The sequence below is a fragment of the Pimephales promelas genome, chromosome 9, assembly GCF_988280905.1.
Source record: "Pimephales promelas chromosome 9, fPimPro1.hap1.1, whole genome shotgun sequence".
NCBI classification, from domain to species: Eukaryota; Metazoa; Chordata; class Actinopteri; order Cypriniformes; family Leuciscidae; genus Pimephales; species Pimephales promelas.
In genome coordinates, this window is record NC_142777.1 from 27837190 (window position 1) to 27909278 (window position 72089).

Here is a 72089-nt window from a genome sequence, read left to right on the forward strand (position 1 = left end):
ATCATTTGGACTGAATTTTTTGGGGGGTCTTGAGACTTCCACAAAAGATATAGCGTTTCAAACGGTGTGCACATAATTCTTTTATTTTTTTTTTTATTTTTTTTTTAAACAGTGTTGGGTAAGTTACTACAAAAAAGTAATTAATTACAAGCTACATCTTCAACTCACTGTAAAAAAAAAAAAAAAAAAAAAAAAAAAAAAAAAATGTTGGTTTAACTTAAAAAATGAAGTAACCTGGTTGCCTTAAAATTTTAAGTTAATTGAAATGGAAAAAAATTAGTTAATACAATGAAGGAGATTGATTTAATCACCAGAAACTCAAAATAGTATGTTATCTGAACTACATAAATTATTTAAGTTGATTTGACAAAATAAAAAAATGTTGTGATTACAAATCAGGAAAATATTTTTTTTACAGTGCAGTAATTAGATTACGGTAACTTCTCTCTCTAAAAAGTATTGTATTGCTTATTATTTTAAAAATGTCATATTAACCTCATAACTGTAATTAAATTACAGAAAAGTTAGAAGTAATCCCTTACTTTACTGTAATCAAATTACTATAACTATAGTAATTAATTACACCCAACAAAAAAATTGCCTACCCTTTAATCAAAACATTTTTGTTTTCCCTCATGCGAACTGCCAAACATTAAACTATTCAGAAATATTCAGGAAACCAATCAACATAATCTTTAAAATATTTAATGACTTGCTTAACAACACATTTTTTAATTAAAACTAAAATACAAAATAACAAAGACAGGAGAAAAAAAGCAGAATATATCAGCAATTTTAGCATATGTTTATGATGAGGTCTCTGTTCCAGAGTGTTTCACATCAGAGTACACACACTCACTGGGGCTCTCTTCTGATCGTCCCTCATGTTCCCCGTTCTCACTGAAATGACTTATCGCGGAGTATTGTGTGTCAGCTTGAACCTACAAATAGACATAAAATCTGTTCGGCAGTGTGAGGCTTTAATATAGGCTAATACATAAAGAAATCAAACCCAGAGGTATAAGGCTGCTATACTTTCAGTTTAGAGAACTGTTCATATAGCCTATCTTGTATATTTCACATTCATCAATCACATTAAGATCTTTGAAACTACAGAATGTATATATTCAAATTAAAATGTTTGCATCTGTTAAAATTGTACCTGGTCATCTGATTGCTCAGGCTGATTTGGCGGGCTACACACGATAGCAATACAATTTGCTGAATAAAAAGAAGAGGACAAAACTGCATATGATACTTAGTGCTACAATGGTATGTAATGAAACACACCTAATGATATTTATTTTGTGGCGGTAATGAAATAAAAGTTACCTACTGTAAATGTTCTGGCAATGCTCTCGATATCTCGTCATGCAAATGAGGTAGACATTTACAGCAAAAGAAAGCAGCAAGGCTTCACACAGGATTACGACGACAGGAATCAGTATGTCTCCATTATAACCTGCGAGAATATGAAAAAAATAGTTAGTTTCACACAATCAAAAATAACCTTATTACATCCACAGCGAAATCACTGTAATATTCGTCATCATCAATTGATGCAAAATAATACTGTGACAACAAAATAATAAAACATTAACATGAAATAAAACCACAAAATGTTTGTCAAGATAGACACACGGACATGCAGACAGATACAATAGATCTTTTATTCAATATTTTAGAGTTAAAAAGTTCCTTACCTTCGCTGGATGTGTTGCCTTTGGTCTGAGAGCCTGAAAAGAAACATATTTGCTTGTCAGGAAAGTAATTTCTCATGCACATTTTCCCCCTCACAAAATCATAATCTATCTTGAAAACCAGTAAATCTTTAATAAGTACCTCATTGCATAAGTAGGCCTAAATACTCTGTTTATTTTGTCTCTAGTCTAAAACATACTAAAATGATACTTACAAAAAAAGCTCAAAAGTAGAAGAACATAGAACGGTCTCATATTTAAAATGCGTCGCATTGGTGTACAAATGTAAGATAAAACTTGAGGCTCCTCCCTTTTCCTCTCCAATTTAGATGAAATGTTTCAAAGCATCATGTCATGTGACTATTAATGTAGTTGTATCAGACAGAAATAAACACATTTATGCAAATCTACGAATACAAAGTTTTCGTATCATACCAAAAACATGTCACTGCTCAACATGTTTGTTCAAAATAGCATCATTTCAATGGTCACTTTGACAAAGGACTGATCAAAACCACAAAAAGGATGTTGTCAACCCATTACCTGACAGCATGAAATGCATTTTATTTTTAGATGTACAGGAGCTCCATTTAAGATCACTCATTTGCCCCTCTTAAAGAAGTAGTTCACTTAAAAAAAAAATTGCTGATAATTTACTCACCCCCATGTCATCCAAGATGTCCATGTCATTCTTTCTTCAGTCGAAAAGAAATTAAGGTTTTGATGAAAACATTCCAGGATTTTCTCTATTTAATAGACTTCAATGGTAACCAAATGGTCCGGATAATTGATTTATAATAAAGACAGAAACATTCCATAAAACAGCAACAAAATGTTTTAATTTCTGAATCATTTATATTTCATAGCGTTTTGAAACGGGCATTGCACATTGAGTGGTAATAGCAATTATGGCCTCTAGATGGCACCTTATCCTTTCTTGTCTATATTAACCGTACAATTGGATTGGCAGGTACTGACAGTTCCTCCATCCATGCAACTTTTTCAGTACATTTAAACATTTTTCTTTTTTTATAGTAAACGTTCAAATGTCCATTACTCAGTCAGTGCTCAACTCTGATGCATTTGGTGTTAGTGGAGAGTTTTTCTTGCCTTTGTCATCCACAGGGAGCACAGAGGAAACAGCCTTAAGAACTGTAGCCCCCTCTTTGTAACCCTATCCGAATATTAATACCCATCAAATCCTGCTGGGGATATTTCCCTACTTTCCTGGTGTCGAAAAGAATAACTTGATTTTCTCATTGCATTCCTCAGCCTGTTGAACTAACAGTGGTCTGAGGCCGTGTTAGGGAGGGTGCCGAGAGTCAACACAGCCACTGCGGTGGCATCCAATTTTCAATTCCCATCGAAAATATGCAAGATTTTGAGGGTTTAACTGTAGAAAATCATTTATTTATTACAAAAATATTAAAATACACTTACATGAGCACCAAAGTGAAACTCGCAGCATGCATTAGCCTATCTCTGATAAACATATTCTCACATTTATAGTTTTTAAGAGATTTGCATATTGGCTCACAAGGGGTTTCTAAAGACCTGCTGAACTGAATAGCTTTTGTTTGAATCTGAAAATATATTAGCCTATCATAACGCTGTGTTAACTGCTCATCTATAAATTGCAAATATATATAATGTGTTGGAAATAAAATAGTTTCCTCGATTGCATTGACATAGTTACGTACGTTACGTAATACTGCAGAGAAATTATCGGAAATTTGAGCTGAATACATACACATAAAGTAACTTTTTAATGGTAATACTATAGAAGACCTTGCCCCCTTTCCGTTTTGTCATCCATCTAGTGTCCCTGACATTTCCTTGCATCATTTCTTCACAATATAATGTTGCAAAACAAACAACAACAACAAAAAAAAAAAGAAAAAAAAAAAAAGAAAAAAAACACCACGTTTGAGTTAAATGACTGACATTAGTGTTCAGAACACATTGTAAACAGGGCCACCAGTATTCTTAATACACACATCACAGTTTCTCCAAAAATAAAACATCTCCACTCGACTTCCTGTGTAATGCTTGGCTTTGGAATAGCAAAAAGGTCCAAGTATTGTTCTTGGACTGTTAGCACTTGCTCGGGTTGCTTTGAATCACTGTTATTGGATTTTGAACTCCAAAGAACCTAAAGGAAAATTGAGGTCCACTGCAGCTCTACGGAGTACTGACCTGAGACATTTCAATAAACGGGCTCCATCAGAACTCCTCCACGCTTGTGTTCGGGTAATCCTCGCACAGTCCTACAGTATGGTTGTGGTCCTCAAGTGGTGGCCTTTAGCTCATGAGAACAGAGGCAGCAGCATTGGTCACCTGATGGTTTCCTGTTAACACTGGTAATGGAAATGCTGGTGTACTTTTCCCTCCATGTGTGCATGGGAGTGTGTGTGGGTGTGGGTGTGCATGTCTGTGTAGACCTTGGTATAAATCTTTGGTGGACCGCTGAGAGCTGGGGGCCCCATTGCCATAAGTCTCTGGTTGGGCAGGTCAGGGTTGATGGAGCTTTGCATGCTGGGCTCCTTGTCAGGAATGTGATGGTCTCGATAGGTCGTCGGTCGGGGAGGCAAAGCGCTTTGACGTCTGCGGCTGTGACACAACCAGAGTACGATGGTGCCTACGATGAGCAGGGCAGCAGCTGGGATCCCAATGATAAGCGGCCAGGGAAGACCGGGGCTGATGTGGCGTGGAATCGCATCTTTTTCCACCTTGGGATCTGTAAACAAACACTGGCATGTATTCTAGGGCTGCACAACACATTGAAATAAAATGATATCACAATATGACTTTGTGCGATTTTACTTTTGGTGTCAGAGTGAAGTATGTCATTTACACACGTGTAGTTCCAGAGCCACATAAAGGCTTGGTTCATTTACTGTAGCCATTCCGAGACGTTGTGAGCTGCACGTGTGGGAATAGTAGTGCCTTCGTTTTGAAACCAAGCTTCACACTGAAACCGGCAGTGCATTTATTTGATTGCCAGCAACCCGTCAAAATAAAAGCTTAATGGTATTTTTTAGAAATGATTCTAGGGGAGTTGAAGTTTAAAAGGTTGATATTGAATTGGTCAAAAACGGTGTGGCCTATGGAAATTCAAGCCGATTTTTTAAAGTTGGTTCTTGTAAAGAGTAAACCCAAATATTATAAATATATATAAATATAAACCCAGAAAAAGTTTTTCCTAATCATTCAGCCCTAAAAGGATTTCACACTTAATCACAAAAAGCAATTGAATTGAATTGAATTGTTCACTGCAATAATACTGCTGTAAAGCCACTTAGTTTGGATGGGAGAATTACAGGAACTGACCTGAGAGAACGGTGAGGTAGGCACTGCGGAAGCTGTAGCCCATGGTGTTAGCCCCTAGACAGATGTACATTCCAGCATCCTCGTCGCGTGCCTTGACGATGGCCAGCTTATTGAGGTATGAACCATCAGGTCTGGACCACACATCTCCAGTGGGCAGCACCACAAAGTGCTGGCCTCCAACCTCCAGCGTGGAGTTATAGCGACCCTCTGTGCCTTGATCCACGCGCTTCAACCACTGGATTACAGGCTTCACGTCACTGTGGACTTTACATTGGAACGAGGCTGTTCCACCAAACTCCACAGTTGTGTTGACAGGATGGGTACCAGTCAGAATGGGTTTGGAGTTTGTGCGCTCTGTAGAGAAAACCGATCAAAACTTAAAGTAACATGTATATTCAGTCTGGACTACCATTAGATCACTTTGCACATTTGCAATTGAGTATAGTGTAATAGTGAACAGAAACAGTAATCAGAACCATGGGATAGCAGTTAGCTATTGAGCTGTGGTGATAATGCATAACACACACACACATATATATATATATATATATATATATATAAATATATATATATATATGATTTAATTTTATATTTTTTATTTAAAATGTTCATATATATACATATATATATATATTTATGGCTGATGAAATGTTTAAAGCATATCAGTTCAGTTTAGTTTATTTATCCCTTAGGAAATTAGTTTGCACAGGTGCTACACATCACAAAACTCACATAGACTCTCACAAATCAAAAAGAACACACATGGTTACAGACTATTCAGCATTAAAAGTTGGCAGTTGGTATGAATGAGTTCTTAAACCTCCTAGTTCTCTCCCCCATTACTCTATATCTGCGGCCAGATGGAAGAATAACAAACTCTTTATGCAATGGATGTGATGGGCAATTGATTATTGAAAAAGCTTTTTGACAACTCGTTTTTAAAAATGTCCTGAGGCAATATCTGTTGAACTCCAATCACTTTAGAAGCAGTCATTCTGTTCCTATTTGACAGGCTAATACATTCGAACTATACAATGTCACAATAAGAAATTACGGATTCGATAAAACTCCTATAAAACAGTGTCATTAACACAGAACATACTTTAAAAGAGTTCATTTTTCTCAAGAAAAACATACGCTGCTGAAACTTTTTACAAATGGCATCCATATTGGCATTAAAATGTAATTTATTATCAATAATTGTACACAGATATCGATATTCGTCCATATATATATATATATATATATATATATATATATATATATGATTTAAAAATTATATATTTTTTATTTAAAATGTTCATACATATATATCTATATCTATATCTATATCTATATATATAAATATCTATCTATATATATATATATATAAATATCTATCTATATATATATATATATATATATATATAAATTATATTATGTAAAATTATTTAATATATATATATATATATATATATATATATATATATATATATATATATAAAATATATATATATTAAACTTAAAGAAAAATGAATTTCACAAAAATCAATATAGATATACTATTCAAAATATTTCAGACAAATATTTATTTAAATAAGCCACATGTAACAAATCCATTAATAGATTTGGACTGGATAAAAAAAAAAAAAAAAAAAAAAAAAAAAACAGTTGCAATTATTATAAAATAAGATATATTTTTTATTTAATAATAAAGAAAGGTCACTATATGTATTACTAACAAATAGATAACATTGCTGCTAACAGTCCACTATGGCTACCAAACTCACCAATTACATCCACTTTGTAGGTAGCATTGATGTGTCCAGCTGCATTGGAGACGTGGCAGGTGTATTTGGCACTGTCCTGAGGCTGCAGGTTCTTCAGAGTCAGCGTCCACTGTGGCCGTTTACTCTGCTGAGGGCTGGGCAGCTGGCTCTGGTCTTTCCACCATGTAATGACCGGTGTTGGATTGCCACTGGCCAGACACTTGAGACGCACTGAGCTGCCGACAGGCTGCTCTAGCACACGCCTGCGCATCTTTGTGGGCTGACTGAAGCATGGCTTCACTGCGGAGGAAATACAACATTTACAGCATGAGTCTATGACTGGATGGCAAAACATATTCTGTTAGATAGTCACACATCAGTGATGAAATGATCTCTCTTAAGCTCTTTCAGGATGCTGGCAGAAACAAGGCCCATGCTGTTGAGTAACACTGAGTGAAAGGTGACGAGGGTGTGTATCAGTTGCTCACCCCATGGCTCTCTGGTGGGGTCCTGCAGGGTAAGATCTGCATTAGGTTCTGCCTCGTCTGGCGGAGGCTGGTTCTGTGTCACAGCTGCATCGTCTGAAAGACACAGTCCAAAGTGATGAAGTATGAGCAATCTTTACTGATTCATCATGCTTCACATCAGTATTCTACACATGCAGATTCAAATAATCAGTAGGAAGTGTGTGTCACATGTACTGTATGCTCTGTTTGCTTTTTTAGCTTCTGTGTTCCCGTTTTCCTTAGTTCCCTAGTGTCCCTGGCTGTAAATTAATTTCTACACACCTGTTTTTGTTATCCTTAATTACATTATTTATCCCTGTGTATTTAATCCATGAATTCCCTGTTTCTTTGTCTAGTATTGTCTATGTTAACATGGCAAAGTTTGTTAGTTCTCTTCCTTGTTCCTTGTTTATATTAAAGGCTGTCTTTGTGTATTAATGTTGTTAGTCATGCGCTAAACACACGTAAAAAAGTTTCAGCATTAGATACCAAACACTGAACAAATTGGCAATTAGAGAGGGGAATATATTTTCAAAAAATATAAGTAAAATTTTTAAATGATATATTATTCAATATACATGTTATTCAAAAATAAGAGGTATACGCACAACTCACATGTAAACAAAAATGCATAAATATCTTATCAACAAAATATAAAAATATGTAAATTATTATAAAATATAATATCTTTATATTTAATTAGCACAAACAATTTTCAGGGAAAACAACAAAAACAATTTTTTAGGCTAAAAATGATCAAGGCAAATAATTGGACACTTTCTGGTTGTCATACTTTGTTGCAGAGTTAATAAGATTTTGATAGAACATCCATGTGAACTGACACACACAAAACCCTTTGGTCTAAGAAGTAATCAAAATCTCTAAGAGTGTAGTTCTGTCATGACAACTCTTTGAGTGTTTGACATGGTAATGGTTATGCCAATGTTGTTGATATATTTGGTCTTGGCTAAATAGATCTGCTACGTTGCTACAGAGCAAGTAGGGACTTGCTACTGCCACTGCATTCACAGACACGCTGCTATAAGCAAGCAAGACATGCTGTTGTTGTACAATATAATGTACATGAATTATCTGTAGCAGATCTATACAGATGTAGCTGGGGAAGCTGGAGGGTTTCTGAAAGTGCTGCACTGCTGAGGAAAATGCTGACCAAGTATTTCACAAGTTCACACTTACAAATCAGTCGGATAGATAAAATTGGTATTTGGCGTGCTGTCCGGGGAGAGGGCTCTGATCTTGGTAATTAGCCTGCGTCATGGAGTTTCATGACACAATTTTGTACTTCTGAGAAAAGGTTTAGCATAATTTGTTTTCAAGTGACATATGCTTTGACTATATTATATTTTTTAATATAAAAATCTAAAATAGGTTCTCTCTAGAAGAGGGAATGAATGTTGTGTAATGTGTACGTCAGTAACCGAGTGTCGATTTACTTACAATTATGATTTTAAGCAAATCTCTGCAACTCAGAGAGCAATTTAAATGTCAGGTTGTTTCATTATCTGTGGATTAAATTCAGAATGAAACCATTTCATTTTTTAAATAGTACTAAAATCTTGTTTAAGAAGTCTAAACGTAAATTCAAAAATCCTCAAGTTCTCAGGCATACTTTAAGGGATGTTTAGATATTGGTCCATAAATCAGCAGTCAGATGTTGCTCTAGCAATATGAGCACTTTCATCTTAAAGTCTGCAATTGGTGTAATGTAAATCATGTTGAATGAGCGGGTCAATGCAAAGGCCAACACTTGGTGAGATTTATTTGTAGCGCTTTGAGAGCCATCAGAACCCCTCTGTGCAAAAGAACAACAGCAAAAAAAAACAAAAACAAAACAAAACAAAAATGTGATTTTGCTTGAAGATCAGTGGACTGTGAGGTGTGTAAAGGATTGCGTGTTTTGTTTCAGAACCGGTGACATTTTAGAAACTCCATGGGAATGATAACCAGGCCCGAAACAACTTATTATTTTGGAGGGGTTTATGCACAGGGGGTGAGCAAACACTACCATGTTTCTTCTCTCTGGTTTCCACACTGTTTAAGACACAACACTGTGTTGACCTAACCCTGGACAGGAAACCAATTAACTGACTTTAACCTAAACTGTGCAGACAGAGCTGAGAGCGCTGCTTTGTTTGGGATGAATTTCTCTGGCTTGGCTCACAGAGAACAGAGAACCCTCTTACCCTCTGAATCCAGAGAAAACTGATCGTCAACACACACACACACACACACACACACACACACACACACACACACACACACACACACACACACACACACACACACACACACACACACACACACACACACACACACACACAAGTGTGCACATGAGCCGAACACAACATCTTTAAGTACACATTACTTATTCTGGGCAATCCCAAATCAACAAGCCACAAATCAACACTGTGGCAACAAATGGTTCTCACATGGGAAGGTTATGAAACTACTTAATAAAATGCCTTCTGAATACTTTCCATAGTTCTGTTCAGTCAGCGTCATCAGTGGTTGGTACAGCTAGTACTTCACTTAAGAAGAGAAAGTGAAACCAAATATTATTCAATGTTACTTGTCCCCACCATGAAACATAATTCAAAGCCTACAGCATAAAGTCTCACTATGATTATGGTACCAGTTTGGATACCATATATACTGTTTGGTGAACTAAGTATTGTGAAAAAGTAATAAATGGTAAAAGATAAGGGTGTTTCTTTTTGTTTAAAAAGAAATGTATAATATTAAAAACATTTTTTAATCCATTTCTTTGTAAACAAAAAGAAAAACACCCTTATCTTTTAAGTGCATAAAATCTACAAAAAGACAGATAAATGCCCTACCAGTCATAAGTTTAAGCAAAGATGACTGAAATGTTCTCCATGATCTCATGAATCTTTTGATATAAAGAAAATAATTTCTTTATATATATTTCTAATAAAAAAAATAATGTAATAATAATAGTAATAAAACCTTTGACTGTTAGTGTATATGCACGCTTTAAAGTTTATCCCCCACAGCTCAGCGTACAAATGTGTGATCTTCATGAGGACTCAGTGTTAATAAGGCTCACATATTATTTTTTTCCAAATGGGACAAAGTTGAAAGCAACGCCTTCAAAAAGGTTCATTCTCCATTCATACCTGTGCGCAAACATACATTCCTGTAGAACTGTCATACAGAGCTCCACATGCTTGGAAAAAAAGGGGGGGAAAAAAAAAAAATCAAAGCAAAACCAACATTGAATAGAAAGCAGGATGAAACGTTTCTAGTGATTTTGAGCGAAAAGGGCGACATCTAAATAAAATAAACATCAAAGGAAAAAAACGGTTGTGTTACCTTTTTTCTATCAAGGTCGTAATGAAGATTGAAGAGAGTGTAGAAACTCACAGAGTCGTTTGACTGAGAGTGATGCTGTGTTTTTAAGGTAATAGCCTTTAACTAACTGAAACCATGTCTGTTCCAGTAAATCAAAAGAACACATAGCCAATGCCATTTACCTCAGTTAGATTATAATACTAGAAATGGAAGAGGTATGAACTGGTACATTTTTTTTAATTTCTTTTTTTATTTATATACAATAACACTTTGGAGTGCTTTCCAACCCCTTTGAGCTCTTCCAATAATTGTGTTATTGATGAAAACATTTGAGAGTTCTAATCTTCCTTGAAAGAAGTGCGGTTATGTGTTTTCATGTATTCAAATGTATTAAAAAAAATACTGGAGCGAGATGAGAGGGAAACACAAAGGAATAGACAGCTGTTATAAAAGCAAGTGCTTATTCCTGCCAATAAAATCAAAACAAAAAATGAAATCAGATGGGTAATGTAGATAAGCCTTCATGCTTTCAAACAATATGATTTGTTAGCTTTACAAATACACCTCATTTTCATCTGTATATCTGGCATGGTATATCTCCATAAGTGCTGACTGGAGGCAAATTAGAGACTGTTGGTATATTCACAGCAGGCAAAGACAGAGAGAAGCAGAGGAGAAAGGGTAATTAGAAGTCTCCTTGTATCTTTTATAGAGCCATAAGTGGTTTGTTGCAACAGTCATATGGCGACTCGGGAGGATATTGGCCAAACCTAATGTGCCTGTGTTCTTTTCTTCTGTTGTGACTGAGTGGAGTGGGCCCGGAGAATCCTGCAGAGGGCCCGGCCCAGCCTCTGGCCCCTCTAATGAGGTGGATGAAAGGCCCTTTAATGTGGCTCTCTGATGAAGGTGGGTAATTTGCATCCCTTTAGGTTTAATTAAAACCTTTGCTACCCCTGCAGCTCAAAGAAGGCTCAGTTGTATGCCATGAAACCAAAGCCATGATGTGATTAGGTTCTGGTTTGAATTGTACATAGAAGAAAAAAACAGGGTGGGCATGAGATGCATCAAGGAAATACCCGAGTCAAAATATTTAGTGCATTTACTGGACGATATAATTTGAAAAAGTGGGGCCTAAAAGTGTATATATACTGGAGAAGGACAAGGAAGATGTGGAACAGACATGAGAGAGGGAGGAGCCAAGGTGGAGCCCTGATGGACCTCTTGGGTAGAACATTGTGACCGACCAATGGAAATGGGGCTGTCAACCTTGGAGACCCCTGCCAAATTGAAGGGTCCAGTGCGACATCATGGGCCAGGAAGTCACAGACGATGCCTCCGGCTTGAGTGGATGAGGCGACGACGGGGTGAAAAAGAAGGGGGTGACATCATGTAAAATTGTTAAGTCAGTGCTCCTCTACTGGCTCAACGGTGGACTGTCTTACTGGCGCTAATCTTTTCTGGCTTTCTGCTGCTAAAGTTACAGACTGTAGTTACAAAAAAAAAAAAAAATAATATTTACTCCAACCTTTTGTCTAGTATAGTGTATGTCTGATTGCCCTTACATAATATTATAACTTTAAAAAAGTGCTACTTAAAAAGTTGGAATGTAATGCTGATTTTAATTAAGGCATCACTTCTTGAAAGGATGATGTTTTTTTATATGAATTATAGATTTTTATAATTACCTAATAAAAAATAAAATAAAAAGATGTAATAGGGTTGACGGATAACCAAGATGGAAATAAAGAGAGATTTTGACTAAATGCTACTTTTGATATTGATGTATTTATTTCCATATTGCATAAAAAAAAATGCAGTAGAAGTAATTTTTTTGTAAACAAATGGCACCTGTTTTCTAGAATTACTATTAATATCTAAAGAATAGACAGTAGTATGTAACGCATCAAGAACTGTTCATGCACTGGAAAATGCTCTTAAAGCCCCCTTTTGATCATGCATCCCTCTAATACTGATGTAATTCGTAATTATGATTACTAGTAATGTGACACGGAGCTTCACAACTTGAGCTCTCAAGAGCGTGTTTGTTTCATTGCTTTCATTGTAGGGAAATAAGCTTGGGCAAGTTCAAAGCACAAACACATATGGATACAAATTAATTCATGCTTGTGAATAGCAGAAGGAAAGATATGAAAAAACACAAAGATGAAAAGAAGGCTTGATGGAATTGAAACCAGTCTGGAGTCACATGAAATTAAGCAGAACAGAGAGAGACATACAGAATTGTGAGTTCAGGCTGGGAAGAAAATTTAACAGTCTGTAAATTACGATGTAAATGTAGGCCGAGGAAATAATTTCTGCTGATTTAATATTAATAAAATAATTTTGATACTATAATATTGATCAAATTCCATCACTTCTTTACTTGCATAACAATTTCTTTGGATTATGTATAGGCGTGAATTGGTAATCTAAAAGTTTTTAGAGCTGTACAGTACAATTGTATATATTATTCAAATGAAATCTCTAATGATCATCAATGCATTTATTTGATAATAAAATGACAGTAATAGGCTATATATAATATTGTGAAATATCACAATTTAAAATAATCAAAATATTTAACTGGAATATTTTTATAAAATGACCCAGTTCATGGTTCTTCCCACTTGGACTGTTTAAATAGGAAAGAAGCATTTCCCAAAAGAGGAGCTGTCGTGGAAAATAGGTGTAAATCAGACTAAACATAAATACTGCAGCAGTGAGGCTGCTCTGCTCTCAGGCCAGCCAAGGCAAACGAGTAAACACGTTTCTATTGGAATGGAAAAGAGCTTGTGTAGTTTAGCAGTGGGAAAGGTTATGAGCAAATTATCTCGAATGAATGAACGTCAGTGCTGTAATTCCAACTCAGGCCAAACCTGGTCAAGGTAACATGATCCAAAGACTGGAAGGCACATCCATGCTGTCCCAAACTTTCTGCCCCTCCCTTGGCCTTATCCCACCTACCACGCACCTCCGCAGTCTTGGGTTGGCTTACGAGTGTAATTTTGATACAATTATCCATTTAGGTGAGGAGGACGCTGGCTAAACTGCAACACATGTAACCCGTGGCCTGCAAACAAAGAACAAAAGGCCACTGCTGGAAGCTCTCCACTAGTCCCCTCATAAAACAGGCAGCCCAAACCACCGTCTGGGTAGAAGCCACACTCTCTCCCCACTGCGTCCGTACACAGTACGGTCTCCTATATGATATAGGTGAGAAATGCAGACAAGAGGGATCCAATGCCAGGGAACCAGGACTCTACAACAGCGCACTTGTGTGAAGACTCTGTTACTGTTGGGAGGCAAACTTGAGATCCTCATATATCCAACATAAATTCAAACTCTCACAATATAGACAATTAGGTTGTGGAGAAAAGCCTCAGATCCCTCGCCCTGGACTCCTGTAAAGCAGCGCTAGGAGAAAACAATGCTGGCAGTGTGTGTTGCACTTTAGAAACAGCAGGGGTGCAGGGTCTGGGACCACCGCGGGGGAAAGAGGGAGAGGCCCAGGAGCTGTGGGACCTTTTAAAGTACAGCACTTTATGACACGGAGACTGATTTATTTAACTTCATGACACGTCAGAGAATGTGGGAATGGTCAGCGTGAGATGATGGTGAAGCATTTGAACAGCTTCCAACACCCTCTGATAAACAACACCTTTACTCTGACCTTTAAAACCCAATATGCCATTCTTACAAACCCACATTCCCAGAGTTCCTCGTGCCAGATTGCAAAAAAGTACTGAATATGTGAGGAACATTGGAAAGCAAGTTAACGATCCTATTAAAATGCCTTAAAGCTGTAAAGCACGGCTAATCTCTGTCTATATTTAAAACTTGAGTTGTTGTTCTCATGTACAATTGCAGACATGATTTTGAAAAAAAAATGTGTTTCTATTTACACATGTGAAAAGCACAAAGACTTTTCGGTGACTGTGGTCTGGAAAATACGAAACCGTTACCTCAGCTTAGGTTTATTGCCAACTGATTACACCAAGCCATCATCTGTCTAGTTTGATAGGGGCACAATATCAACTAAAAAGCTAAAATTATACTTTCATGAGGAATTATGTGGGGTATAGATTGCACAGACATTAAAGTATGAGGGTACGGTTCTGCCCATGCTTGCCGTGAGTGCAAATCCTGGTGCAGATTAGATCCGCTCTGATGACAACAGGTGCTATTTAATGTTACCAAATTCCTCAGTCCTGATACAATCAGCACTGGCTGGAGTTTCCCAGTTGTGTTTTTTGGTGTATAGTACATTCATCTACATTAAGAAGGTGCTTCACAGGAGGATCTCTGAAAAAACACCTGTCATTGGTAATTATGTAATTTGTTATGCTCTTCAATTTACGTAAAATTGTCTTAAAAAAATGTTATTACTACTTTCATCAGAGTTTCATTCACATTGGCATTTACATGCACATAATGTTCTGAAGAGAGTAGTGATGATGCTTTAGTAACTATGCACAGCAATCAATTCATTGATTCTCATTCATGTCCTTCACAACTGCAAACAAAAGATTCATAAACTTAAACAATAAAAATGTATTTTACTAGAAAGACAACTAGTTTAATAAATACTTCTTTTGAAAAAAAAAAAAAAACATTTTTTTTAACTTATCTTCATGTTGTTCTGAACCTGAATGACTTTCTGCTGTGGAACACACAAAAAAGATGGAAACAGTTATCAAAATATCTTATTCTGTGTTCCACAGAAGAAAAAAAAGTCACACAGGTTTGGAACAATATGAGGGTGAAAAATGTACATTTTTGAGTGAACTATACCTTAAACTCTTCTGAGCCAGGGCCCACTAATCTTTACTAAAAAACAATGGCTTCTTAACCATTCTTCAGTTAATTAATAGTGGCATTCCTTTCAGCAAAAGTCACAGCTTTAAACACTCAAACACTGCAGCAGGAGGGTCTAATGGGCCTTTTGTTTTGGAGCTGTTGGTCACTGCAGTTAATGACTTCAGTAAACTCTAAAACCATATTCCAAAGGGAGTGAAGCAGTCCAATGCGCCATAACTCTGAGTTCCACAGACCTCTTGGGGACAAAACAGGAAAACAGCAGGCCGTCATCACTCCCCATACAGGAGGCCCCGAGCAAAGACATAAAGGGGAGGGAACCTGAAAACTGGCTCGGCCAATTAAACAGCTGCCTCGTTTAGCCGAATAATCATCCTTTACATCCACACACTAGTTGCCTCGGTAGCCTCCCCAAACGTGGCAAGCTGTACAGGAAGAGCTGAGGGCTTCTGGGTCCTCAAGGCCTCTCAACTTTGCTGTCGACCAGTTCAGATTTATGGCAGAGAAGGCAGCAGGGCATCTCTGTCTCCTCTCCCTGTTCAAAACATTTGGCTGTAAATGCCTGCCCCACAGTCCCACAGCAGTCATCAGGAGAACCACACACTCCGAGCTGCAACGGTCCAGCACAACCCCCCCCCCATTGCTCCAACCAGTCTCACAACAGCTATATGACTCTCTACAACTCATTTTCTTTCTCCTTTCATCCATCCATCCATCCAAAAAGGTGTGTATTAATTTCCTTGCCTGTCAGGTTCTAATGGAAAAAAAAGTCTCAACTACCTGGGTAAAAGTAGGAACATGGAGTTAAATTACTGCCTACATAAACAACTGCAGGTATTCTGTGACGGATGACATGAAGCAATCCTTTGTTCTCTAGATTTGATAATGCAAAACGGCATCAGCGCCATATGCTCCAACAAATGCTAACAAGTCATAAATTTCAATCAGTACAATGCTCTCTTGTGCTTTTCTAGTTAATGTTATGTACATGAAAACATGCCTGCTTTAAAGGGATACTCCACTTTTTTGTATATGGGCTTATTTTACCACTACCCCAGAGTTAAACAGTTGGGTTTTACTGTTTTCAAATCCATTCAGCAGATTTTCTGATATTTAGAAATATCAGAATAGTATATTTTTTCCCTGCTATGGAAGTCGATGAGACCAGAAACTGTCTGGTAAGTGATATTCTTCTAAATATCAGAAAATCGGCTGAATGGATTCGAAAAAGGGTAAAAATCAACTGTTTAACTCTGGGGGAGTTGTAAAATGAGCCTATTTTCAAAAAAAAAAAGTGGAGTATCCCTTTAAAGTACCTAGCCAGTCACGTCAGTTTAGTCAAATATGATTTGAGAGCAGCTATATGAGCCCGAATGCCTTACTGTGCACCCATTAGCTGTTTGTGAGGGCATCTAAAAGATCCCCAGCTCTTTTTTTCGATTTCAGTTGAAAACTCGTGCTTCAGTTCTGCTGTTTTGAGATGCCATCTGTCTAGTTGGGGCAGTATCCCCTTAAAAAACCTACCTCAAACTGTGCAACGGTGCAGGTTTTGATTAAGCCTGGATGACTGATGTGGCCTACAAATGCTCTCTGGGTGTGCAAAAGTATAAAGAACTGAGATATAAAGGGTTGTGGTGTAAGGCGTGGGAGGCAGTCTTTACCAATTACAATGAGTGTGAAGTTGAGGGCGAGGCTGCCAAATCCATTGGTGACGCGGCAGATGTACTCTCCGGCATCCTCCAGTTCCACTTCTTTGATCTTCAGACTCTTCCTCAGAACCTTGTAGCGGCTCCAGCCTGGGTTCACGTTTCGCCCATCTTTCACCCACAGGACCAGCGGAGGGGGGTCACCCTCCACAGGGCATGGAAGACGAACCGTGTGGCCCAGTTTTGCAGTCTGTCTGTCCTCTACTTTACGACTCACCCATGGAGGACCTGGTGCAAAAAAGAAAAAAAGGAACAGTAGCATTTGTTCAATTTACATAAATAATAGCAATCTACCTAACATATAAAACATAAAAATGCAATTCACTAGCAATCTGTGTACCACGCTGCTGTCTGTTTTTCAAACTGCGATAGATTGCGATAGATTGAAGCAGGCGTCCGAGTAAAGACTGCGCGAGCTACAGAGAACACTGTATCCACTGATCGCCGCGACAACGAGCGCTCAGCTTGAGTTCAAAAACAAACAAACACATTTTAGCGCTAGATTTCGATTTGATTTTGAATCCTCTGCTAGTTAACTGGAGATGTGTTATTTGTATTAGGTACATCCATGCCTCAATGTTACAAAAAATGGTGGGGGACAATATCGATCCTTAAAGTGGTAGGACACGACTTCACTAGCTCTAAACAAATCAATCAATTGTGACCAGCAGTGGTGGCTTTCTTAATCTGTTTAAAATAATTCAGCAACGGTTCTTGCAAACATTTTTTAACCAAAATATTGATGCTTAAGAAGTAAGGCAAGCTAAGGCAAGTAAGCTTTGATTGAGAAATTAATCTAATAATCTCTACACTCTCTTTCTACAATCTCTACATCTCTCTCTTCCTCTCTAAATGCCCACAAAATCTAACTAAGCATCCCAGAAAAAAAGCAAAGTTATAGATATATACACAGACATGGAAGTTGTTAGTTATTTGTATTTTTTTGTTGCTGTGTACTTTACTACCTGTGGTCCTTTAAGTGTATTAGAAGAACTGATGGCTGTCTGACTCAAAACATTATTTTGGCTATAGCCTTTTTTTGTTGCAGTTTTTAGTTTAACATGGTCTAAAGCTAAATTTAAAGACTCAGATGTTCTGTATTTTATTTATTTTATTTTATATTCTACAGGAAAGTTGTCAAGTCCTAAGCTGCTCCCAATAACCAAGCACAAGCAGCCAAGATATTATGCTGGACATGTTGCTTGAAAATAAACACACAGGTGTAAATTCATAATACATTGTCTTCTCTTAAATGTAATACTTATGTACATTGTTGTTAAATATAGTTTAATAATAATGCTACATGATAGAAGGCTTCAAATAGACCCTGTAATCGGTGATCGGTATCGGGTGATACAGCTTCCAGTAATCGGTGAATGGCCCCAAAAATCCTGATCGGAGCACCCCTATTTTCTTCATTAACACTCATTTACAAACAAGCACTTTCTATTTTTACAGCATGTGAACTTATCTTCGATACTATTCCTCATTATGTTACTGTGGGGCTATTTTGAGCCTTGTTAGTGGTAATATCTAGCGATTTGTTATTATTTATTATAAACAGTTTTACAGATAAAACTCTTTACATTCGATTATCATGAAACGAAATCTCAGAGAACGGTCGACTAGGTACCAATGTTTTATTAGACCAAAGGTTCATTTTGTGCCGGAGTTCTCCTTTAATGCCCTGGCTAGACTAACAAATAAACAGACAAATAATTATAAAATAATTATCAAAGTAAATAATAATATTATTATGGTTAAAATAATACTTGTATTTTATGGTGCATTTGGCTTTTCAAAATTCATTTTATTTTATAAGACTAATATAAGACTAGCTGACATCTGACATGAAGAAAAAAAAATTCTCCAGCTCCTGATACATCATGTCCCACAAAGAAACGTTATAAGTGGAGAAGTTAGGCACAAGAATTTTATGGGGAATTTCTTTCCTTGTATGCACAAGGTCCTTTTCATCCCCTCCTTGCAGCTTGTGAAGACTCCCATGAGCACTTGCTTTCCATTTCCTTCATACTGGCCTATGTGTACGTTGGAAGGCACCTCTCATTCATGCCTGGTACTGTCACATCCTGTTGCTGCTATAGCAGCTGCTGTGAGAACCACCAAGATTATAAATTGAAAAATGACACTAGCCCTAAATGTACTTTTTTCTGTCTTTTTTTTACTTCAAATAAACTCCTCTGCTGGAGTGAAGTGTTTTCACCTGAAGTTTCTGGTTGCCATCCAGGAAAGTGCCATGGGAAAAGACGGGAGGGAAAAGAAAAGGTTGTTTTGGTGCTGGAATTAAATTACAGTAAATTCCAGAATGTTAGACTAAGAAGGGCAGAAAAATTCCTCTCTGGAAATAGAGCAGAAAAAAAGGTGGAACTGAACATCACAGCTGGAGAGAAGTCTATGTTAGATGAATCACGTAACTAATTCACAAATGTAAGTGTATAAAACAATTGGCGAGATAATAAACATTCGGGAGGCATTGGAAAGGAAAACAGATGTGTGTTTATAAAGATGATTTTATGTAATTGGTGGGATCCTAGAACAAACAATGGGTCTTTTCACTAGCGGAGAAGAGATAAGGGCTATTGCATGGATCATGTGAGATAGATCTTATGAACCTGGTGCCTGAATGAATGAAGAGGGGAACTCTTGAGTATTTGCCTTAAGAATATTAAAAACCTTGTGAATAGCATAGAGCAGAAGCTGAAATAGCTTCTTTCCTGTCACACACATGATAAAGAATGTGTTAGAAGAAAAATGTGACTCAGAGAAATTCAAGGAAAGAACGCTTGAGACTTCCTTAAATTGTGCTCTTACCTATTTGTCCCAGATCTGATTCTAAGCTGACTGAAAAGCTTTGATGTGAGGCTGAGGGAGGCGTCATGCGTGCTGACAGAAGAATATTACCCATAACAGTGGAAAAGACAAAAGATGACAGGCCACACACACAAGCTGATGGCAGACAGGGTGGCAAAAGAAATCTCCTATTTGAGTAGGAAATAACATCACTGTGTGCTGAATGAAGTATTTTTGGTTGAGGTAAGGATTTGTTTTTTAGCATGCTGACAGCGTCTAAAATGTCTCTAAAAGCAATCCCTTTGCAGCACCACAGTTAAACATTAAAGCTTTAATATTTAATATTTTTAATATTATTTAACGGTTTAATATTTGAGTTCATTAATTTCACCTACCAATATTATGAGAGGAACGCTGCAGCTCTAGCATGTTACAAGCATTTCAGAAGCAGAGAGGGCCCTGGCAACACAGTGTGATTGAGATATATCTATGAGCATAGACATAATAAATACATAGATGCCCTATTGGCCGCTTTGGACCGTTGCTGCAATAAGTCAACATGTCCGCCATTTTACAGAGGGCAAGACTCAAATTTAAATAAATGGTGAGCTGCGTTTTTTTCTGGATAAAAAGTTCCATCTCTAGTCATTTAAAATCTCGATAGTTAGACTAAAAATGTTTTATATATTTTTTTTAGACTTATAAATCTTGTAGGACTACAATAGTTATTTTTCGTAAGGGAAGTAGACAAATCTGTCCCACTGCCTAATACGAGTTTAACACCCACTATACTATATCACACAAGAATCTACCCACACCGTAATATCACAAATTATAAGCAATAAAAAAAAGTTCCTGGAGGCTCAAAAGTTCTGTTTATTAGGAAGGATGTAAAACTTCATATAAATATATACTTCATATTCATATATTTTATATATATTTTATATAAAAATGTACATATATAAAAAAAGATATTGGCAGTACAGAAAATGACACAACAACTCTTCGGCATGATTGTCGTGTGTATTTCAATGAGCGACAAGAGAATTATTTCATCAAACAAAAAATATGGCCGACAGAGTTATGTTATACAAAGTAGTATTTCATTATACAAAAAAAGTTTTGCCAACAATAGTTACACCAAATTAAAACTAAACTTTTTCCCAATATTTTAAAAATATTTTAGAGCCTATATATTTAGCTTAGTGACACTAATGTGCATTTCAAACTATAGTCTCTAGACAAAGAAAATGAGAACAAGACAAAAAGAGAAACATCATCTTGCGTCCATGTGCAGACATCGCATGCAACGAGTTTGACAGACCTCCCAGGAAACACCCTCAGCACTTTTGAACAATGTTGAAGACAAGATGGATTGATGCTCCATAAAGTTCATACATATTTATTGCCACCATAACTGTACAATAAATGACTACAATTGCACAAATCATTGGGCTAATTACTGTCTATACCTATATGGACTAGACACATGACCTACATTTCTACTCTCAAAAAGAAATCCTAAATGTATGAATTACAAGCTACCAAGCATCCACTTCTTCACTTGCCCGTTTTGCTTCAGACATCTTGATATGTTTTTTTTAATTTCTCAAAGGATTTATGAACAGGTCTTACAGACCGCAGTGCAAGTGCTTTGAAGCCTCGGCAGCCTCCACTGCTTTAGATGAACATCACTGGTGTCAAAGGAAAAGCTTCAAACGGACCTTGACAGCATGCTGCATGGAAAAATGATTAGAATGGAGGAAGTGACATGACCATCAAAGGCCCAGCGAGATGGAAAGGGAGCGCAGTGTGTAAGAGAAGAAGGTGCAGGAGTAACACTGAAGAGTCCAGGCATGGCAGCCAGTTAACTAACCGGTGCTGTCAAAAGACATGTGTACACTACATACAAAAAAGTCCAGCCCACAGTGAGATCAAGAGCCTGTGCTGCACATTTCTGTCAGCGTTCTGGACCATTATTTAGCTGTAAATCTCTCGCCTCTGTTACAAATCTGCTCAAGATAGCTTATGGGTCATGACTGTATATTAAAGGTCCCGTTCTTTGTGATTCCATTTTTCAAACTTTAGTGTTGCTGTTAGAGCATCAATAATACCTGTAAAATTATAAAGCTCAAAGTTCAATGCCAAACGAGATATTTTATTTAATGCAAGTCCCCTTTCAAAGCCTACAGCGAACGTCCGGTTTGCACTACATCCGTCTACTTCCTTTTTTAATGACGTAATTAGAACAGTTTTTTGACTAATCTCCACCCACAAGAATAGCCTACCTATAAAACATATATTACTAAACAAAACTCATACACACGTGTAACTGAGGTATATAGGAATAAACAATGGACTTATTTTAAAAATTCAACAACACCATCGTTAATTCGACAGATGGAAAAAAAGATTTTATTATAACAGTTTGTAACATAACAATTTAACCAATTAAAAGTAGGACAACAACTAAATAAACCACTTACAAACATCCTGCAAAACCCTTGATTCTCTTCTTCATCTATGTTCTCCGGATTCAGGCTCAAATTTATTTGGTAATTTGTTTGAAATTTTTACAATAACAACCTGTACATGCATCTCCGACTTATGATAAGAGGCGTGTGACCTTTCCGGGCAATGTGCACAATCAGAACTCGTTACGTATTTCTGAAGGAGAGACTTCAAAAAAACCAGGGAAGCCATCGGCCTGTTTTTTTGGACAGTGAAAACGGAAGTATGCAGGTAAGTAAATTGTGTGAAAAATACTGGGGTTTTTTTACACGCGAAACATGAACATGTTATATATTGCACACTGTAAACACAATCAAAGCTTCAAAAAAAAAAAAAAAAAAAAAAAAAAAAAAAAACATGAAGAATAGGGCCTTTAAAATACTGTTTGGTAAGAATTGAACAAACATCTAACAGCATTTTAGTTCCTGTAGCTTAACTTGATGCTACTAACATTAAGGTCATGGGTTTGATTCCCAGGGAACATATAATTTTATAATAAAGTTAAAGTTGTTAAGATCCCAAACTATTGAATGCAAGTGTAGATAATGCATAACTTTACTGTTTAGAATAAATATGTACACTAAGACAGCATTTAATTGAACAATAAAAGTATTAAGTGACCCCTGAGCCCAAACTACTGAACTGAAGTGTATATATTGTAATTGTATAAATGAGATGATATTTTATGAACACAAATTACAACCTCACAAAATGCTTTTTTAAACTCTTTTAAATATATATTTTCCCCCATATTTTTATGTTTTACTATTTTTCACATTTTGATTAATATCGTAATAGATAATACATTGTAGTCCACTATTTTTTTTTAATTCTGACATCCTTTTCTAATTACATCTTTCTGACTTTTTAAATTTTCGTTCTGAACCTTATTTTGTTCGACATCGTTCTGAATTGTATCTTAAAAATATTGAAGAAAATACATTGGATAGGTTTGGAACAACATGAGGGTAAATAAGTGAAGACAATTTAAACTTTTTGGGGAACTATCCCTTTAATGAATTTAATCTTATTGTAAAGAATTACCAATTAATTAAAAAATCAAGAAGTCTTTAAAAAAAATAAAAATTGCATGATCCATCTAGATGTTCTGATACGACACACCCCTCTATGAAAAATAAAAATAGCACTGGCAGCCAATCAGATGGCAGCTTCTGCCAGGTCATCTAGAGTTTGATCTACCACTGCCATGTGATCTAGACAGTAGCTTTATCTTTTACAGTATGTTGAATCTCCTGAAAAAGCGGAGGAGAGCTGCTATAGGACTCAGCATGTGATCCAAGATAGAGACAGATAGACCAAACACTGCAATGCTGGTCTTGGCGATGGAATGTGACTTTTATCAGGGAGAAAGATAACGGCAGAGATTGAGGCCTGATGCCGTTTGCACAGAGCCTCCTACTCCGACACACACAGAGGCAACTAGGTAAACAGGTTCACTTACACCATCCCTCACTTTTAATTCTGGTAATCTGAACACAGAGTTGTGGTTCTGTCACTGCCACTGCTCACAGCTGTCCATCTACTGTGTGTAATCAGATCTTGAGCCAGACTTTGTACTCGACCAACTCCTGCCTCTGGAGCCAAGCTAACTCAATAAGGGACTGCTGAAGTCTGACATCATGTGTGCGGTTCCACACAGACTTCCTTGTGGGTTTTGTGCTGCTCTTTGTGCCCTGAAGAGGATGCAGAGCAGCTGCCTATCATCCAATGACCCATTAATTCAATTAAACACAGCAAAGCACAGGCTGTCTTGGCTCACTTTGTCTTAATCTTGACGACATTCTTGTACATGTACTACATCTTACCAAATTAAGCACCAAGAGGTTGGAATTTTTGCACAAGCAGTTTTATTTTTAAAGCTACATTCAAACCTTAAATGTACAGTATCGCTCAAAAGCTTTAGGTCACTAATATTTTTAAATGTTTTTCAAAGAAGTCTTATTTATTTATTTATTTATTTATTTATTTATTTATTTATTTATTGTGTTTTTAGTCCTAGTAAGCATATCCCCACACCACACAATAACAACTGCATTATACTTGTACCTAGCTTACTGTGTTTTACAGTTATAGTTGATTGTAGCATTTACATTTTGTGCAATTTTTGCAATTTTCTCAAACATCTCAAGCATACACCCTTTAGAATAAATCATGTAAATAATAAATCAGCACAATAGCGGAGATCAAGGATTTAGGTCATTCCATTTAAACATTGCAAGCAGTAGTGGGCACTCATGATGCAATGTAAGCAATTACGTACATGCGAGTGAATGAGAAAGAGGGAATTTAGAGAGGAAAGGGTGCAAAACATGGACATAAGCCCTGTCCCAGATGGCACACTTCATCTGCACTTGTGGTCTTGTGACACAAGAATGCAGGGTTTCCTATTTGTCACTTTAGGTTTGCGGCCAATATGCAGCAGACTTCTACAAAACAGTATTACGTCATTAAGTTTGGATGGAGGAAGATTGTGGTCCAACTTGGGAAAGGGCCTTAAAGCAGCCAAGCAAGGGAACAAAGAAAACAGGAACTAAACATACAAACTCAAAGTAACAAAAAAAAAAAAAAAAAACTGAATGTGACATTAATATAAAATAATTTAATACTATTACACGTATATCATATGACATTTTTGGTTAAAAAAACATTTATTCAATAATGTAATATAATATACAGTATGACTGTTTTTAGGACAGTTAATTTAATGATAGCATTACTTTAGCTTAAGATAATAATCATGTTAAACCTACTTGCTAGAAAGGGGCTGATGCCAAGGATTTCAGATGAACCCCTGACATTTAAACTGCCGGCTGGGGCATTTGGTGTGTCAAGAGTGTCATCAACCTCACCCAACCCTCACCCCGATAGAGATATTTTGAAAGCTTGAGATGAGATACAAGTAGCATCTATTGCTCAAAAAATGCACAAAAATGGCTGTATTGCTGTAAATGCACAAAATGTCCATGTCTGTCATCAAGCTGCCATGGTTCTCCAGTCCGCAGTTCAACAAAATGATCTACAATGGCGGATATGTTATATTATAGCTATGGTTTCAAACTGTGGATTGCAAAGGCATATACATAGAACGCCCTATTCAAGTATGACTGGTGTTTCACTGTAATTACAAGGAATTGTATACATTATAGACAAAAAGCATATCTGAGATTTATTTTGCTCATGCTGTTGGCAATTATGATGGTTTTCTGCTTTGTTATTCAGTATTCCAGACCCCCCAAAGTGAGTTTGCGATCTAACAACCTCAGAAACCCAATGTAGGACATCATCTCCAATTTCTTCAGCGTAGGACAGCATTCCTTATTTGTTTCCTCCTCATATGGACCACCATCAATTTAGACCACAGGGAAAGGGCACTGCAGCACACCAAACCCGCCCTCGTAAATAGACCAGCAGCTCTGCAGGGTTTCGGGGGTAATGTTGAGTAACCTGGTCTCCAGCACTGTAATGAGCACCTGCCTATTAAACTCGGCCTTTGTGTCAAAAATCCCTCACACGCAAGGCCTCTAATCCTGCTTTGGCTCTCTTTTTGCTGTGTCTTTTTTTTTAAATCTATTTCTCTCTTTTCTTTTTTTCTCATGAGTGTTTACTTATTGAGTTATGCCTTCCAGCATGAGCTACTGCTGTAGCAATGACACTGGCAGAATTGCGTGCCAGAGCAGACACAGCTGTTCGCAAAAAGACAAGACTGCACAAAACGCATTTGCCAAACTGATGCTATTAATCACTTTTGACCCTATATTACATTAAGAACACGAAAAGTTCACCCATTCACTTTTATCTTCCCTTCTCTTTCTCAGGTGCAGAAATAAGCTTAAGGCCTGTTTTATGACACTAACCCTTGTTTATAATCCTTTTCTCTGTGCTTTTTTTAATCCTTGGTCTTTGACCTATTGCAACGACCCTAGGAAAAGTGGACCTGAGTTACCAATAAGGGTGAGTAAAAGAGGCCCTTCCATCCAGGTTTTAAATTCCTTGAATGCTAGAGCACACAAAATGAGATGTTGGATTCACTTTGTGACAGTGAAGTGCATCTCTCACAGCTGACAATGAGAGGTTGATCCTGGCTGTGTTAGACACCTGTAATCCTGTGAAACACAAGCTAATCCTTCTTTTAAACAAGGGATAAAGAAACACCCGAGACAGGTCCTATATTGAACCAGGGAACCTCCCATTCACAGCAAATTGTACACGGCGAATGCATTGGCCTGGTCTTGCATGAGGACACTGCTCTGACAAGCTCAGTCCACTGGAATGGAGAGAACAAAAGTGGGATAGCGGCTCTCAATCTCCCATTCAGTCTCTCTAAAAGTTGCCCTCTCCCACCTGTGCAAACACTCAAACTCGGCATGTCACAGGTACATAGACAAGCAGGGGATGAAACACAATTGAACTGAGAACTATTAAAGAGCTAAAACTTTTAACCAAGCTAAAAAAAAAAAAAATGTTCAAAGGCTTGGCGTGCTTTCTTTGAGTTTTAATACCTCCTCTATAAATACCGACACTCAAAGAGCTGTGTCGACGCAATACAGCACCGACAAATGCAGCTCATTAGCTGCTTTGTTTGCGTAAACTGACTTTTCACCCACAAAACCAACGGCGTTCGTGATGTGAGCACACGTTTAACATAGATCACGAACTACAAAGAAAAGCCCTCCGACTTCAGAGGAGAATAATGGGATAATGGTTCTGGTTTTCATCTGGGATTAAAAATATGGGGTAAAATACAGCATTAGTTTTGCCAGGCTGGGTTCATGCTGCCCTGACATTAATGTTCTAGCGTGTGCATGTGTGTTTGGACTCACTGGAGGACCTGATATTATGAACATCATGTTCAAATTTAACAACTGCACTATTTCCCATTGAAATGTGCTGGTTAACTTGCTCAGCATTTACAATGCCAAGGAACACACGCACATGTGCATGTGTGCACACACACAAAATAGAGGCATTTGCTAAATAATTATTTTTTGAAAACTCAACTGCCACACAGGTACACTTAAAAGACTCACACTTCCTGCGGACAGACGGAGCTCAGCAAGAAAATGTGTTAATAGTGAAATCACCGCTGTCAACGTCATAATTATCCCTGAATCCTAGCCAAATAGAAACACATGTACACATGCATGCTAACACACACAAAATGTTCCTCTCAAAAGCATCATATGGTCTGTGAATTACATACTGACATTTACTTACTAAATTTTTTTCAACGAGAGTTGTGCATTTAGCTACAGTTTGCAGCTCTTTCAAACAGACAGGCAGACAATAACTCTGTCTTCACTGCATGCAGACAGACAGGCAGATAAGAACAGCTCTGGTTACAGCTGTTTGTATCCTTAAGGCATTTTCAACTCTCTGCCAGGTATCATTTCTCTAACAAAGGACATGTTAGATGCAGAGCTCAATGATAAGTGTAGCTCATTGAAACTGCATAAATTTGCAGTTTATAGTACATGCAAATAAAGTTCTTCAGCTCTTTTTCATACAATAAAATAATGGTGACCAGGGACTGTCATGCTCCAGAATAGACAAATTAAGCACCAATGACATTTTTTTTTTCTGGGTGAACTATATCCCTTTATCTTTCAAATCTTATATATCCAATTTTAATATTCACACATTTAAATTTGACACAAGTTCAAGTTCCGTTTATTTATAGAGCACATTTACTACCGGCTGGTAACCGACCAAAATGCTGTACAAAAATTACAATAAAACACATTAAAACAAACAGTGATCAATTAGGATCAGTGAGTACAAGTCAATTACATGTTAAAAGCTGCATCAAATAGATGAGTTTTCAGAGCAGATTTAAACTCAGATAAGGAAGAAGCCATTTTAATTTGAGTTGGGAGTTTGTTCCACAATGTGGGGCCCGCTACTTCGAACGCTCTATTTCCCCTGTTTTTCAGTCGGGTTCTGGGAATCTGAAGGAGGCATTTATTTACAGATCTAAGCCCTCGTTTAGGGGTATACAAGTGAAGTAGTTCCGATAAGTAAAGTGGTGCAAGATTATTAAGTGATTTGTAGACAAGCAATAGAATTTTGTATTCAATTCTAAACTGAACCGGTAACCAATGTAGGGATTTCAGGAGGGGTGTAACATGCTCAAACTTTTTACATCCCTTTAGGAATCTCGCTGCTGCGTTTTGAACGACTTGTAGACGTGTAATTTGAGTCTTAGCCACACCATAATATAGAGAGTTGCAGTAGTCCAGCCTCGATGTTATAAAGGCATGGACAGCAACCTCTAAAGAGGCAGTAGAGAGAAAAGATTTAATTTTAGAGAGAGAGCGCAAGTAGAAAAAGCTAGAGCCCACTACAGAGGCAATTTGCTTGTCAAATTTCAGACTATTGTCGATCACACCTAAATTACGCACTTGAGATGAGGTACTCAAATTTAAAGATTCAAAATTTTGTACGTTTTGTCTATTTGTTTCGGAGGGTCTAAAAACAATGGCTTCTAAGGACACACTAAGACTGGTTACAAGACCCATAAGCCCAGGCCTTGATATTTGGTTTACAAGATTTAAACTCGGTAACACTTTATTTTGATAGTCCACATTAGACATTCTACTAACTATAAGTAACTTTGTAACTACATGTCAACTATCAGTAGAGTATTAGTAGACTGTCTGTTTAAAATCTGCTAACACTTTATTTTGATGGTCCCCTACAGGTTTTGTACAACATGAAGAAAATTACGACAAAATGATGGGTGAAATATCAAACTTTACACAGTGTAACTTTTTTGTACAAAATGAGTCAATCTAGACTCAATCTATCCTAAATCCTTCATTCAAAACATGTTTTTGTCTTACTTATAATTAGTGTTGAATTATAATACTAATAATTATAATAATAACTTATAATTAGAAGTTACTTTTGCGTTACTCGTTACTTTTAGGTTGCTTGACTTTGGGCAGAGAACCCAATATATGTTCCTAAATGTGTAGGCCTAAACTTATACTACGCAAAATACAAAATGCCATAAATGCGTAATGCATTTATCAAATTTTTCTATGAAGAAATGCCCGTTGATGGATATACAGTACATGGGTGGCGCTATGGAGTGGCTAGAAAGAAAGCCCACAAGAAAGACCAAAGAACCCCCGTTAACACTTCTGCCACATACGTGCAGTGTATCTTTAAATATTTGCAGAATATAAAATAAATCTGACCCCATTTTTAAATGAAGTCATTAATGCAAAATACTAGGTTAAATTAAATATTCTATGTAAATTTGTGCATTTTCACAATTTAGTTGACAGAAAATTTTCATGACAGAAAATTAAAAGCTATATCAAAGCTTCTTTCAATATTTTATAATCATATGAATTACACACAGGGATATTTATAAAAAAAAGAAAAAAAAGAAAGATAAGAAGGACAAGTATGTCAACAAGTCACAACAACCAAGCGGCGTTCCAAAGACCCTTGTGTGTGTGAAACTAATAAAGAATATAATCATCCAGGTTTGCAATTTCTTTCAGACGTTTTAAAAATTTTGAGAGTACTACGCAACTCGCATTAGTTAACACATCATTAACCCGATATTTCATAAGCAAACACATAAGTTGCAAGGGAATTTGTAGAACTTTGCAAATTATATCCATCAGAACTCTCCATTATAATATAGGCGCATACTAATTATTCAAAGCTTAGTACTGTATATGAAGCAGCCAATGCTTTTCCATTGCATTTGGCTTCCTTTTAACTTGGCCAAAGCGGCCAGAGACTGACGCCTGCATTACCGTTGTCCTGCAGAGGCAGATCACAGACACAGCATGGCTCCAACAGAGTTGCTCCATTATCATTTGTTTGATAAGCAGGGCCTGCCTGCAGAGCTGCATTATCTGTCTAATAAACCCAGAGATCCTGACACCTGCTGAGAAGCCAGCTAAAGAGAGCACTGCATAACTGAAGCATGTTTTTCCTGTTCTTATCAAAGCTATTTCTACTTTAAAAGGTAGATCATTGAGGTAAATGGAGCTTGAGGGCCAACATCTCCTGCTTACGACCCCGAATCTGGAACTGATTTAAATATCTGAGGGGAGGAAAAAAGAAACCCTTAAAAGAAAGAGTGAAAGTCTTTTCCTGTGGCTACAAATGAAAAAAAAAAAATATACCACGTGTTACCGTATCTGACCTCTTTAAAGAACATAATGCAGGCCTTTGAAACATGTGCCACTCTAAACAGCTGGTATAACTACCACGACTGTTGGATACACATTTCTGTCTTTCATCAAATTCTACAACCGGTAGAATGCATAAATCACAGAGCTATATTTATTAGCATGGATACATGGTTTGTTTCGCTTAAACTTCAAGTACATGCTCTGCAGTGCCAGTCATCTGCCAGATCAGAACAAACATAAAAAAAAACCCAGCTAAATATTAAACTGCGCTGCTCATAAAGGCCAGGCCTGGTGCCACGCAGGAACCTAAACTTTTTCTTGGGTGAAAGCAGTTTACTTCTTTCCACCAGCAAGAAAGTTAGAAACAGGAAATATCTGACCACAAGAATAGGGAAGCAAGAGCATTTCTCTAACTGCTGTGTTCACACTTTGTCTGAGATGACTGTCAGTGTGTTTATGTGTGTAAGGGATGGGTTGCTTGCTGGAGAAGCATCAAGCTGTCCATACTCATAGAAACTAATGAGAAAAAGAGATTTAAACAAGTACACGTAATGTACAATCAAGATGACCCACACAGGGCAAAAGTTAACTTATTAATGATGCACCGATAATGATTTTTCATAGCCTATTGCATTTTTATTTTATTTTTTTCCGAACAAACTGGCCGACTTGGATACCGGCAGTAGATTTTTTTCTTTAAGCAAATTTATTTGTTGTTTAGGGTATTTGCGCTAAAATAAAAACTAAAATATCTGTAGTCATTTGAAATTAGAGGAATCCACTGCATTTAAAGTATTTAATTTCATTTATTTTCTATTCTCTTTTCATGGTAATGCAACACGAAATACCACAAGAACAATTTAACAAATCCAACAAACACAACAAAAGTACATTCCTAGACAAAAAAAGAACAGGAGTAGGATGAAGATAAAAAAAACCTTATAAACTCCTACCCCATTCCTATAAACAAGATTCACAAATTAGAAGACCTCACCAACATAAAATGACAAACACCAGAAAAATTAAAGGAAAAATATATATACATACATATACACATCGAGCCCAAACCAGATATAATCTACCTTCAATTATAACACATTTTTCTCTCTTTTTTATATTATTATTATTATTAATATTATTATCTATTAATACTAATTCTGCTTACATAATACTAAACAAACAAAGCCAACAAAGATGCAATAATGACAGATCCAACAACCAAAATAACAACGAAAACATAATTATTGTAATAATTCTATTAGTTTTCACATTCCTCTTTATAGACTTTAAGTATCTTTTGTTTATAATTATTTTTAAATCGTGAGATATTTGAACAACATTTTAGATCATTTTCTAGAAGATTCCATCTTTTCACACCAGAGACTGTCACTGAAACACACATTTGTTTGAGGGTATTTCCAGCAAAAGGTTGTTTGAAGTCATTATTTTTTCTGCTTGTCTCACTATTTAAAGTGAAAAGGGTTATAAGGGTTATTATAAAACAAATATAGACGATACACACATGTAGCACAAACAGTTGTTTTTTTAATTAACTTCGATTGTATAATTTAAGATTTTAAGATAAAGCAGAATGGTCTGGCTTTAGCTTTGTGAAATGATGCTACATAAGACACCTGCACAAAACAAGAACAGCAGACGAACTGAATAAAAACACAAATTCACTCTTTGACAGTAGGTGGCGCTTATGACAGCAGCAGTTTCTTAGGGTAAAGCTGTACATAAAGCAGTGGTCTGCTTATAAACACTACTAACAGTGAGTTTACTGTGCCTGATTCAGTATTTTCACTGCTGGTGCATCTCTGTTCTACTCTTTATCATTGTATTTATCATGTGCCATTTCTGGCTTGAGTTAACATCCTGTTTACAGACTTTGTAATATTTCCACACAACTGACAGTTTGTCTGAAAAAGAGATCGGCAAAACTGGCTGGTTGCTGGTCGTGTGTTTGGAGCAAAAACCGCCCCGGTTGACCGGTGCGTCTCTAAAACTTATCCTAGCTGTAATCTGTTTTTTTGCTGAATATAAAATATGTCTGATACCATTTATCATACATTGTCGTAACACATGGGAAAGAACCTCATTGATTCTCACAGGCCAAGCAAGCAATGCTTCTGCTTCTGTTTACTAGAATATATTTGAATAAAAGTCTAAATTAAATCTTTTCATAATATAATTTCATTCTCTTTATGAATGTTTTGCAGCATCAGAGTTTTGGGTGAATATACTTTCAATGGAAAGACAGAAATCTATAAGATTTTTATGAAAAATATCATATGTTCCAAAGTGAACAAAAGTTCTATGGATTTGTAGTGACACAAGGGTGAAAAAAATTATGACAGAATTTTAATTTTTTGGATGAACTATCTCTTAAATACACAGATTGACAGTCTGCCTGAAATAAAATTGAATAAGAATATAAAAAACATCCACATTAATTACCAACGCATTCTCACCCCAAGGCGTCACCTTTGACCATGCTTCAATATTTGACGTTTTAGGCGCCCTTTAGCGTCACTTACATGACGCGATCCTACGGCGTCATCTAACTGACGCTAAAGGAAAGCGTCTGTTAGAGGACGCGGTTAGGTTTAGGTGTGGGGTGGGGGTAGGGTACACGCGATCCTAGGGCGTCATCTTACTGACGCTAAAGGGCGCCTAAAGCGTCAGATATTGAAGCATGTCCAAATGCTTCCCAAGGCAGTTAAGTGACGCCTTGGGGGTAAGAATAATTACTCAGATTACATTATATCCTTCGGTATATCACCTTAACTTTTGTGCTGTCTTGCAAACTCTAGGTGAGGATGCTAAAATTCTCAAAGGTTTTATTGAAACTAAAAAGTAAAAATGCAAACTGGCAAAAAAAAAGTATATTAAAAGCTGATGGTAATCAAGAAAGACCTGCTCTGATCAATCTGATTTCTTTTCTACAGTGAAGACACACCTCTGCTCTTCCAGAATTCTAGGGTAACAAGTGTTTGTGTCACAGAGCAATGCTGTTGACACATTGTACCAAAGATTCATTGGAAACACATGTAACTGTCTTGCCTTAAGCTCCATGTCGTGTTGCTCTACAACATAATGGTCACTTCACCCAACAATGAACCCTCTTAAATGAGCCAAGTGCACGTATCTGCCAAAGCAATTTCAGAACAGCATTTCTTTATTGTTTATTTAATATTAAACCTTGTAGAATACCACTGTTTTAGCAATTCTACCAACATACACCTCATTCCACTCAGCCAAAGAGAAGCTGTTTACACACATGCCATATATCACACTCCTGTTTCCTCATTCCCTGCTTTTAACACACAGATAGTGGGAGAACAAGGATCCAGCATTCCAAGAATGGCTGACAGGGAAAAAAAAGAGCAATCCAAGGACAACACGAATTGGGAACTCCTTCTCAAGAAGGGCTTATAGCACACAATAAGGAATAGAGTCAACAAATGGACTAATAAACAGAGAAGACAATGGATTGTTTACTTAGTAGAGGTCAGGCTCTGACTTGTGGGTTAACCTGGCATTCTTATGGGTCCAATAATAGTAATCAGTAATCACCTATTTGTAAAACAGAGTAAATACCAGAGTTAACTCATCCAGATTTATTATGCTAGACACAACAGTGTTGTTTTAGAATAACAATGGCCATACATATAGACCATAAATGGCTAAGCCATCATTAAGGATAAAAAGGTCTGGTTTCCCAGCATGAGTTATATGTATTCAGTTTAAAATACCTTTAACCAAGGACGATACACTATGAATCTATAGCATAACAGATAGAAAGTGCTTTATCTTTCAAACACATTCATTTATTTCCACTGGGAGACAGAAAAATGTCATTTGGGCTCACAGCAGGGTGATGGCCCATGTGGAGAAGTTCAACACCTTTCTGACACACAATCTCCAGCACAGTAGGTGTCATTAGTTTGAGTTATGTAAATTGCTTTTCAACTTGGCAGGGAACACTGAATTATGTACCTCTAAATTTCTGTTACAGTTCAAGGAACAGGGGCCTCTTGTTTGGTCTGAGATACCCCAGTGCAGATATAGATGTAGGACTCAAAATAATGACTTTGTATGTGTGCGGTTAATCTTCTGCTGTGTCAGTAAACACAGCACATGGCCGGGCCGTTCCCTAATGTGCTTAAAATAGTCAATAAACATATTGGGCAGCGAAATGTCACTTTTTAAGGTCTTGACCTTACAACAAACTAAAATAGGTTCAGTACTACTGTAACAATTTTCTTGTAGTTATGTTACAACATCATCTTTGAGCTTGTAGTATACATTGTAAAAGTGACTTGAGTAAAACATTTAACTTTCATTTTTATATAGCCTATATATAAAAAACATTAAGGCAGCAATTAAAATAAGTGATTTTTTAATAAAAAAGTAGTCTTGTAAAAAACACACTGAAAGCTGTTATTTATGAGCCATTAATATCGTCAATACGGCTAACTATAGCTTGTATCGCCAAAGCAAAAGCTCTCTTACCCCTAATGAATGAATAAAAGACTCGTAACAGACAAGACGACTCACCTCTGGCTTCACATGACAGCGTCACGATCAAAATCCCAGTGAGAAAAGTCAAGCTTCCTCTCGTTGGAAACATTTTATGATGGCACGCCACTAAAAGAAACAATGAGAATCAAAAGGATGGAGTTGTTTTACACAACGGTCACACACCCTGCCAGCAACGCGACACTACACGACAAATATGAGGCTACAACTCAACAGCACCTTTTCCTAATAATAATGGTCGCGTCGTGACATGGCGTTCGTTTGCAGAGTAAATGTGGTTCAATTAGCCTAGCCTGATAAAGTAAACAGCTAATCTGTATGCAGTGTTACTGTAATTAACTAACGTTACTTACATGTCCGCCGATGTGGATTAAATATAGAAAGTTGAAACGAACACTCTTGAGCAGTAAGGTCTTCTTTGAAATGACTTCAGATGTATTAGTATATTGTCCAGGAGATGAAAAGTTCAGGAATAGTTAGGTTCCACTCGCCTCTTCTCTTGACATGACCCGTCAGCATCCCTGCCCGTGGAGAGAACTGAAGCTCCTCAGCTGTTAATCACAGCAACGCTCCTACGAGCCAACAGATGGAGACCTGCAGAAATTACACTCGAGCGCCCCCTGTATGCGGAAAAATACAACGCAACTCCACCACAACCTGAGAGAAGGCACAGCCACGACAATTAATATCCATCAGACTAAAACACAATCCGTTAACAATTTATAGAGGATTATGCATAACTCAGAGGATTACAGATAACTATGCAACATATTTTCTAAGTTTTACTAAATAATTTGATACAAAAAACAAACAAATAGCCTAAATAGGCCTAAATATAAAAGCACAAACTGCCCATTTCCCCCCTCTCAAATGAAACGCTCTTACCACTGCAATCAAGTAGCAAGTGAATAATGGATCAAGGTTGTGCTTTAATGAAAAGCTTAATTTTATACTAAACTTGAATGTTTTAAATTACTGAACATTTGTTGCATTTTAAACATAGGCTAGCTTAAATAAAACGTCTTAAACTTACTATTTATACATGTAAAGATACACCCTGGTAAAGGGTCAGTTTAATAATTATTTTATTGCAGATGTTTTTTAATTTTTTATCATCTGACATTTGACCCTATTGGCCTACTTGTTAAACCTAACACTATATTAGCTGCATCTGAAATCGCATACTCTCTTGAGTGGCTTATTTTGAACATATAATTACCTCACGGCTATTAAAACGCATGTTTTATATAGTATCCATGTGTAGTGTAATCTGGACGGACTACATTCACCATGTTGTCATTATCATGTGATAATGACAACATGGTGACCAGCGTTAGTTACATTGGTCAGTTATATGACCACCACCATCAGTTACATTCTCTCCCGCGGAATAGGTCACCTGGGGCCCATTTCAGAAAGGAGGTTAAGTGAAAACTCTGAGTATGTTAACCCTGAAATGAGGGAAACTCTGGGTTTTCCGTTTCAGAAAGGGGGGTATATCAAACCCGAGAAAGCAGAGTAAGTCAAGCCCATTTCTGAAAGAGAGGTAAATTATACTCAGAGTCAGTTACCATGGTAACTTACTCTGTGAACCTAACCTGGTCGGGAGCAGGTTTTCTTCAGTAAACTCAGAGTTTCTTGCGGTCTCCTCCCCTTTTTTAAAGAGGAAGTGCTGTTTAAACACCAACAATAAAATGTATTTACACATTCTTTAAGGAATATATATTGTTTGTCCATGTTTTAATTGACTAAATCTGTTTTGCAGCACTTTGCCAAAAAGTAAAAGGATTAAAACGTTTGCTAAACTTTTATTTGATTACCACCATTTTTTATAATATATTTCTATTAAATCATTAAAAAAATTGGAATAAAAAATATTTAATAGAACTCAATTGTTTTTCAAACATAATTTAATAAGTTATTAATGATACAAATAAGACGTTAATCTTATTCATAATCAATTATTGAAGTTAGTTGATTACATATGTTTTATTGAACAAATGTTTAATTTATTTAACTCATTTTCATTTTAACTGATGATAATAATAATAACCGTAATTTAATGATGCAGTTTATATATTTAATAATTGTTTAATACCATAAACCGTGATATTTTCTGAGACGGTTCTTATACTGTGAAACTCTCATACCCCACATGGGGGAGTCCCGCACCCCACCCCCACTGTTAAACAAGTTACTCAGCAACTTTTACTGTTTTAAATTAACTACTTTTTACTTTTTAGATTTTTAGACTGGTATTTTTACTTAAGTAAGCATGTATCAAAGTAATAGTAGCCTACTTTAGGTTGAATAACATTCTTCCAGTTTCACCTCTGATATTATAACAGTAAGTTACTGTAAAATAGTTATGAATTATTAACTACAAATGACATCTTAAACGGTGTAGTTAGATTAATGTAATACTTACTATCTCTAGAAAGTATTGGTCTACATATTACTAAATCCTATCAACCTCAACTTCTTGATTAACACAAAGAGAAGAGACAAGAAACAGCACTTTTAATTCTTTCAAATTAACAATATACAATTGCATGAATTATTCTTGAATTGATCAAAGTGTGTAGAGGGAGAAGGTTACATAAAACATATAACTTTTAAAAATGTATGTTAAATGCACTATTGTTTTATACTGAATTGTTCTATAGTTTATGCAGTAGCTTTTTTTAATGTAATTGCATCATATTTTATTTTAAATTACAGAAGAATTAAGAGTAACCCCCTTAATTAAATTACAATATTTAGATCACTTGTTAATTAATTACACCTAACACCTCTTTTTGTCTGGCGCTGTTGCCATGGTCACTCATAATATCTGCGCTCCATTGATAATGGCTTTTTATAGTTGTGGTGCACGCGCTTAACTCAGAGTCAGTCAACTCAGAGTTGATTGAACTAACTCATTTCAGCTGTTCTGAAACGGAAAACTCAGAGTTTCCCATCTCAGGGTAAGTCAACTCAGAGTTCAAGCTTTAACTCAGAGTTGGTTGAACCTCCTTATTGAAACGGGCCCCTGCTACAGTATAGACCATTTCACAAGATGTAAACAACACTGGTCCAGAAGGACTTCCTGTTTAAGTTTTTTAACACTACATAAAAGCTGGGATAAAATACAACCAACAGAACATTTAAAACTGAATCAAAAATTTAAACAAAGATCTTTACAATGTTTTCTTTCCATGTGAAATAAAGAAAAAAGTTACAAACTGAAACAGGAAGTGCTTCTGGACCAGTGTTGTTTACATCTTGTGAAATGGTCTATAGTCAGAGCCAGATAACAGAGTACATTTAACGTTACTTGAGTGCAGTACTAAAGTACAATTTTGAGGGATCTGTACTTTACTCGAGTATCATTTTTGGAGAGTAGCCTACTCATGACTTTAATCAAGTATATTTGAGAGGGAAATATGGTACTCTACTCCACTACATTTCTCTCCATAACCGTATACGTTCACACCGCCGCTGACTTGCTTCCAAAGCGGTCGGAAGTCATTCATTTTCAATGGAAGCTGGCTTCTCTCAGCCGCAAGGAGCGTCAAATTTCTCGGCGTCGGATTTTGGGCGTTTTGAGCGTCAATCTGAAAGTTGAAAGAAGCTGAACTATAGGCCTATGGAAGGCTAATGAGTAGGTAATGAGCTATGGTGAAAAAGACGCAGTAGATCCATCCAGTAGCACCCCATTGCAGTAGCCTACACGAGATCCAAGGGGCGGAGTCAGATCCAGATCTGAGGGGTGGAGTTGGGTAAGTTTAGGGGTGGGTTTAGGGATCAGGGTAGGTTTAGGCATATGTAAGGTAGGAGGAGTTGAATCTGGATCCAACTTCTCCCCAATCGATTTCATGTTCTGCAGTGAGAACCATCTCGGTCCATCCCATACATGTACCAATCCGTGGCCCCACCTCGCCAGACTTTCTGAATTTTCAGAAATTTTCTTAAAAGTTAAATAAAGCAACACGTTAAAAAGATGAAAATGACTTGATTTTACTTTCAATTCCTTTTACATTCTCCAAGGTATTAACATTTTTCATAACTCAATTTAGGACGTTTCTGTCCATAAATGTAAGCACTGTGGCAGTAGGAATGCAATATTTAGAAAATGTAGACCTACTCTTGTACATTGATAAAGTACTTAAAAAAAAATTAAAAAAAAAAGTAATTTTACTTGTGTAGACATCTGACTAGTACTTTTGTAAAATTTAGCAAAGGGTAGGCCTATCTGTACTTTTACTCATAAAGCTGTGTACTCTGTACGCCTCTGTAGTATGCGATTTCGGATGCAGCCTAACACATGAATCTCCACCTATTAAATATTTTCTAAGGCAGAGAGTAGGCTTGGTTTCCAGTTTACTACACCTCTCCGCCACTAGATGGTACTCTAAGTATGTCTGATTTCTCTAATCTTCAAGAGAATTCCTTTCCCAACAAAAGACATTCAATTTCAGGTTCCTGGAGTGTCCTGAAGAGCTTTTATTTAAACTAGCTATATGTATTTTAAAATTCTCTTTTATGTTCCACTGAAGAAAGACATACATTGTGGCTTACTTTTCTAGAACTGTTATTTTCAACTGGTTCGCTCCATTTCTATCTCCGTAGCTGTGCGATGAATCAAAAATGAGATTGTGTGGTGTGCAGAAACTCCTGGGGGGGTTACGGTTTCTTCTCCTCCTTCCCTTGCACATGATGTGGATTCCCAGAGCGATCTGGCACACTGGATGAGAAACCTCACATAGGTCTCCAACCACCCCCGTGCCCCCCTGGCAGTCCTGCTCAGAAATCTGGGATGAAGATGTCCTCAGCATCCACCCACTCTGGAGTCTGATGGTGGGAGGTGATTTAACGTGTTTTGTAGCCATAGGAGAGTCTGGCTCATTTCCTCTCTGGTCTCATGCAGTTTTCTCCTCTTGCTTTTTGGATCGCCTGAAAGTTTGGAGCTTTGGAGTTTTACGACTCTCAGCAAGTGCTTGCATCAGCACCATATAAACACGTTATATTTGATTGTGTGGATTTTACAGTTACAATTGTGTTTAAAATGCTTTGCAGAGGCTTTTCAGTAACACAGATCACACAAGGCTTCGTTGAAAGGCATTGTCTGCTCTCCTGACACGTTCGATTGAAACTCTACTGCAACAGCGCATATAGACACACTGAAAAGATGATGTCAAAAGCAGGTGAACACAAACATTTGAGCGGGTTGAAGGCATTTAAAACCTTGGGTTTGATTGCAGACTGATCCAAATTGTCACAGCATTGGTAAATATTGACAGAGTTCCCACCAATACCACCTGAGAGAAGCTTGGATCACAGAGACGAAAATAACCAGACAAAGGTAGTTTTTTTTTTTAACCAGGGCTTTGTGAGCTAATGTAGAATGAGCAGTCCTGGCTGTGGTTGTGACAGGACATTTTTAAAAAGTGCACAATTGATTGATGGCATGAAATAGCATGAAATGTTCTCTCCCACAATGATGCGTGAAGTGTATTTTTTTTAAGGAAAAAAGTGTGGAAAAACATGGCCTCACGTTTCTCGATTTGAAACAGAGAGAAGAGAGGGAACGCAGGCTAAATCAGGTTAAGATATGAAACGCAGATACTTGAAGATTAAAATCTCTGTAGTAGTGTGTGTGTCTGCATGTTTAAAAGCAAAAGTCCAGGCTGACTAATTATGCTCTAATTAAAATACACTGTTCATCAAGTTAACAAAACTGAAACATAAAATGTTGGATGCTTCTGTATGTGCTACTTCTGGACACACTTTTGTTAAATCAACATATTAAAATGCAAAAAAAAAAAGAAAAAAAAAAAAAAGTTAAATCAACACAGTTAAAAGGATGCATTTACTGGATAAAAATACAGAAAGAACAGTAACACAGTATTGTGAAATAATATTAAAATAACTGTTTTCTAATGTTTTTAATATATTTTAAAATAATAATTTATCTCTGTGACCGCAATGTTGAATTTTTGGCATCATTACTCCAGTCTTCACTGTCACATAACCCTTCAGAAATCATTAAAATATGCCGATTTGGTGAAAATAATAGCTGTAATAATAACACTAAGAACATTTTTATTTTCATGCTTCTTTGACACACACAATCACACACACACACACACACACACGCACACACACACGCACACACACACACACACACACACACACACACACACGCACGCACGCACACACACACACACACACACACACACACACACACACATATATATATATATATATATTCTAAAAAATGCTGGGTTGTTTTAACCCAAATTTGGGTCAAAAATGGACAAACCCAAATGTTGGGTTAAAATGTAATTTAAATATTTGACCCAATGGCTGAGTTTGTCCATATTTGACCTAAAGATGGTTTAAAACATGTGATACATGTATATGTATAAAGAAATATAAATAGATGTGGAATCCATTAAAAAAAAAAAAAAAACAGAGAAGAAAATAAATTACACGCTTACAATCCTTGGCTGAAAAAGTGAAAAAAAAGGACAATGGCAATCCTTTGTGGCTGGAAAAGTGAAAAAAGGACCGTGGCAATCCTGTGTGTGTTTCCAGTCACTCTCATGGTTTCAATAGTCTTAGCTTCACATGCTGGGTTCAGATGTGACAAGTGTCTCTCTCTCTCTCTCCATCAGAAAGTAGAAGTATGATAGAGGCAAATATGGGAAGAGCTTTACAGAGCTTTAATCTCAACCCCAACAAACCCCCTACTGTGTCCTCCATCTACACCTTTCCTTCCCCTGATCTACCTCATGTCGAGAGTCACTTGCTGATAAGCCATCTATTTTGCCTTTCAAGTTCAACTTCTGATCCACTTTTTTTTTTACCAAAGTTTCCGAAGAAGATCTCTCACTCACATTTAAACACTCGTTTTTATCCTCAACGTCCATGCGTCCCCTTGTTTGCTGTATCTCTTCATCTCGCATTCTTGCTCCATCATTCATGCACACAATCACTCTTTCCAGATTAAAGAAAAAAAGGAAACACTCAACACATGTGCATGAGGTCATGCAGCATGTGATTATAAACTCAAGAGCTTCCATGCACTTGACCTGATAGCTGGCATATCACAAGTGGGCCATTTTACTTTCTTTCTACAGTTGACACATCCATTATAAAAACTCATTGTGACTGGTTTGTATAATTGGGACTAAGTGCAGCTTTTGGCAAATTCCAAGTGCTTGTTCTGAGTGCTTCAATGAGACAAGGGCCATCTGAACAGGCATAGTAGTGAAAGGTGCAGGTACAGACATTAAAATTTGGTGATCGCCATGAGGATCCAATCATTTCTGTAATAACTCTGTGGTCTGTTTAACTAACTAATCGTACACCTCAGGGATTTTAGATATTTTATCTTATTCATGTTCAGTATCATTTGTTTGCAAAAAAAGTCCTCTTGTTTCACCCCTCTGTGTCTTTCTTCACAGTACCTGTCATTTATTATTCATTTTCATTCAATTTATTATAACACTGGACAATGAGTGTTTCACTACTGGGCTTTACATGGAGGGGAAAAACAGATGAGACAAGTGAAAGGTGAATAAAAAGAAAGCAAAACAAATCTATTTTACAAATAGACGAGACAGTGGTAAAATAAGCTGTAAGACTATTGTGCAGCAGAAAGTGCCTTTATCTACAATTTATAGTCTATCATCACACCTGTAGATGGCACTGTTGGTCTATGTGTAGTTCTGAGTGTTCATAAATTATTCTGAACCTTTTTCACTTCTACAGGCTACAGACCATGTGCACAACTTATGTTCTAAAGCAGAAACACAATGCTCACAGAACAAAATGCCAGATAACCTCTAGATTAATAGCTTTGTAAATTTCATTAAGAAAATGAACATTTTTAGTTATTTTTTACAAGCCATATATCATAAAGAGAAATGAGAGGTAAAGAACGGCTCAAAACCCCATTAATAGTTGGTCATGGACACTGAAATGTGAAGTTATCTCCTGGTCTAAACCTTTAAGTTCTTTTCACCTTGAAAATTAAACATAGCCTATAAGACTGTAAACCAAGCAAGTCGGGAACCATCTGCCAATCTCTACGGTTGCCCATGCTCACTGGAAAAGCGTGCATGTGGCCATTATAGTACAATGGTTCTTGCATGTTGAGGCACTTTCAATGTGAAATGTGGCGCTAAACATGCTTTCAGACTGCAACCAGTATGAACAAAAAACGCAAGACACACAATTGCTGAAGCAACCATGCAATTTTAGCTTAATTCTACACGATTTTGATCTCTTATAACTGAATAGCTTCATATCGCATATTAATTGCTGTACTAGGTAAGCTACCAAGCAAGTTTACTATGTGATAAAAAATCAAAATGTCTTTGCAAATCATGAATAATGGTATTGATGTTTTGAAGTGACAGCATAATAGCCTATGTAAGAAACCACAATTTTTTTTAAATGAAGATGAAGATTAATTTAATAATTTCAACAATTTTAATGCTGTGAATTGTTTCGCTAGTTACATTTTTAGAGTTTTGTAAAAAGAGGCAAGTTTTCCAATAAGCCCATTGCTCTCTGCATAGCTTGGCACAATATGCTGCACATGTTGCAAAATGCAGTTTTGATGGCCGAATGAATGGGCAGTGGTGACTTTGGATGTAAGATCTAGCCTTCACCTGAATGTCAAGAGGAGACCAGGCTTGCATCCTTGAAAAGATGGAGTGAAATAAAATGAGTTAGGAGAAAGGTCGACCTAAGATGTCCCATTCGCCATTCTCTTGTACGAGACCAACAGTTATCTGTTGATTTCACTTCACAGACATTAAATGCTATGCAGTTGCACATTTATTTAAATCTTATTCAAGGCTGCATTGGTTGCTGCAATGCATTCTCATCCCAATGCCTCATATACTGACGCTTTGGACATTTGGTCTACATCCAATGCACATGGCACCCTTTAGCGTCAATATGAGATGCAGATATATATGGGCCAGAAGGCGCCTCCTAGTGGTCTAACCCTAACCCTAACCCTACCCCAGACCTAAATAACACAGTCTCATCCCAAGAAGTCATATAAATGACCTTACGTCAACAGCCGCCTTTTTAGGGTACCCTTAAACGTCGGTTACATGACGATCCCGGGCCGTCTACAACTGACGGTGTCGGTTAGGTGACGGGGTAGGTTTAGGGGTAGGTTTAGGTCTGGGGTAGGGTTAGGATCCGATAACGTCATCTAACCGACGTTTAAGGGTACCCTAAAAAGGTCAAAAGACGTCCCAAGACGTCAGTTATATGACATCTTGGGATGAGACTGTGCTGACCTAAACCTACCCATAACCGAACAAAGCTCTGTGCATGTTATATTGAAGCTAAAGGGCGCCATATGCCTTGGATTTAGACGAAATTTCAAAAGCGTCACCATTTTTTTCTCCTTTAAATGTTACTTGAGATTGTAGCTTCAAGGAAAGTGCAAAATGTTTGCAATTTACAGAAAATGGCTAATGAAAAAAACTGCCTTCAATAATAATAGGTGGACAAAAGAAGCAGCAACAGGATTTAAAGTTTGGCCTAAAATCGTTTACTGAGCAATTTCTTGTGCGAACGTTGACAAAGACAATTATTTATGGCCATCGCTCATAGGTTAACATTGTGGCATCTATCTTTTCTCTGACACAATGGGAGATTTCAAAGGCTAAATCACAAGTCTGGATACTGACATTGTCAGATGAAATTTTACAGAAATCATGTCTTGGCTGCTCTTGCAGATGTTAAAGGGTTAGTTCACCCAAAAATGAAAATTCTGTCAGTATTTACTCACCCTCATGTTGTTCCAACCCCGTAAGACCTTCGTTCATCTTCGCAACACAAATTAAGATATTTAAGATATTAAGATCGCTCCTGCATACAGTCCATAGGCTTCTTGAGGGACTGGCTCTTGCTGTCCCCGAAAAGTCATTAAAGACATCGTTAAAATAGTCCAAGTGACTACAGGGGCTCAATCTTAAGTTTATCAAACGACGAGAACACTTTTGTGCGCAAAAAAACAACAAAAATAACGACTTTATTTCAACTATTCACTTCCTTCTCCATGAGCCTGTAAGTCAGTTAACGTAGTGTGATTGCGTAGAGCTACGTCACACGTAGGCTCACTATTGGCCGACGCTGGTCATGTGTGTGTGATGCGTGTGACGTACAATAACAGAAGCTTACGCTATTAAACTAGTAACCTGACTCGCGCAGAGGGAGAAATAAACGAATAGTTGAAATAACGTTGTTTTTTTTTGTTTTTTTTGCGCACAAAAGTGTTCTCGTCGTTTGATAAACTTAAGATTGAGCCCCTGTAGTCACTTGGACTATTTTAACGATGTCTTTAATGACTTTTCGAGGACAGCAAGAGCCAGTCCCTCAAGAAGCCTATGGACTGTATGCAGGAGCGATCTTAATATCTTAAATATATTTAAATTTGTGTTCCGAAGATGAACGAAGGTCTTACGGGGTTGGAACAACATGAGGGTGAGTAAATACTGACAGAATTTTCATTTTTGGGTGAACTAACCCTTTAAACAACATTTGCAATATATTACTTCAGCTGGACATCTAAATGGATTATACATACAAAACTGCTATGGAAAGGACTTAGTAGTGGTAGGCTATCAACAATTGATTTATTGTGAAACAGGAACCATTCCTTTCCATTCTTAAAACCGTTGGCCTTTTTGGTCTGAGAGGACCACACCACTCAAAATGAGATGCACCTACATGTCTAACTCTCATGTATTAGTAGACTATTGAGAGACTGGTAGGGTTAGGGTCAGAGTAAGTTTACATATACTTGCAAAGTTACTTATAGTTAGTATTATGTCTGTTGGAAGAGCATCACAATAAAGAAATATTAAGCAGACAGAATACTCTAATGAGAGTTAGTTGACTTTTAGATGCAATAATGTTCAAAAGGGACCATCAAAATAAAGTGTTAAATTATGTTTTCCCCCCCTATTGGGCATGGCTATAATGGTTATAAAAACCAAATAGGAACAAACAAGCTGAGCCAAGGTGTAGGTTTGAACAGCCAAGAAAATAATACATAAGCAATAACAAATTAAGACTTGGTGTTGTCAAATCGACATAAATAATCCTGTCATTTGACTGCATGTGTAGTATAAAATCCTTGAGCAGTCTGTAGATGTAATATGAAACAAACATTCTGGCAGCTGTCAACTGCTGAGGCAAGGAAACAAAATTAAACATGTAAAAGAAACTTAATTGGGTTTCTATTAGTCTGCCTGACAGACTCAGGAACACAACAGGAAATTATTTGGGATCAGAGCCACATATTCATTTATAGGAACAAACACACACCAAGAAAAACGCAATTATGGTGTGCTAAATATCAAAAGCAAATGTTTTGTTTACCAGTGTCTGAATGCATCCGCATACAATTGAATTCAGTCAATAAAACAGCCATGGGGAGAGGAATCAATACAATGTTTTTGGGGCAAAAAGGGCTTCTGTTAAAGTCTGAGCTTGTAACCTAAAGGTCAGATGAAGAGTTGCTGAGCTCCTCTTTCACCGTTGAGCCCACGTAACCCCAGGGTGCTCCGGGGGTGACTGTCCTTTGCCTTTAAAAAAAATACTTTGGATAGAAAGCACCTCCTAAATGTCAAATAAACATATTGAGCACAGATCCACAGAGCATAAAATCATCAGCAGGATGCCACATCTATATCATCTGCAAATCTTTCATCTGTTTTTATAAAATGGTCAGCACATTACAAAATCATCATTTATTTTACTTAAACATTTGAGCATTACAATGTTAATTCATTAAGTGTCATCATATTTTTTTATCATTAACAGTCTACCTAATGCTATGTGTGTTTTTAATTCATAAGGAAATTACAACGCATTCTCATCCTTTAACGTCATATAGAGCGCTATATGACAAAACGGCGCTATACTACGCTAAAGGCACCCGTTATCGTTAATATAACACGTGCTGTGAGGGCTAAGTTTAGGTGTGGGGTAGGGTGTACGTGTCATATTCACGCTAAAGGATTTATAACGTCTTGGGTTCGCGTGTTATATTAACGATAACGGGTGCCATGTGCGTAGTATAGCGCCGTTTTGTCATATAGCGCTCTATATGACGTTAAAGGATGAGAACGGGCTGGAAATTATCAATCAAAGGGCTACAATAACAATTGAAGTTCTAATCCAATTCTATGAGAACAGAGAAGTCCACACAGCAGCTATAACAATAATGAAATCACTTTCAGAATTATTATTATTATTAATATTACAGCTGATAGCTGACAATAAGAATTCAATTTTACAGAGCTTGAGTGTTTAAAGTGATAGATGATAAAATAAACAGAACATCACTGTCTGTTGTGAATGCAATATTTGTATTTGTAAGCAATGAAGTACGAGAAGTCGTGCTGTTTTGTGAATACATGTCTGCTTTTAGGCACGACTTCATTAAATAAATAATTAACAGTTTTTGCTGAAATACATGACATGAGTTTTTGACAGTGTAAGGCTAAAGTATGTAGCACAGTGATACACGAATCTGTTCGGTGAAATGGTGAAATGTGCTTTATCGTAATTAAATCATGGCTATTGACCAATCAGCATCAAGGAACTTTACAATTAGTAATTAACTATCATTACTAATCCAATCAGTGTTTTTTGTTTTCTGAAACACCAATACATTCAGTACCGCCATTACTCACTTTGTGTTGACATACAATTTTTAACTATGCTTCAGCTTTGTTTCAAATTCTTTTCACTGGTGGACCAAAACCAGACAATTGTCTTTGTAAGCTGCTATTAGTATAAGCTGCTTAATATGAATACATTTTTTTTATGTAACTGTTCTGTAAAAGCAATCTCACCCTTGCAGTAATGCTGTGATATGTTGTTTCATTTATTGTTCAAAAGAACAACAAACAAATAAAAAACCCTTAAAAACTAATAGTTACAATAAATAAAACAATGAAAACAAAATACACAATAAAACATAAAAAATGAGTGCACTAATACTTGAAGAAGTGTGAGAGATTTTTGTTTCTTTTGATATTTACACGTGTATGTTGGTAGGGTGGAATTCGTATTCAAGAGAGTAATTGCTTTTAATCATGAGCTGCACAAGCTAAAGACAGGTGCCAAAATCAAGACTATTCTTCCAGACACTGAAGAGGCATCAATCCGTCTGCTGTGTGGTGTCCCTCTAAAACACACACACACACACACCGTAATCCCTTACACGCACGAGCACACTCCTTTTTCGCTTCTCATTTGTATCATCAGCTTAATGACTGGATTGGGCAGTTTGCCTGAATCACTCTCAAGCTCAGGCCAGAGTGCCGGTGGCTTTATTAACTTGGTCTGTTTCCAGACTTCCCATTACCAAGTCCGGCTGTAATTCCCATCCCATTCTGCCTTTCCGCTCTGCATCATTTCACCCGACATCACCCTATCCACTCGCATGGCCTATTCTCACACCCCTCCATTCCAAAAATTAAATTTACCCTGCAGAGAGAGAGATAGAGAAATAGAGTGTATGTGTGTGAGAGAGAGAGAGAGAGAGAGAGAGAGAGAGAGAGAGAGAGAGAGAGAGAGAGAGAGAGAGAGAGAGAGAGAGAGAGAGAGAGAGAGAGAACTGAACTGTGCAGTATATATCTGTATGGTGCAGTGAAACATGCTTGGAAAAGCTCTTCCTTTTCTCTCCAGCAGTTAGAGTCTCACTTTGTCTGTGTTGCTACTGAGAAAATTCAATTAAAATAAGAGTACAGTGAACACACATTCAGCCCCAGACAGTTTGAAAGTTATACTCCTAATGCTTCTTTCTCTAAGTAGACACAAAAAAAGTTATCTTTTTCTATACTTCTCTGGGGGAAAAAAACAACAACTTTGCTTCTGTTTTTTTGGGGGTTTCCTCGGGCTAACAGAGGGAGCATATACTAACAAAACTACTTTATAAGTAGACATGGCACTTAATGATAGCAATGACAGTAGTACCAAATTACTTAATTGTTCAAATGGTGCATTTCATTTTAGAGTTATAGGTGTTTTTTTTGTTTTGTTTTTTTCTACCCAATCCCTAAACCAAACCACTACCTTACTTACTATTAATAAGCAGTTATTACAAGTTTATTGAGACAAGAGCCATAGTTGAGAATTGGACTCTCATCTAAAGTGTGACCAAAAGGGAAAGTCTTTGAAATAGCATTTTTTTTTTGTAACAATGTAAAAGTCTTTCCTTTCACATTTGATCAATTTAATGCATTCTTGCTGAATACAAATAAGCATTAACAGCAGCAAAAGTGTTTTACTCTCAGTCATACAATGGCGTTTATCTTAGCAGTGAAATAATAACAAATTATCTTGAATGTCATATCTAAGTGGTTATTTATTGCAAATAGGAATCCATATTTTATAAAACTCAATTTCCCCTCAAAAGATATGGCAAGAAAGCAAGACATTTCTTTAACCCACTAAGGTCTTTAGATATATTTTTTATATTTTTATATTTAAGCATTTACATGTTTGGTCAATATAATAACAAATCTATTACCTTATGTAGATTTGAAAATCATGCTTTCTTGATTATTGTTGAATCAAGGAGGCTGTACCAGTTACTTTGCCGAGAGATCTCTTTATTTATTATAATACATGTGTCAGACAGAGAGAAACAGGCATAGAAGAATAAGGCTACAGATGAGGAGGTCTTGATTCCAGATTTCTCTGTTCCCCATTTCTCCTTCCTCTCACCCCGTCATGCCTTTATGTTTCTCTGGGGTGGTAAAGTAAGATTCAGCTTAGATACACCACTATGGGACTCATAGCTTCCTTGTAGAAAAAAACAACAACAAAAAAACATGTTGCTTATGTTTAAAAGGTAACCTATACCTTTTGCTTATTGGTAGAATCCACTTTCCCTCTGTGTATACATTAGTGGTACATTTGCATCAGTTGAAACCTTCATTTCCTTGAAAAGAACATGCCATCATTAGAAGTATTATCATTAGTGGAACATCTGCTCAGTGAACACATATAACTTTCCCAGCTCTCTGCTGCAGCACACATGTACAAACATACTCTGTCTGAATTTTTAGTTTTCCCCTTGCGTTTTCTTCCATTAACATCTCAAATTACAGGCTATATATGCAATAAATGTAATTTGGCTTCCACAAGAACAATTTCTCCAGTTAAATAACAAATTAAAAACTTCCTCCCAGTATGTTAAAAGCTCTCTACACTCCCACACAGTTTAAATTGTTATGACGACCAGATACACTGCAAGCAGACATTCTAAACAAAGTTTCTTTTCATCTCTGCAACATAATACCATTGAAAAGAATAAACCATGATGTATTCTCACCCTATGCTAGACAACAAATATGAGTGAAAACATCATGACCACCTATGCTGTTGGTCCTCCGAATGCTGCCGAAACAGCGCCAACTTGCGAGGCATGGACTCTACAAGACCCCTGAAGATATCCTGTGGTATCTGGAATCAATACGTTAGCAGAGATCCGATCAAGTCCTGTGGGTTGCAAGGTGGAGCTGCCGTGGATTGAACTTGTTGATCCAGCATTGCTCAATTGTTTTGAGATGTGTGGAATTTGGACCCCAGGGCAACTCTTATTTGAGTGAACTCTGCAGAGTTTAGCTTCAACCCTAATTAAACACACCTCATAAAGCTCATCAAGTCCTTCAGGCTTATTTGAAAACCACATGTGTGGAACTGAGATTTGCATCCCTGCTGTTGGATTTCTTAAAGCTGATATATGGCAATGTGTTCAGCAGAGTAAGCTTCATTATCATTGCATCATCCACTACTTAGGAATAACAAGATGCAATTCATATAATTTATGATGCAATATCAGCTTCAGATTGCATAAAAAGCTGTCCAAAGACGTAGATTTACTCGTAGATACAGTCAAAGATGTTGCATTTTAGTCATTTCTGGTTTAAATTGAGATCCCTTCCCTTTATAACTCACTTATACTTCGCCATTCTCAAGTCAAGGGTCAAATAAACTGAACCAATTAGCATACCTTGAAAACTAGAGCCAATCAACAATTTTTGTTCTCAGTGACCCAGAATTAGTAAAGTTTCACTATTTATTTCAGAAGCATTTTGACCGCAGACCAGTGTAACATCATTGCACTTTCTGCAAGGGTTTAATTCTCCTACACCAATTTCATGTCTGTTAAAAAAAGGGAGGTTGTGAACATTTAGTACCAGCTCAGCTTTGATATAACATCAGGTGTCTTAAGCTCCAAGTCTGTCAGTTAGTTTGAAAAACATCTAATTATGGCCTGCTGATTTGCATAGCCTATTTAATGAATTCCATTCTAGCATTTCTATGTGATTCATGGAATTGTCATTCTAATTATAGTCCTCTTTTGCGCCTCGCCAGTTAAAACATAACAGTAGCTAATCCCACTAAACATGAGTGTTTGCACATCCATCTACATTGACAGTAATAGGTTTAGAAGTGAGTGCTCGGTAGATGATGTAAATTCTTTGGCTTTCATTGTGCAAGCGTTCGTCATAGATTTTCTCGTCTTTGCATTGGAGCATCTCATTCCCCAGATGATACTAATCAATGATGTCATTGTTGACCTTTAAAATGCCAGAGTCCATGGCTGAGGGTCTCTGTCTCTCCATCCTTCTCTTGGCCTCATTCTTGCACACAAAAAGCACAAAATATTTCTAGACTTCTTTCGGATGTGCCATTTGAGTAGAAGAGCGGACCCGATCATAATTTTGGATCCCATCGTAAGCAATACATAGATTGACAGAGATGTAATTGCTTTGTTTATTAGAATGTCAAAGAAGATGTCAACATATTGTGCGATTTAGCGGATAACACTGATATCAAAATCCCTGTATTGCCTGAAAGCAAACATTAATCACTGGATGATAAGAAGTTAATGGGATTCACAGGTGACAGTGTGGACACCTCCTAGCAGCCATGCTGAAATAAGACCAATATCAGCTCATAACAGACACACACTCACACACACACACACTTATTTCACACTAAATAAATCTTATTACGTTGCAGATAAACTTTAACGACAGAGAGCAGAACTTCTATTAGGACCACCTTTAGAAAGCGCAATGTAGGGAAACACTCTTGACAACAAACAATTCTGTAAAAAGTTTGCCCTTGTGACCGAACTACTATTTCGTTCAGAAAATCCAAATTTTGCTGTAATCTATATCAGCTAGTGTGATTCTATTGGAGCACCATAAATACTTTATGAATGAAGAATATATATCAGCTATCTGATACCATCACTGATTATGCAAGCTACAACTACAATACTTTTAGTAAGAGTCTGAACAGAAGCATACTGTGTGTTTCTGTAAATATGAAGAGATCAGGACTAAGACAGGCTGTTTCTTTGATGGCAGCTTAAGTCTCTCACATGGACTGGTGATCAGCCCACTCAAGCCATAAGCCATCACACTATCATTTCTCAGGAAGTGAGGGGGAGGAGACTAACCTTCTCAAACTGCTTTCCTTTTCTCTTTTCTATTCCCTAAGCTTCTCTCCTTCCCTAAGCCCCTCACTCGGCTTCTCTCTTCTTCGTTCTCACATTAGTGGTATGATTGACAGCCTCTAGGATGGGTTTTTAATGATGTCTCATAGCACATTAGGCTGATGGCTGTTAGATTGGGACAATGTGACCTCCTCTCCTCTTCTCAGCGCCTGAACTTTCCATGCATAACACACATATGCTTCTGTATGTGCACACACACATTCACAGACACGAACCACAAACTAACTGATTTAATCATATTGCGCACCCCATTTCACCTCACATGACTGGAACCTACGTATATTGGATTGGAATGATTTACTTTCTATTCCAGTACTCAAGAACGCGAGTACTGAGGACTCATGAAAGCGCCCGGATGTGTTCTTGATATTGAGGATGCATCGAACCATTAGAAATCCCAGAAGACGCAGCAAGCGGACAACGCTTAACACTTCTCGTTCTCACTTCTGAGATTCCCGCTGCAAGCTTGCAAATACATGACGGGTTGTTAAAGTAAAAATTTGTCTATTTGTTTTGCTTAATTTTAATAACAACATGGCATCATGACTTTGCGTAAACATACACGCCACTTTGAAGTCAACTGGCGTGTTATCTATACTCATTTTGAGCTATCCGCGTGTATGTCCACGGTGAAACAAACCGCCATCTTTTGCGTGTATGTCTACGGGGTTAAATGTCCGAGTGATTCCGCGCGTATGTACACGCCATTAAATGTCCGAGCGAAACGAAGCAAAATGTAGATCTACATCTAGGGTGTGATATTTTTTTTCCTAGGATGGTAGGGGAAGACTCATAAATGGTATTAACCCCAGTGACGTCATATATTTATATACACAGTAATGGAACTTTAAGTCAACGGCGTTCATAAACACGCTAAAAAGCGATTATGCGTGTTGATAGCACGCCAAAAATGGAAATACGAATTGGCGTGTCATACACCATTCATGAGATCAGTCTGTTAATAAAGTGATTAAAACCTGATGAAATCATGTATTTTTATTGGTATGTTAAAATAATTATCCTACTTTATAGACTTTCAAAAGAAGCTATTCCTCTGGCCACAAGGATTCAATTTCCTGTTTTATATCAGTACCTTTTTAAGTTTCAATAAATTTGTAAAGCATTTAGCTTTGGATCGTACATTAAAGAGACTTTAATAAATGGAAACTACGTTACAGTTACTAATGTAAGGAATAAAATGTATTTACAGACAATAATACAATGACAATGAAAGAAAATGCATAAATAGAGAGAGAGAGAGAGAGAGAGAGAGAGAGAGAGAGAGAGAGAGAGAGAGAGATAGGGTTAAGAAGTAGAATCAAGGGTCACAGATTGATTATAAAATCTTGAATCTGGGTTCAAGCGTCTAACATCCCAAAAGGGTAGATACATCTAGGATGGTAGGGGGCGCTACAATATGAAAATAATGTCTTTAATAATATGAAAGGAATGTTTTAATTGTGCATTAGTCGCTACTAATATGCTGGGATGGTCAGTTGAATAACAAGATCGCAGCACATCTCAATTCTCACAACAGTGGGTTCTGTGTCCTTGCTTCCTTCCGAGTTCGCTCTTTCAAGGTAGCCTTGGGGAGACCAGTTTCATTGCACTCTTGGAATTGAGAAACAGTCATTGACTCCGATTCCTGTATAGGCCAAGGTTAGTTTTACTCATTGGAGCTCCAAAATTAGATGAACAGACCCAATTTGCCTAATATGAAACCTAATGAACTATTCAAATTTTCAGATTAGGTCTGAATTTTACCTCCTAACTTTACCTCCCTCAACCTAGGAGGTCTATTATTGTTTAAAATGGAAGAAGTAATGACTCGGGTTAAAGTTCTCTGGCTCTGAAACTTTCCACAACCCCCCCCCCCCTCCCTCCCTCCCTCCCTCCCTCAATTTCACAGTTTGGAGATAATGTGGAGTGTTTAAAATTTCTTCAGCTTGTTTTATAGTTTGTCTGCTATCTGTGGTCAGGAGGAGCTATATTTAATCTATGGGATACTGTTTAAAGAAATATTCCTCTAAAACTGTCCACAGTTATTCAACATCATAATCAACATCATGCCACAAAGGCTGTTGATTGACCTTGAGGTGTAGCCTATTAAACCTGGAATACTTCATCGTAAAATGCAGAATATCTTCACACGTTATTTCGTTTTTTACTCTAATGTTGACAAATTACTCCAGAGACCAAGTATCTATAAGAATAGACCAACAAGAACATGATGGACATGTCCTCTCATTTAGGGATTCATGAATAATTTGATGTATAACAGTGATTGCTCTTCATAATTGCAGCAATAATAGGTGTTGTGTTTTTTGGTTGATTTGACAGTATTCAGAGACCTGGCAGGTACTCTGCAGCTGTGGAGCAATTCCCAATCACAACACACTCCATTACTCACTCTGCCATAATTATGGTAACCGTGATTTTCATCTCGAAACCAAATTAATCTCTTATTTCATGCTGGTGAGTCCTTAATCAATTCAGAGACACTCCTTTGTTGTGATGTGCAAATGAGTACTCAATCACTTTCAATATGTGTAGTGGATACATTTGAGTATTGAAATGTGTATGTTGTGTTCACGTCTACTGTATATGGGCTTGTGCCTTCAATGTAAAAAAATATTGTTGGTTTAACTTAAAGTAAGTAACCTGGTTGCCTTAAAATTTTAAGTTGATTGAACTGGAAAAAGTGAGTTAATACAATGAAGGAGATTAATTTAATCATCAGAAACTCAAAATAATAAGTTATCTCAACTAAATAAATTATTTAAGTTGATTTGACATAGTTCATATTAGTAACTGATGAAGAAACATTTGCCCCAGAAAGACAATTTTTAATGGAAACTATAACACATCATTGATGTTTTAAAATGAACAGATTTGTGTGTGTGTAGTTACAATCATTAATTATTATGTTAAATTAGCTAAATGGGTTAAATACAAGCCATTTCATTAACCAGATTTAATAATATAGGTTAATAAAGTAAGATTCATTTGTGCATCTCTAAAGTTAAAAGAAAGTTGTTAATACACTGAAATGGTACGTCTCAGTATCTCTGAAAATATGAGTGCTAGAACCACAACATAAAATTATCTGTGAATATAAATGAGATCACAATGCTTGTTGTCACCGATACGAAAGTTTTATTTTTTATTTTACATTGAAAATTATGTTTACCCAAGCTTCAACCAATTTAACCTATCACAAACAACAACAACAGAAAACACTTTTATTTAATAGCATCTTTCTATTATTTTGTTTGCTACATTTATGCCGGATAATCTGTGTCAGTGCAATCTTACTGTTTTGTAGTCAATGCATTTGAATGTCATTCAGCCTCTTACTTATGAATGCATATCTTTGTAATTCAAACTATTTTTATTTTTTGGCTAAGGCATTTTTGATGTGTGAATGGTTTTGATCCAGCTACTGTCTGCTTACAATCTCTTTCTGGGACTGTAATGGGCCACTGTAATGACTACCCTGGTGAACAATGTATTTAAAAAAAAGCCTTGCAAGTAATGTTAAAAGATACAACGCCTCATCGTCAGCCTTGCAAGTAATGTTAAAAGATACAACGCCTCATCGTCAGCCGCTTCATGTCTCTAGGTAGTCACCGAGTGCTGTTTTCACGCCTGCCGCCTCTTAAACGTTTTCTTGCTGATGACTGTCAGAAAGAAAAACAAAAACAGCAACACCTAATTAGACAATAAATGTGCTCATGAGACAAGATATCCCTCAAATGACCTTGGCAGACTGCTTACAGTTTGTTAACATCAAAGAACGCTTACTCCCAACTCAAAATTTAGCCACGCCGTCAGCATAGAGCCGATTTCTGCGGATAATAGATTTACATATTCTTGCACAGAGGTCAAATATATGTAAAAGACCTTGTTTGTTCGAAGATGTGAATCTGTAGCCCATGTAATGAGGACTCAAGTGCACAATCCACCAAGTCAAGCTAACAGCTAATTAGCCAATGTGCCAGTGGACACTCAAGAGAGATGTTCCTCCAACAAACAGCCCACATGCTATAATCGACTGTGCTATCTTCTATTATACACAAAAAAAAAAAAATGCTGCTGTTTGTTTCCTCACATTCATGGTATAGTAATATTCAAATGTCACTTGCCTGGCTTGGCAGGAGTGCACTTGTAAAGACAGCCACCAAGTGTGATGAGGGGTAATCACTGAGAGACAGTGAATAGAATCAATATTCCAAAAACAGACAGCGATTTTTCTGCATTAGTAGCTGACAGGGTTGATCCGCATTAACCTTGCTCACATAACTACATTGTTCAGCTGTGAAAGTAACTGTCAAAAAGCACCACAGAAAAGAATCCATCTCCAAGTCACAGTAGAATCGTAGACCAAAACACAGTAATCTTGATAGAACTTTAAAGGGACGCTGTGTAACTTCTTAGGTAATTTGTTATCTAAAAACAATATTTTTATTCATAAATATGTCCTCATTCACAAATACCTCTGACAAAAGAACTGACTTATCCTCGTAAATGAAGAACGTATTATCTTTATATACATGGGACGGGTAAGTTCACAGAGGCTTCCATGTCATTCCGACATCTTGAAAAACTATATAATAGCAGAGAGGATCAAAAAGTACTAGGCGGTCTAAACTCGGCAATTTTAAAAATTGCAATTTTATTTTCTATGGCGGATCATACGTATGCCGAGCCACAGGAGAAGAAATCCTTGTCGCCAAAGTTCCAAATTGAACAAAAAATGAAATGTGACTGAAGAGTACAAAAAACAAGAGTAAATCAATGTCGGGGTAGATAATGAAGGAGAAAGGTTTCAAAAGAGATGCTGAAGTCCTGCTTTCTCCTCTACAGCAGTTACAAGCATTTTTTCTTTGTTTGGTTGTGTACTTTATAAAACAGACAGTATACATTTATAGTGAAAGTTTAAGCAGACTATTTGATGAATAATGCTATTAAAGGAGTAGTTCACTTTTCAAAAAACTTTTGCAGATAATTTACTCACCCCCTGGTAACCAAATGGTTCAAGGTCCAAAAGACAGTTTCATTGCAAACTGTTCAAAGGGCTTTAAACGATTCCAGACGATGATAAATAAATGTAAATAAATAACAAAGTTTAAGTTTTACAAGCTCAAATGGTCACCTTGCTCTGTTCTGTGATGCGCGTTCGTGACTCTCCTGTTCAAACTCGTTAAAGTGAACGATTTTTTTCCGAGTCGATTCGTTTGTTTCGTTTGTTGAATGAACCAAATGACTAGGAAAAAGATTAATTCATGTTGACCAATCATAAAGGCTGTCACAATCAAGTTTTTAGATAGCCTACGTCTTGTCTCTTTATAGCCGACTACCATAATATAAAGCTACTTTCTTTTCGGGAGCTTCCTCTTTTTCTCTGATTGAAAATATCTGTAGCATATTGGGAGTCAAGAGAGTGGTAAAGCTCCCGTCCTGTAACTTATTTACAGGACATATTTATATGACATTTAGAAAGAAGTCCAGTAGCTACCAAATAAACAAACAGACGTGACTGAACAAGTGTGTCCTCTTTCTTTTGTGAAACCTAACGGTAAATTATTTCTGTGACTAATGTGACGAATAAAGAAGACATAAATATTAATTACAATAGTTCATGTTTTTCACAGTCAGTAATTCATACTGCAACATTTGTTTGTTCGCTGTGTCAAGTTGCAGTTTGTTTGAAATTACAAACCTGTTTACCTGAAACTCATCGAAATGCTATTAGAAGACATCCTACAGGTATAGGGGGTACACCTATACCCGATTCACCTATAATCGTTTCCGTAAACAATCCCATTTACTAAGAAAAAATGAACACATTCCATCTAGATAGACAATCTGAAAGAAAAGTAGCCATGCAGAAACCCATCAGAGAAAGTTGATGATTCAGGGACTACATGGAGGTAGCTTTTAGCGTTAGAGCATGAAAGGAAATGGCTTTGAGTTCATCCGAGCTCTTTTCCGTAAAGAGGAAAGGGAAAGGCCTGCCATTTTCATCTCCATAAGAATTACTAACCCTAAAAATGAGGCAGTGCTCCATCTGACACAACACTCCATCTTCATTCGGACCACCCTTGCAAAACAATTCTGCAGAGCTGGAGAAGAATACTTGTGCCGCAAGGACACGACAGCTCGTTCCATTAAAAGCCACTGTGCAACGTTTGAAAAACTAGTTTAATTCAAAGTTTGATTCCACCGCACCTTTGCACTTCCTGCCATTATATATTAAGCTGTTTAATTCATGGATTATTCCTTCAGAGCATTTGCTTGTGAGACACAATCTGTCTTTTTTAGATTTGGAGGCTGCCTGAATACCCAAGAGTGTTCTACAACCTCAGGAACTTCCACTTGGGAATAACAGAACTCTTTCTTCTGCAAGATTAGTAACACACAAATGAGATTTTCCGAATACAGAAACAGACAAAAGTCCTTAAAGCAACAGTTCACCCCAGAAATAAAATTCTGTCATCATTCACTCACACTCATGTCTTTCATTCCAACATAGAAAGCAAAATAAGAAATTCGCAAGATTATTATATTTCATGCAATTAATATGAAAGAAGACATGATATTCTACATTCCAGGTCTTTTATATTTTTATTTTGTGTAAAAAAACGTTATTCCTGACTAAAATAAATGAGAATTAGAAATGCTAAACGAAATAAGTTTAAGTATGAAAATGACTACATAAAATGAAATATGAAACAACTTTTTATGCTAGCACAGTTTAGTGTCCATTTCTCAATATTAACTAGTTGCTTCATATTAAGGTATTGGCTGTTTATTAGTACTTACAAAGCACTATTTAATGCTTTATTCTGCATGAATATTCTATATCCCTAACCCCTAACTATACTACTACTAACTATTAATAAGCAGTAATTAGGAGTTTATTGAGGCAAAAGTTGTAGTTAATCATTAGTTAATAGTGAGAATTGGACCCTAATCTAAAGTATGAACTTATTTATTAATACATATATAAAATTAGAGATGCACCGATTACAATTTTCTAGGCCGATTCCGATTTCCGATTTTCATTGAGTTTTGGAGCGACCTGCCGAAACCGATTTTATTTTTCTATTCCACTTTTTTATTTTCAATAACACAAATATTTATTTTCTATATATTTTTATAATTTTGCACTTCCTAATTATAATAATTTATTTATTTATTTTCTGCCCACTCCAGTTCTTGATAAAACACACACCATGCAAATTCTGTGCATTTTGAGCACTTTTAAATCCTTTTGTTTTCATCAAAAGTGTGCTTTCACTTTAATTGAGTGTGAGCAGCGCAGATGGCAACGCACAGATCCAACGCACACGGCACCCTTTAGCGTCAATATGAGACGCAGATATATATGGGCCAGAAGGCGCCTCCTAGTGGTCTAACCCTAACCCTAACCCTACCCCAGACCTAAACCAACACATAACCGAAGCGTTGGATGTATACGCATTGGCAAAAGTGTCAGTATATGACACCTTGGGATGAGAATGCGTTGAGTATTCCAATAAGATATCACTGGGAGAAATAGGCCAGAATTTAAGTCAACCCACTCTTGTGAACTGGATCAACTGGTTCCTTTAAAATTAAGCTAAAAATAACAGTCTCTTCCTCACACAAAGAACCTGAACAGCTTCAGAAGAATTGCAGTATACATCACAAGTTTAGCATGGAGAACTGTCTGCAAAATTCTCACCTTTCCCAAAAGAAATAAAGTCATAGGTTTTAAATGACACAAGCTTGAGTAAATGATGACAGAATTTTCATTTTTTAGGTGAACTATTACTTTAGCCATTGTCTTTCGGAATGTTGCTTCCCATTCCCTTTTTTATAATCTAAATAAGTCTCACAAAATTTCTCTGTATAGGTGTCTAAAGTCATAAACTGTTCACTTCTCTGATGGTCACACACATACATATATACACACCAGCGCATATACACACTGTCACCGCAGTAATGGAGTTGTGGGCTCTTGGCAGCTGAGGCGGTGTGTGGCAGCGAGGCGATTACGGAAATGAAAAAGCTCCATCTCTGAGTGGGGCTCGAGGTGGGGGGGGGGGGGGGGGGTGCAGGCCAGGGAAAAGCCCCCTGGGGGGTGATTTGATTTGGGAGATGATGTACAGCCGTAAACTGATGATATCACTCTATAAACTCTGCTTGCCTTTCTCAGGAGGCACTGCTATTTCAGACCCACAAACCATCCAGCATTCACTCCTAGAAAACACACACACACATGCCTTTCGGTGCCAGTGAGATCTAATCATGATATAAGTCCATTCATATGTATATTTTTTGGAAGCGAGACTGAGTTTGGATTGTATCTTTCATCCTTTCTTTGTAGGGATTGAAGGAAAATCTGTATTCAAGGGACGTAGACCGCTTTGATTTAAACCCACTGTTCATTCTGCTTTCTGGCTTTGCCTTAGCCATTATTTGTCTAGCTTTATGGCATCACATTTGTTACAAATTCGTATACGTGCATGTGTGTGCGCAGAGGAAATAAACCTTAAAGATTCAGACGGTAAGAGTGACCCAATGAAACAGTTTGCAATTGTGGACACTCACATGGAAATGTGTTACACATTACTGGTTTCATTTTCAAGACTTCATGAAGACTTATACAACACATTACCAAGCTCTTTTATGAAGCCCGACTGTTATTACCTTTCCACAGTCACTCACAGTTGGACTAGTTTTGAAATAGAACATGGTGAGTGCCGGTAGTTTATGTGTGCTGTAAGCATGTGCAATAATGCTCTCCATGGGTTTTAAGTGCTGCCTTAGATCACAAAAGAGCACAGACAATGACATTACTAATGCAATCTCACCGTTCAATGCAACCAATAATCAAGTGAAAGGGGTTTAAATGTGAATGTGTGCGTGACCGTGTGCTTAGTTCTAAAGCACAATCTGTAAAAATGTCTCTATCGTGTACAGTTTTGTCAGAAGAGCATTGTAAATTAAGTTAAGACCAGTAAAGTCAGTTTTGACATCACTATTATAAAGCAGTTAAATGTTTACTATGACTCAGTGGTGTAAATGATTTGAGTAAATTTCTGCCACTGAATAAAAAATAATAATTGCGACCTTTTAACTCACAATTGCAAGATATAAAGTCGCAATTCTGAAAAATAGTCGCAATTGCGAGAAAAAAAAGACAGAATTGAGACTTTTTATCTCACAATTCTGACTTTTTAACATATAATTGTAAATTTATTTCTCGAAATTCTGGCATCTTTTCTCGTAATTGTGAGATATAAACTTTTGCAATTGCTAAATTTTGAGTTTATAACACGCAATTTTGACTTTATATCATGCATTTCTGACTTTATAACACGCAACTGAAACTTTATATCTCCCAATTCTGACTTTATAACACGCAACTGCAACATTATATTTCGCAATTCTGACTTTAAATCTCGCAATTCTGAGAAATAAAGTCAGAATTGCGAGATGTAAACTCGCATATGTGAGAAAAAAAGTCTCAATTACCTTTTTTATTTTTCATGCTGTGGCGGAAACAAGCTTCCATGCATTTGTTTGCTCTCCTCACAAATGATCTATTTCTTTCTTTTTTTTTTCACTTTTTTTTTCCATGTCTCTCAGGTATTGAGCACTAGAGCATCTTTGAGCCTATATTCAGTATGAGTAAAATACTTAAAGTACTGTTAAAATTTAAGACTCAAGTCCTATTGCAATATGACTTGTAACTTGTAAAGTTATCTGCACTTTTACTCTTTTTCAGGTAATCTTTACACCTCTGCTATTGCTCCACAAATCTGGTTGAGGAACTGACACAAAACTATTGTTTTATTTAAATTCTTGAATGAATGGTCAGTTGCTGCTGATTAGCAAGTGCTATTAACTAGTACACCAAAAAGGAATCGTACATTTGTCTCAATGTCAAAACTACACTTGAATAAAAATACATACTATTGAAGTCTTATAAGTCATAAGTCTTGAAAAAGTCACGAAAAAGAATTTTGATAAGACTGTGGATCATGACTTATGCCTAAACTAACAAACTAAAAAAAAAAAAACACAGACAAGTTAAATTGTTTTGCCATATCTCTTATCCCTCTATAGAATTAATCTGTCTATTTTTTTACTGAAAAATATCAAGTTAAATATTACAATATGCAGTATTCCTAATTTTCATGCAGATGTCATTTTATCTAGCCAAAAGAAGAGGAAGAAAAAAAAATACTTGACAAAATTATTAATTGTAAAAAGCTTAAATGCCTTCTTGAGTATGTATTCTTTCTGCAAAACGAATTACCTCTTGACACCAAATCAATTCTCTGGGGGGAAAAAAATGCATATAACTGAATAAAAGCACTTCTTTTTCTAGACATAAACCACAAAAGAGTTCACTCCTTCTCAGATGTTGTACTGATGTGGTATAGTATTGTTTGGAATAAAAATGGTCTGTTAAACCTTGCTGGACATTATAAACTGGCTTTTGTCCTGCCAGTGAGTAGAAGAATCTGATCTCCAATGTTTTCCAAAAAGAAAGGGGAGAGAGATTATCCTCAAATCCATTCTCTCCAACCACCACCTCACAACTTACTTCCTGCACTTTCTTTTCTTTTTTATAGGACAAGGTAGCATGGTCTTCTGTTATTCATCTCCTCTAAAATTGCATTTTTTTGGTGTCCTGAGCCATAGGTATCCCATTGACCTTCCCATCCTTCCAGTCTCTTTTAAACCTCTTTTCTCATGCATTGAGTCAGAGCTATTATCCTATAAGGCTGAGTATGGAAAGGAGAGGAAGGGCACCAGAGATCACATGGAGAATACAAGGACATCATGTTCACATCACCTCTTTTATCTCTCTCTTTTTCTCTTCACCTCTCTTTAATGGAGTCTTGCAGGGAAATAAGGATGGACATGCTCGAATGTGAGCAGATGCATCCCCACTCCTCTTCCCGTATAAAAAAAACAGGATAAGGTCTTTTCACTAACCTGCCCTCCCTACAAGCTCCTAGCACTTTTGTCCTCTCTGTATCTCCTTTTAAAGTGAAGAGGAGGGATCATTACCTCTGAAATGAACTGAATGCTAGAAAGGAGAGCAGTGCAGGGAGGAAAGGAAAAAAAATAGGGACAGGTGCCCCAGTTCACTTTTTTTCCATCCTCTCAGTTATTGCAGAATACCTCAAGGCAGGTCTATCAGAGAGAAAGAAAATTTGATTTTTAGTGATGCATTGGAGAAAATAATACAAAGAAAAAAATACCCTGATTATCTAAAGAACAACCCAATCAAAACACTTAATTAATGATTTAGCCATGAATTTAGTCCCATTTCTATTCTTTCAAAGGGTACATTGAAACTTTCTCACATGTAAAAGTGTCTATCTTCATATGTGTCTTCTCAAATGTTTTGTCTTTCCAAGATCTCCCATTTTAGAAAGGGAACCAAAGGTCTAATGGCATCAGCATTGCCAGTACTCCACATGGCTGTTTTTCTCTCTTTTTCATCAAACCGCAGTTTTTGCAAGTTCCCGCAGTTTCATAAAAAAAAAATTGCATAAATATCCTGCATATTCCATGGCATTAGTAAAGAAAACGGGCCATATAATCAAGAATTTTTGCCCGCAACAATAACAAAAAAATAAAAATACTTGTAAAAAATAAATAAATAAATAAATAAATGAAAAAAAAAAAATAGGAAAAAATTCTGGAAGGACTGGAAGGCTATGCATCAAGTTCCTGGATGTCAAGATTGAATTTACTGTTGAATTTGAACCACTGAATTTGTGGAAGTGAATTTGCAAAGCGAAATAAAATGGATTGACAATTGCCTGTTGAATATTATAGGTTGTGCTTTTAAACAGATTGAATATTTTGGAAGTGAAATAGGAAAGGTGAATATGGATTATTGAATTTTGAACAATGCAAATGTGTTTGAAATGTTTTGAATTGAAATATCCACAGTTCCAATATTCAACCATGCTGGATTTCAGGCCATAAAAATGCAACCCCTAAAATTACAATGCATTAAAATGGAATGTCAGGTAATGCAATTCGACAGACTTTTTTTGTTTCAAAAACATTTGCCATTATTTTACATCCATAGACATTTTACAAAATCCTAAATGAAAAGGTAAAATTCTTCAAACATTGCTGAAACGTTTTGTTTTCTTTTTTCCTATATTTACTGTTCATTTCACACACCCATGGGGTGGTTGAGTAAGATTTCACTTTTCTAACTTCAGTTAGGGTGTAATGTTGCTATTTGTCAGTGTTTGAGCATAAGCAGCATCTGCTCAAAGTTCAAAGCAAAGGGAGATATTTGCTTTTAAATAAATCACATTTTAAGGACTACAACAAATGGCTGGTAGGGACTACAGGACATTCCTCACGTTAGAGACATCACCAACCCTAAGATTGAAGCCCGTTCTCATCCCAAGGCGTCATATACTGACGTTCTTTACAATGCGTATACATCCAACACACACGGCACCCTTTAGCGTCAATATGAGACGCAGATATATAATGGGCCAGAAGGCACCTCCTAGTGGTCTAACCCTAACCCCAGTGATGTAGTGGTGCCTGGAGAAGTGGGTATACTCTTATGCGACACTTAAAACTGTCAAAATCCAATCCAAGTGGCGTTGTGAAGACATTTAACAATTTAAAAGAATCTTTTTTTTAATCTTATGTCTGAAATTATTTGGCACTTTAAGAGTTGCCCAAATTGCCCAGTAAACTGGGGGAAATAATTTGTTGGCAATGCAACTGGGTTTAATATCTGATGCATTCATAAGTCACTCAATTAGCAATATAATGTAGTTGCAGCATTTCTAGTCTTTAGAGTTAATGGGGACACAGTTCAAAAGCAAAGCAAAAAAGCAATAATACCTACTGCCAACCAGCAAATGATAAGAAATCAAACAAAGCAAGCTGCTCATTACACTCATTTGAAAGACAAATAAATCCACCCAGACCTCACAATATTTATTTTGATTGTGTCATGTATGGTAATTTGACATTTTGGAGTGTCTCATTGGCAGAAGAAAACAAGGGAGTGATTGTGGTGCTTGTTAAAAGAATAATCAAGTTGACATATTTCTGCCCTATTTATATGATTGACGCGTGCCATTGTGTTATGTTCCTTTACACTAGAGAGAAACAGAGTATGAAGTACAGAGTGTGTGTGTGTGCGCATCTAAATGTGTGTGCCAAGAAAAAGCAGATATGATTTAATTTTCCTTTTTTCCAACATATATTATTTCCAACAGAAAGCGATACCTAGCAAATGTGTGGGTGTGTTTTCATTTATTCAGACAAGGAAGAACTAGAGGCGTCCTGATAATGGCTGTGATAGCTGATCCTCTGTGCTCTCTGCCCTCTTTGTGTCAGCGATTGAGCGAACAAAATGTCTGTATGGATGAAGGAGTGCATTTTTCTCTGCCTTGCATTTCTGTGTTTATGTTATCCTCTGTAGAGCAGCGTTTATACATCTGTACCCCAAGTGCAACTGATGCTGAATATGAGCATCTCTATCAAAAACATTGCATAGTCGAATATGGTGGACAAGTGATGGATTGTGTTTGCTATTCTGCATGCTTTCCTTCTTGAACACTTACTGTCTAGACAATGGCATCACTTTTTGATACATTCTAATTTTGCTTGCAAAATCAGAATTTCTGAGCTTTGGAACTGTGGGTATCAATGGACAATGAGACAAAATACCTGCTGTCTGTTTATGAAGCTGTTTAGTACGTTAACAACTGCTCTTAATCCTAGAATGCCTAAAAGCGGTCCTGTACGTATATGGATGTCATCATGTACATGCAGTACACTACCACTCAAAGTTTTGAAAAAAATCCAAAAACATTATGCTCAAAAAGGTTGTTTTCCTATATTTTGTAAATGTAATTTAATCCTGAGATGGCAATGCACAATTCTTAGTGGTCATTACTCCAGTCTTCACTGTCGCATGATCCTTCAGAAATTATTATAATATGTTGATTTTCCTTTCAAGGGAACCCAAACAGCATCAAGACGCTGTGAGGATGATTGCAAACTTATTGGTTCTAGTATCACTACCCCAGACTTCTGTAAAGGGGATCAAAATCACCCAAATGCATATGGAATTATGACTCGCCATATTTTCTCCAACATATATTTTCAAAAGCAAAACATTTCCATCATGACCATTTTCTATATTTATCAATAACGTGATTTAATGTGATTTATTGATAGACTATTTTCATATAAAACTGTGAAACAATACGGTTAATGATCCAAAAGACCATGAAGAGTATGCATGCATGGTCTAAACTTTTGACTGGTGCTGGTCTTATTATATCAAACGGAAGTGGTGTAAAATCTGCCTCAAAGCTTTGGGCAGAAAGCTCTCTTGTGCAATCCACTAACACAGTCTCATCCCAAATCGTCATATAACTGACGTTTTGGGACGTATTTTGACCATACGTCAATATCCGCCTTTTTAGGGCCCCCTTAAACGTCGGTAGATGGCGATCCCGGGCCGTCATACAACTGACGCTTTACCTTTAACGTCAGTTAGGTGACGGGTTAGGTTTAGGGTTAAGTTTAGGTATGGGGTAGAGTTAGGATCCCATAACCTCATCTACCGATGTTTAAGGGGGCCCTAAAAAGGCGAATATTGACGTATGGTCAAAAGACGTCCCAAAACGTCAGTTATATGACGATATGGGATGAGACCGGGTTGAATCCACACACCTGAATTGTCCTTTTGCAGTGCATGAGTGATGAGTGCAATAAAGACTGTACTAAACTCTTGGTTATTCTACATTTTGTTCTCAGTGCACTTAAAAAGATGAAAAGAGGCTTAGTTTGAATGAAAGCACAGATTAATTCTCCTTTAATTAAATGGAAAATTTAAGTGTGTTAAATGTACCATAATGATGTATGTAACTAAAAGGGTCAAAACTGACTTTTTTTTTTTTTTTTTACTTTAATTGTCTATTTTCTTCTTTTCTGTTGACAGAGGAAATAAAATCACACAGGTTTGGAATAATTTAAGGGTGAGTAAATGATGAGATTTTATTTTATTTTTTGAGTGAACCTTTATATCAAGTAAGAATCTTATTAAGACATTCACTTTTATGATCTGAAGTTCAAATTGTTGCATTCTGAACATACTGACAGCAGCTGCAGTGACCCTTGAGAAACTATTCAGAAACATTTCTTTGATAACATGGACCAGCAGTAACAGGCCATCTCAAACACAGTATGCAGGGAATTTTTTGAAATTGAGATTTGTGTTTATATCATCTGAAAGCTTTCCATTGATGTATGGTTTGTAATGATAGGCAGCCCATTCTCATCCGACGCACATGGCACCCTTTAGCGTCAATATGAGACGCGGCTCCTAATGGTCTAACCCTGCCCCTGCCCCGGACCTAAACCTACCCGCGTCATCTAACTGACGCTAAAGGCATGGTCAAAAGTGTCAGTAAGATAACGCCCTCTAGAACGAGAATGTGTTGTGATAGGAGATTATTTGGCAGAGAAAATCTGGAATCTGAGGTTTGCAAAAAAAAAATCTAAACACTGAGAAAATGGTTCCATTTACATGCTCTCCGAATGCTAAAGAGGAGCCTCATCTAGCCTCTGAAGGAAATGATGGGAGGACCAAGTCAAAATCATATCTTATGATTTTATATTTTTATGTATTGAATATGTTTATGTAGCTAATAATTATGACTTCTATGTTATAGAATTATTCTGAGGGCTCCCACATAAACATCTCCCTTATCTCTTCCCAGCTAAAGGCTGGTGCTAAAACATAGAAGTGGCCTAAAGGAGGCAATGTTGCTCTTCAATCGAGAGAACAAGGTGAATGGGTGAGCAAGAAGAGAGAGAGAGAGAGAGAGAGAGAGAGATCATGGAATTTGAGGGACGACAAATACACAAAAAAGGTTCAAAGCTCCACACTTGTTCGATCAAGAGAATGACAGTTTTAGCCTTTAAATGGTGGTGAGCTAAACCAAAAACAATCATGGAAATAAATTTAAAGCAGATTACGAAAAAAGTGACCCGTTGTCGATAGAAAAAGGACTGTAAAGAAAGGCGAGATGCAAAGACCTAAAAATGTGAGGAGATAACATGGAACTGATGGCGTGGTAATAAAACTGTCAGTACTGTCACCAGCAGAAGCAGAATACTGGTGTTGCTCAGAGAAAGAGCAGGAGACAGTGAGAGTGATTCTCCTGTCATTCTGTCTGCTCTCCCCGTGTCTGCTACCTCTTTTTGTGTCAGCACTAATGTGCTGCTTTTATAAGAGCTCAGAGCAGAGAGCCCTGCTGTCTCACTGAGAACATCATGTTCACATGCTGCACACATTAGCCACTGCTTCATGGTTCACACGCAGACATGTGAGTATCAGTGTAGGCATTTAAACTAGCAAATTGACTTTCTTTGAGTTTCTACATGTGTATTTGCATCTTATGTGAATATGCTTTTTATTGACAGTTCTAAGATGACTTGAGAATGTACTGTCCAACTTTAAGCTGAATGGAGCTATATCCATTCATTTTTTTGAGAAACTAATTTTATTCAGCAATACATTAACTTCAAAAATAAAAAAATGCCAAATGTATAACGTTACAAATGTATATATATATATATATATATATATATATATATATATATATATATATATATATAATGCTTTCCTTTCTGCAGAGTCCAGAAAACAATAGCATAGTTTGCACTAAAATATTAAGAAGCACAACTGTTTTCAACATTAATAATAATAATAAGAAATGTTTCTTCCGAAGGATCATGTGACACTGAAGACTGGAGTAATGATGCTGAAAATATAGCTTTGCCACCACAGGAATATATTACATTTTAAAATATATAAAAAAAAAAACAACAAAACAAAACATTAATTTGTAATAATATTTCACATATTGCTCTTTATTGTGTACACCAGATTGCCAGGCTAGTAAACCAGCTTAAACCTTCTAAAACTGGCTTAAACCAGCAAACCAGGTGGTTTGTCTCATCAGGGACAAATATCAAAATTCAGAGTAATTCAACTCTTAAGTGAACTATTACATAAAGTGTCCTTCTCATGTTGGCTATTGACTGATCATGGAGATGAGGATAATTCATTTTCATACAATGAACAAGAGGAAAATGACAATACTTTGACACAGACAAATGAGGCAGCTGAAATCTGAAATTTTGAAACCCGCGCTGATAATCACGAAAAGTAGCAAACACAGATAAACTAACGTAAATAACACCGCTTACGTGAGCCGCATCAGTACAACGAGGCACAAATGGGATGAACGTTGCCTCTGATCGGCCGGACGACACAATTACGGATGATTTACCTGCTTAGACGGGAGGCGTGCTCCCAAGTGCTTCTAGTGCTAATGACTTTCAGTGTGACTGACACTGGAGGCGACTTAAGATGACACGGGCTTTGCGTGCCGTCGCTGGGGTAACCTTCACGCAGGTTCACGAGTTGCCATGAAGATGACAGTTCATTAACCCGTAAAACCTGAGGACATAACAGAGCAAACAGAGATCTGATAGATTCCCCTGGAAGAAAAAAAAGAACAGAGTAAGGACGACACGGATGTGGGTGGACGTATTTGCCACACACTGATCTGTGTTAGATGTTTTGATGGGCGAAGCAACCATAATCATATTTTGGGGGGAGATAATCACTATATTCAGCAGGTATATTTGTATGTAATTTGGAGATATCATGTAATGGTCAACCCGGTCTCATCCCAAATCGTCATATAACTGACGTTTTGGGACGTCTTTTGACCATACGTCAATATTCGCCTTTTTAGGGCCCCCTTAAACGTCGGTAGATGAGGTTATGGGATCCTAACTCTACCCCATACCTAAACTTAACCCTAAACCTAACCCGTCACCTAACTGACGTTAAAGGTAAAGCGTCAGTTGTATGACGGCCCGGGATCGCCATCTACCGACGTTTAAGGGGGCCCTAAAAAGGCGGATATTGACGTATGGTCAAAATACGTCCCAAAACGTCAGTTATATGACGATTTGGGATGAGACTGTGTTATAATGGTCCACTTAAGTCCTCGAGAAGTTGGTATTTACGAGTTGGAAAGTCATGTTTATGACATCAGCTGCATTCAAGTCATTTTTGATGTTGGAACAAGATGCCAATGTACCTTCTCTTAAGTAACTACACATATATATATTTACTTCTAGAAAAGGAATGTACATCATGTGTGTTTTGCTTTTTTTATGTTTTTATTGGTCCCACTTTAGGTGTATTTATACTATGTAGTACCATTTAAATCAATCATTTGATCCAGTGCACTTATGTACATACATTGTACTGTAAAAATACCTGCACGTAATTTCAGCTGTAATTCATTTATGTAATTACATCTATACTGTTGAGCCTTCCCTTAACCTATACCACCAAACCTGTCCCTAACCTAGGCAGCAAAAGTGTTTTGCAGTACAATATGAACACATTATATTAATTCATAAGATTAATTAGAACTAATTATAGTAACTAATTATATGAAGAGTTCAGATGCAAAAGCCTCTAAATGCCATTTGAAATTTTCTTCTTTAATGATGATTTTTATCAAACTTGTATATTTAAGTTCAGTAATTTCACTTAAATGGCAATGACAATTACCTATTATTTGTTATTTAAGTGAAATTACTGAACTTAAATATACAAGTTTGATAAAAATTATCATTAAAGAAGAAAATTTCAAATGGCATTTAGAGGCTTTTGCATCTGAACTCTTCATATGCAAATACAAACAGAAAACAGAAAAAAAATGTAATTTATGGCAAAATATGCTTTGTTTTTAAAGCAGTGACACAAAACAACCACAGTATACAGTATGGTTCCTAGAAATATACTGTATGTTCCTGTATGATAAATCTTTTCTCACTTTCCCACATTTTTCATTTTACCAGTCCACAAACTTGACAGTTGGTGATTTTGTAAGAATGTTCATTGTATTTTTGCGAGTGCTCTAACATGAAAAAGCCATTGGCGCGTTCTTTTAACAAAGATGCTTTTCTATCTGGACAACCTTCATTCAACTCATGAGATGCTGACTGGAAAAGCAAAGTGTTTGCTGTATGTTGCTGGAAAATGGAAAATGTCATTCTTCTTATATCGCACACTAATCAGACAAAAGTAGGCCTACACAACACACACACACAATCTATGCATCCATTCAATCGAGACTGTGCTCTCATCCATGTCTATTTCTCTTTCTTTTCTTCCCTCACTCATGACTAAATACAGTAGTGCATCTGCCTCGTATGGTTTGACAGTGCAGATGA

General features: G+C 36.8%; 2 protein-coding genes across 2 annotated transcripts; both read right to left on the minus strand.

The window, feature by feature from the left end:
* Nucleotides 1-720: 720 nt before the first annotated feature.
* Nucleotides 721-2151, minus strand: LOC148977568 (uncharacterized). The gene is made up of 5 exons (XM_089135208.1): nucleotides 1916-2151; nucleotides 1704-1736; nucleotides 1337-1462; nucleotides 1163-1221; nucleotides 721-941 (listed from the first exon to the last, which is right to left on the minus strand). Exons 1-5 carry the CDS (start codon nucleotides 1971-1973, stop codon nucleotides 807-809), a joined length of 411 nt encoding a protein of 136 aa, XP_088991334.1. The 5' UTR covers nucleotides 1974-2151; the 3' UTR covers nucleotides 721-806.
* Nucleotides 2152-3088: 937 nt separating this feature from the next.
* Nucleotides 3089-36566, minus strand: fgfrl1b (fibroblast growth factor receptor like 1b). Its single transcript, XM_039648908.2, has 7 exons — nucleotides 35536-36566; nucleotides 35201-35290; nucleotides 17094-17366; nucleotides 7267-7359; nucleotides 6800-7078; nucleotides 5031-5384; nucleotides 3089-4437 (listed from the first exon to the last, which is right to left on the minus strand). The coding sequence occupies exons 2-7, from the start codon at nucleotides 35271-35273 to the stop codon at nucleotides 4052-4054; spliced, it is 1458 nt and encodes a 485-aa protein (XP_039504842.2). The 5' UTR covers nucleotides 35274-35290; nucleotides 35536-36566; the 3' UTR covers nucleotides 3089-4051.
* Between the last annotated feature and the right edge of the window lie 35523 nt (nucleotides 36567-72089).

Excerpts from the sequence above, each read along its gene's own strand:
- LOC148977568 (XM_089135208.1), bottom strand. The coding sequence starts at position 1,973 with ATGCGACGCATTTTAAATATGAGACCGTTCTATGTTCTTCTACTTTTG. Across the intron at positions 1,463-1,703 it reads AGGCAACACATCCAGCGAAG|GTTATAATGGAGACATACTG; the intron begins GTAAGGAACTTT and ends ATATTCTCGCAG. Across the intron at positions 942-1,162 it reads CTGAGCAATCAGATGACCAG|GTTCAAGCTGACACACAATA; the intron begins GTACAATTTTAA and ends GTCTATTTGTAG.
- fgfrl1b (XM_039648908.2), bottom strand. The coding sequence starts at position 35,273 with ATGTTTCCAACGAGAGGAAGCTTGACTTTTCTCACTGGGATTTTGATC. Across the intron at positions 7,360-17,093 it reads CTTCACACTCATTGTAATTG|ACGATGCAGCTGTGACACAG; the intron begins GTAAAGACTGCC and ends TGTGTCTTTCAG. Across the intron at positions 4,438-5,030 it reads CTACCTCACCGTTCTCTCAG|ATCCCAAGGTGGAAAAAGAT; the intron begins GTCAGTTCCTGT and ends GTTTGTTTACAG.